Consider the following 72,089-nt stretch of genomic DNA (forward strand, 5'->3'; position numbering starts at 1 on the left):
CCTCGCTACTCAATAATTCCACAGTCAACTGTTAGTGATATTATAAAAAAGTGGAAGCAATTGGGAACAACAGCAACCAAGCCAAGTTGCGGTAGACCTCAATTCTATATTTGCTTATTTTTGGAGTTGAAAATAAAGACACGCAACATGTAACTTTACTTAGTGTGCAGCTTTTATAGCAGTTTTAATTTCACTGAGTAATAATTTTTGTCATTGTTTTCAACAACGACCATTTTTTTCTGATGAAAATCGCTAAATAGAAACTAACACACGAGGACAAAAACTATGATGAAATGTACTGACACTTTCGCCAACGAATTGAAATGAGATAAAAATCCATCAGAACTAATTAAGTTGTGGAAAGGCATCAGAGGTTATTTCCTTGTGCTGTAATGTTAGAGCGCACAATCGGATCTACCACCGACAAACACGGTGGGAGCTCCCGGTTTCTCATGAAAACTCAACAAAACGTCAGCACCTGGGGGGCAGAGGAGAGCAGACATATGGACACATTTAGCGTTTGATGTGTAGAAAAATAAGCTGCTTTGTAAACCGCGTGGATCAACTCTAACCGATAAAAACACAACAAACTTTTATACTTTATATTTTACCCAACTGGTATTTAGTCGACTAAATCAGAATTTTAATGCCTAAATTACGACTAAAACTAAATGACGTTTTAGTCAAAACTAAAAATCAAAATTAGCTGTCAGAATGAACTCTCTCATATATATTTGTCTGAACCATGATTTTGCAATATTTTGGGAATGGAACAGCACAAACAAGGTTTTATTTCACTTCTATTGGCCACTTATCTGAACAACAAAGATAAGAGCATGTCAGTAATGGCACTGATTCCTCTGCCTTAATTACAGAGCTCCTCGACAAAAGTCTTCAAAGAGAGGAATTCAAATTAATGTAGAGGCTAAGAGAGAGGAAACAGTGTTATTATGGTGGAGAGCAACGGATGCTGAGATTAGAGAGCTTTTCTCATCCAGGCCTCAAACTGTGTTTGTGAGTAAGACTTCTCTGACGGCAAGACTTCTCGGTGTAGCTCCATGTCCTTGCATTCATTTCCATAGCTATCTATAATGCGTCACAGAGAGGGGGCAAGCTCTCCTGGTAGCCAAACATAATGGCTTCATGCTCCTGCATAATTCACTGTCATGTGCAGTAATCCATAGAGTAGTTGGAGTTAAAACCACAGAGCATTTAATAGATAAAGATTAGACACTAAAGGGTCAATGTGTCAGTGAGAGGGGAAAAAATTAACGTGCCTCTTATGCTGTTGTTTAAAATGAACTCAAATGGCAGAAAAATGGATTTATATCCCGAGTAAATGAATTAACGTTTTAACCCAACCTAATTTTATAAAAGATCTACCAATTTAGCAACAAAAGAGACCTGCTATAATGTGCATAATAAGTTGCAAATGCAGGCAGATAAATGTAAGAACACTAAAGCTGGATTATTACAAGCTAATGTCTAGCTTATTTAGATTACACAGACTTTATTTTTTCTGAAAATCATACAATTTGGTAGCAAGATGGCAGCGCATGAACAACACAAGGCTCAGTGTCTCTCCAGAATCTGCTATTTACCGTTTTTTTATATCTATTCGACAATCATACTGTACAAGACAATAATTATAGTTCTACAACTGTTTATTAATACTCGTAATTGTATATCTATAATCTGCTATAACTTTTCATATTGATAACCATATGTATAACTGTTCTTGGCCTGTACATAGCTTGTATACTCACTACAGTTATAGCCTGTACATACTTATAGTATATTCATACCTTCATACCGTGTACATTGTAACACATCTATAATAGATCTACATTCTGTAATATATCTGTATTATTGCTAAAACACTTCTGGATGGATGCAAACTGCACTTCGTTGCCTTGTACTTGTGACATGTGCAATGACAATAAAGTTGAATTCTATTCTATTCTATTCTATTCTATTCTATTCTATTCTATTTTTTCCGTTTAAACATTTATTTAAGTTTTCTATGTTACATTACAAATAAAATACAGGTTTGTGATATTTGCATAACATTGCATTTTGCTTATATTTACATTTTTTTACATTTTGAATTGTGGGAATTGAGGGAAACTGCAACTGGAAAAATGAGGGCTTTATCTGAGGAAGGCTGGACCATAATCCATCCAGTTGGGAACATCAACCCAGCTGGGTTTGAGTTACATAGGACTAAAATAGATTTGTTGCTCATGTCATTCAATTATGACATGAGCGTTTTGGATGTCACACACATCAGTGGATAGTCTGACAACACGACTTCTCTAAAATTCCCGATAATCCCCACTGATGCTATGATGGAGGAAAAAAATCCAAACAGTTGTTTGTGAAATGTTTATTCTGAGGGTGAATCAAACTGTGTAATCTCCTTGTGCTTATATCTTTCATAGTGGTTTTACTGGCGCACAGATCAGAAAAAAAGGTAAACAGTATGAGGGCGGCATAATTAAAAGATAAATCAGGTGAATTTATGGAGCTTTTTCCCTCCGTCACAAACAGACTGTCTCTCTGTTTACTTTTTATGGCTGTGTGTACGTGTGTGCTTCCTGTTGGAAAAAGGCTTGCAGCGTGAGTCTGGTCATTGGGTGTGCACCTGAATTTCATCATTTTCATCTGCCTCAATAAACCAAATGTAATGATCAAAATGCTCCAGAGTTCAGACGATCCAAGCCAAAGTAAACACCCCCTAAAAGCTCCTGATATTTCCATTTGTTTAATGATGTGAATGACCCCTCATTGTGCCTGTTTAATGTGAGGTATTTACTGCCCAGTGGGATTCTGGTATAAAACATATCTAAATATATCAAGATTTTTAATGACACTTTTTAGAGTTATATTGAAAAGGAGGATACAACTTTAGTTTTTTGGATGTTTAGGATCCAATCAGTGTTATAAATCCTGCTACTGGAAGCCCATAAAGATGGACTGTTATTATTGAGTGAAGCCTAAATGTTGTGGGTTCTTTATTTTCAGCATAAATGAAGTATCCACATGATGAGCACTAAAAGCTTTGAAGTAATATTAGTAGAAGTGGGTCTGCTGTGTAGGCAGTTCTGGGCGATAAGATAAACAAACTTTTTAAAAGCTCAGGTCTCTCAACTCTCTATTATCCAGACTTTTCACAGTATTTAGTTGTACAGATTACCATAAAATCGTGGTAATTTAGTAAGAGTGGAAGTTATTTTTCATCTAAAAAGTGCAAAGTACAGAGGAAGAAGAAAAACAAGAGATTTTGGTGTTTTCTGTTTTGTTTTGTTTTGTTTTTATTAGGATTTTTTAAACTCTCCCCCCATTAGGGGACAGCACCTGATCATTTCTGATCATTCACAGACTTTTAAATATTTGGTAGTTGTAGTTCTAGGGAATGTTTACCTGCAGATATAGTACAGGCTCTTCTGGCAATACCAATTTCTCACATCTTTGCTGGGTAATAGTTAGAATTAATTATGAAATTAAGAAACATGAATTATGTTTCTTTTCATTTAGATGGCCGTAGCAGATATTGTGCAACCTGGCTCATTGGAAGGCCTGTGACACACTAAATAGAACGAAGCATAATTCATTTTGTCTACTATATCTGTGTTTGCTCTTATGACCTGTTAAAATAGCAACAATAACACAAACCAATCAAAGGAAGAATAATAGAAGAAAAAAGAAGAAAAAATGACATCGATTGCCAACAATTTTTCAGATATCTGATATATTCTGTTTGTAATCTGTAATCTTTTTTTTTTTTTGCAACACTATGAGTGATCAAATGGACCACAGAAAGCAAACTTACTGGTGAAACCAGATTACAAGCTGGGCCCTCGTTCATTTAAATGGAAGCTGCTCATTGGTGCATACCTGAAAATTTATTTACCAACTTCCTCCATGCTTCTGCAACTTTGCACCCACAGAGCATGTGAATTAGCATCCTAATATCCAAAGAAAGCATGCATGACTGAGACCCTGCTGGTCAAGTGTGCTATTTGGCTCCCCACACACAAATGGAAACTGAATAATTATGAGACCTTCATACACACAAAGTTTGATAAAAGTGGCTTTTGATGCACAGAAAAACATATTTCCTAAATAACAACAAAGTGATAAAATATTGAGATGCTGGTGTTTTAATAGAGGACAAAATGAGAAAGTTATATTTTGTAACCATGCTTCTTTAAATGACAAATAAAATAAATGGATTGCAGCACAACAAGATTCATAAAATGCATAAAATGTTTATACTCATCAAGTCAAGAGTTTAATCTCTGCCTTTACAGCTCCTCTCTTTTAAGCCGAGGTGTCAAGTTAGCAGTGACACTCAGGGGTAACTAGAGTGTGAGAGGAATTCTAATTTTGACAAAATTTTCATCATACAAACTGTTTTCCCACCTTCAAACAGCATTAAACGCAGGCGTGATATCTCAAGTTAAATGCACAAAAAACCTAACACATATGGTCCTTCCTTATATGTACTGCAGAAACTCTAAATATCCAAAGACTTGCGTGTGTGTTCTTTAATCTTTATCAAAAGCAGATTTCTAAAAGAGAAATAACCACAGTGCAGTTTAATCAAACTAAGTGCTAATTACATTAGTGCTTGCAGCTAGCTGTGTTCCTCATTGATGCACGAGTGTTACCCTGGTGACAGATTGGTGATCTGTCCAGGGTGGACCCCGTCTCTCGCCCTGTGACATCTCCAGCCTCCCTGCAACCCTGATTTGGATAAGCAGAAGAAAATGGATGGTAAAAAGCTACTTTCAGCTAACTTCTCACAAGTTATTGCTTAACGTCAGATGCCCTTCCTGATGCAACCGCAAACCTTTAAACCTTTAACGTGCCAAGGAAATGGGTAAACAATGACACTACGGGATGGAGAGATGAAATGAAGTGCTCACTTTGGACAGAGCCAGATTATTTTCCCTATTCCCTATTTTACCAAAAGTGAAATAGGCACAGATGTTTCAAAAAAATTTAAAAAAAAAAATCCAAATTTAAAGCATAAAAAGCATACTGAAAGCTGAAGGATGTAAATTATCAGGACTCCACTGTCTAAGTGGGAATTATTACTTACTTTGGTTTGAACTCTGTGTAAACTCTGGCTCAGACTTCTTTGCTTTCAATATGGTTTTTCCACACGGTCTCTCCCTCTCTATCACTCTCACACACACACGCAGACACACACACGCAGACGGATCTTCACTTACAACACTTACAAGCACACGCCACTCACACATGCAAATGCACCACATCTGTAGTATTCTCCACATGTGTGTGAACAGAGGAAGACATTAGCAGTGTTCACATAAAACTACAAATAGTCAGTTCCTTGTGTCTGGCTGTGTGCGGGGAAAGAGTTGAGCTCAAATCAACTTCTTTCTTCTTTTCCTTACAGTGTGTGTGTGTCCTTCTTTCTTCTTCTGTGTGTTAGTCTGTCATTACCTCTGCTTGGTTTCTGCAGGAGTCTGGCTGTCTGCTCCTTAAATAGGCTTGACCTCAGTACAGACTCTGAGGCTGCCTCAGTCTTTAACTCCACATGCTTCTCCATTTGCATTAGAGTGTGGTTTTGTGAGTGTGGGTTATTTTCATTACAGGCGCTCTGCTTGCAGCCACACATAGTCTAACTATGAGCAGCATAAATTTTGTATCCTCTGAATGCTACATTTTTTTAACTTCCAATTATTTTTTCTCTATATGTCCACTTACCAATTATGAAATCAGTCACACACTGAGACAGTAAAGGTCAACATCAAATGCAACTGCTGATTTTTTCATTACAAGCACTAATCCATGATGGTATGCTACATACAAAGGGATCAGCATGTATTAATTTGTACAAATGACTATAGGAATCATATTAGACTGCACGGGATAGCTTTGTTAGGCAAATCTGCTATTCAGCATGTGTCACTTGCAATGTCTTGTACTTTTTTCATGTGGAGCACTTTGAGGTTGAATTAATGTTCTCTTTGGGGAAGCCAATCCATGACTGGTGGTGTTTTATTCTGTTTTTCTACTCAGGTAAGGTTTTTCTGAATTTGCAGTGTGTTTGAGATCATTGTCATGCTGAACAACGACGCTGTTGCCACTCAAATGCTTTCCAGATGGTATTACATTTTGGATCAAAATCTGGTGATACTTTTCTCTGTTCTTAATTCCATCAGTTTTCACAACATCTCAAGCACCACAGGCTGAAATTAGGCCCAAACCATGACAGAGCCTCCACTGTGTTTTATTCTCATGACCTCATTCATATATATATTTTAAAGATATAAAAATATGATCTGTTACCACTAATTTTCAGTGCTGTTCTTGTGTATTTGGATATACCTCAGCCTTTTCATTTCCTTAAGAATGGCTTCTTGACAGCCACCCTTCCACAAACCATTTCTGATGAGTGTGTTGAGTTTCTCAAGTGTGATATGCCAAGCTTTCGAAGAGCAGACTCAGAAAGCAAGGCAACAGATTAAGATGTTTATTTATAAAGTGCAGAAGTACCCAGGGAGAACAGAGCAGGGCAACGATGGTAAGAATGCTGAGGATCTGGAAGGGTCTGTGGACGGGGAGAAACTGAGTTAGCACTGGCTGATGGAGAGTAATGGGGGAACGTTGTTTGTTGTAACTGAGTTGGCTTATCTTAATTGAGATCCAGAGAATGGAGGTAGTGAGGGGATATGTCAGAGGGCAGGATGGGTTCCAGAGATGAGGACGCTGGTACGGTGGAGAGCAGGCAGGCATGTGTGAGACCTGAGACTTTCACTAAGGTGAGCCGAGCTGAGGTGGACGCAGGGAGTGGAACTGGCTGAAGATCCAAGATGGTCCAAGATTCTGCAGAGGAGAGGTAAAAAGAATTATCACACTGTGATAAGGACTACAAAGACACAGGACAGAGCCATTTTACCACCATAGTGGATGTACAACCTGGCAGAGAAGCACAGCCACAGCTGGTCCTTAAGTACACAGCATCCTGATGAATAATGTTTTGCAGGTGTGGGAGAGTGAGCCTGGGAAAGCAGCTCCGCCTGGAGGTGGAGGCAGGGAAGAAACCACCTTAAAACCACCTGGAAAAGAAGAATGTGCAAAACCACCCAGCCTGCCTTGGATCCTTACAATAATAGCTCTTTGGGGATCATCTCATTGGTGAAAAATACTATTTTATTCTTGTGAAACTATGTTATCTTTATCATTTTTCACAGTTTCAGCCAAAGAAATGGGAGCAAATTGCATTTTGTGACAGACTGTTAGTAACAAAAGTGCCTAAAGATACAATCTAAAATTGGTTCTTTGCCAAATTGTGTGTTATGTACAGACACAACAGTGGTTCATACATCTTTTATGCTTTAATGATAAATAAGTGAGTGTTACGTGACCTAATAATAAGAAATCAAAACAACAACAAAAAAACCCCCCAGTCTTCTGAAAATGGTCATCTACGTGAACTGGACCAAAAAATCAGTGAAAAAGAACGTTTGAAGAAAAACTCCAGAAAGGCTGGAAACTGTTGCTCTAGACTAGTCAAAGAGTTACTTGAAAGTCTGGCTCCTTGGAAGCAAAATATAAAGAAATGCGGGTGGCTTTTGCACAGTACTGTATTTCCATAATTGTTAGGGCTTTTGTCTTGTTGACAGTTGGCAGAAAAACAAAGGCAATTTCTGAAAAGGATAATAAATCAAACACAATAACTAGGACTGACAGACTCACTGTGAGAAACTTCACCGCCGTATGAAAAGTTAACAGCTCTAGTGTTTAGGATTCCCTCTGAGGGGGGCATGGCTCTGAGAACCTCATTTAATGGCAATCCATTTCACTAAAACAAACCAAGCTAGTGGCAGCGCTCCTGTGGAAAACTTAAGGGACCTTTAAAGTCAGCACACTTCAACCTCTGAATAATAACAACAGAATCTCATTAAAAATCCCATTATAGTCAATCCAATAGCTGAGATGTTTTAGGCAGGATCAGAGTAATCAGTTTCTGTTAAATGCAGGAATAGCAAGATTGCATTTAATAATCAGATTTGTAGTGCTGTGGACAACAGAATTCACAAAGCTTGTACTGGAAAAAAAGGATAAACTACGCGCGATACAAACAGTCCAATCTTTATTACAACTAAATATAAAAGTATTATTCGTGCCAAGCAGAAACTACAGTGTGTGCGTTAATTAATTCATTAATCAGGACCATTGACTTTGAAAAAGGAGCAATTTTCATTATCTTTCATTTATGGATGGTGTTGGATATCTGAGGAAGTAAGGCCAGTGCAGTTCAGATAAACTCAGTGCAGAGTCATGCGTAGCATCCTGCAGTTGCTCAAATGTTTCTCATTATTTGCCTTAACCCTTCTCTCCTCCTTTTGCAAAAAAAAAAAAAACAGCCTTTGCCACTTTTGCTGTTTGTCAGCATTACAGCTTTCAGTCACTGATCTCGCCTGCCAAAAAGTTCACTCTTGAGCTTCAGCATGATTTTATAGAAGAAATAATCAAGTTCACAGCCCACATTTTAATATTCTTGCTTGCAAGATTGAGTGTTGTTTGAAAATCTTGGCTTTTGCTGTATTTTTTTTTATAACATTATTCTGAACTCATACTAAAGCTTGCAGGAACAGACGGAGGTATCTGCTGGCAGTGTACCAGCCTGTGATTAGTGTTTCTATTTTTCTGAAAATGTGAGACGCTCTGACACTGGACATAATCATGAGCACAGCAATGTTCTGTATCAAATTAGATTTTTTGTATTGTCCACTAAATTACTCGGGTGCATCTGACCATGGTTACATGAGTCTGCAGAGAAAATGGACACCAAATGGCCTCCTCTTAGAGTAATGAATAAAAAATTGCAAAAGCCAAATAAACAAAAATAAATTACCGCCTAATGCCTCATTCGATGTATCACTGTGGCACAAATGCCCCAGAATGCCATTACGGTCTCGTCTCTTGAGGTGAGTGCTCTCTAACGGCGTGTTCTCTCAAGTGTGTATTGAAAGGGGGGAAAAAAGAGAGAGAGAAAAAAAAACAGGGTTCATTCTGATTAACTTATTTTCTGATTTCATACATCACTTTAACCCAGACAAAGCCAGGAAGAAGCTTGCATCTAAAATTCTCATAATGTCCTCACATCTGCTGTGATAGTCTCACTAGAATAGGGGCTATTAAATCATAATGAAAATCTTTTATTTAGCCTTACTCTCAGCTGTGTGTTTCTTTCACACTACATTAAGGTTAACTGTTGTAGCCAACATGATGGAGCTCGAACAGGTTCCACCTGTTCAAAATGTGTCTGCGCGATAGTTACATTCTGATCATTTGCAATGCAAACTGCGGCGCTTGGCTCCAGCACATTCGCACAGTGGAGCATAAGTAAGTGCAAAAAGTGTTTCATGAAATTCAAATGCTTTGGACTGGACATAAGCGTTCCTAAGACACATCCTGCTAGGCATTCTCCAGTGAGGTGAATCAAAAAGTTAGCTCACGAGCTACATCTGCTCTCTGAGCTTTATCACTGCTGGTGGGGATTGCTGTAGAATTATATGAAGACGCAATGTTTACTTCAGCTGCGTTCCATTGATAAGGCAGAGGGTGGGAGGCGGCGGGGAGAGGAGTAAAAGCTCTTGAGAGAGCAATAGTTTGTGCAGGAGCAGAAAAAAATACTGCAGCACAGAGCCACAGTTACAAATGATGCAGGACAGGAAGCTCTGGACCCTAAACCCAAAGGCGGAGCTGAATGGTCACAATGCATTATAATGAGTCATAATGAAGTATGTATGTGTCAAACAGAAAGGCAATAACATAAAGCAAACCTACATTTCCTGGAATAATCGTGGTGGCTCAGACACACAGTATCTGGAACATGGCGCTTTCAGTGACTCGCTGCTTTTTTTTTTTTTAAGTGAAAGTTTAAGTAGAACTGCTAAAACGACTCAAATCAATTGCAATTTTCTCTCAAAATGTCACCTAAAGTGCAACCGGTTTATATAAACCAATATGTTTGCAGCACTTCAGCTTTACAACAGCATGCAGTGTGTGCCGAAAGTTGTGTAAAGCCTTTTTTTGTGGTCTCGGCTACAGCAGCATAAAGTCTTATGACATTAATTACAATTTGTGTCAGTGATGTTGCAGGTGATGACAACATTTCGAAATAAATTTGAAAATAAAAATTCCAAATATGCGGTTGTGAAGATTACTATTGCTTCCTCCTCAATCTCTGCTTCATTCTAGGGGCCCGAGGCTGCAATGGCAGCTAAAAGCAAAAGCTGCCTGTAAGGTTTAACTTGAGGTAATATACTGTAAGAGCCAGCTTTTTCTAAAAGAATGGTTGTGCTGTCTCAATTTTTCTTCTTTAAAACAATCCTTCCACTTTGAGTCTAATGGTGTCAGAGTGCAAGGCCCTGTCCAAGTACTCGCTTCTGTTAAATAAAAGTAAACAAATACATTTAAATTAAGAAAGATGGATGAAAACCATCTTTAAAGTCCTTTAAATTTGAAACAACATGCACTTCATATACTTAAAGTAATCTCCATATTGTGTAACACTGATAAATGTAAACTGGAATAATAAAGTGTAAAAGAAACCAGAAACAGTGTATGTGTTCATTAGATGGACAATAGACAATAGATGACAGGAAATGACTGGAATGGCGTTCTGGCTGGGTGCAAACTGGGGACAGTGCATTTCATTTATAGTCCATTAAGGCATCTTTTTATTTATGTACTCATTTATAAATTGCACATCAACACATCAACAAGTTTAAAATGTTTTATTGTGTAATTTTGAAACAGTCATGAATGATGTCTTAGTCAAACATTAGGTTTTACAGGCAGTACTTTAGTGTTAGAATAACACTGTAATAACAAGAGTGTAAGATTTCCTACAAAAATGTTTAGCAGTCTATAAACTAGTCTTTTAGGAAATGTGCTTTGACTGAGTCATGCATGTTAATTAAAAAAAAAAAAATCTACCTTTGCCACTGTACTATGAAATACTACTAGGATTTGTGCTTATGACAGCAGAAATCTCATGAGTAATTTTACATTCACTCTCGATGGTTAATTACATTTCCAAGGTGTTGCTTACTTCCTGGGGAGAGGTTGGTTCAGCAGAACCTGGAGGAGGAGGTGATTTTACATCCCCTGAGCTCAGCTCACGCCCTAAAACGGAACACCGGTCCTGAAAGGTGGTATTAGCGGCCTGCTGAAATGAAATGGTGTCAGCCTTTGTCTTGCCACATGAATGAATTTAATTTGTGTGATCCTCATGTCCTCAAACCAGTGGAGCAATCAAACGATACTGCTGATTAGACTCAAGGGCACACAGCAATTCGTTTATGAACTGTACTCTGTTATATTGGAATGAGAGAGCGTTTTTGTTGTCTAAATACATAACAGTTTTAATGGTAAAAGCGCACTTCAAACATACTTTAGGAAATTGAAAAAACACTGAATTAAAACAGTAAAAATAAAACAATGGTATTTGAAAACTGCAGTCTTAAATTACAGTCGTCTTCCTTTTTGCACTGTACCAAAACATCCCATTTTCTGTAATTGGCACAGAAACGGAAATCTATTACCACACCCAGATAAGCAGTTGTTTTGCCTTAAATTCATTTTTGTGCAAATACACCATAAAAGTGCAGACTACTCAAGCAGCTACTGAAAACATATTAAAAACAAGCACAATGTGCTTTTGTGATTTTCAAATCTCTATCTTTTCTATTATAGGGCATCTGGCATGGTATTAAAAATGTGCTGAAGATCAAACTGAATTGTAACAATGACCAGTGGTAAATGCAAGTACTGCTAAATGAAAGACAGCTGTAAATATAACAAGATTTACCAATAATATTAACCTTTTTATGTTTAAATTGGTATTAAAATTAGAGGCACACATCACTGCTTTCTTTGGAGGAGCCTGTTCGGGCAGAAACTCTGCTTCGACTGTCACCAGGCAACAGCAAAACCGTCTGCCGTCAGTCATTTAGCTAGCATAACTAATTACGTCACCTAATATCATTAATAGCTTACAAGCTGTACATGAACAAACTCCCAGTTTCACTTACACCCTCAGAGCCTGATGCTGTCTACTGATTTGACAGATGATGCTCATCATGTAGTGAATCTTGGTCACGACCACTTCATGTCACGTTCTAGTCCACTGGGTACCCTGTTATTTTTTAAACATGCTGATTACTCCAATGGACTGGAGTAAAAACCCTCAGCATGGGTGAAGTCATATGATGGATGTCATGAGCAGGGGCTTATCCAGCATAGGCATCATGGACAGACTCGGTCGAGGCCTGTCCAAACAGGTCACCTTGCTCCCTTATCTAATCTATCTGACATACCTTTACAGCTGTGAGTGAAATTAAGTCTTACAGACGATTAATTAAAGTGTTAGATAGCTTCATCAACAATGTTCCACTGCAGTAAAACCTATGCTCAAGCTAACAGCTGTAGAGGTTGCTGGTAGCTTCATGCATCTGCTGTGATGTATAGAGAGTAACATGACTGTTGACACCGACCTCACTGAGGCTAAGCGGCTGAGGGAGCCAGGTCGACATCGCTAAGCAAGACAAGATGACGCCTTGTATCTCTAACTTTGGAGACAAAGTTGGAGATATAAGGCTGAGATGATTTGGCCACGTGCAGAAGAGGGATACTGGATGTACTGTATCAGGGATGCTTAAGGATGTCGAGCTGCCAGGCAGGAGGGAAAAAGGAAGCCTCAGAACATTCATGGAGGTATGGAAGTAGGAGCTGATTTGACAAAGGAAGATGCTTAGGATAGGCTGAGATGGAGGAATATGATCCACTGTGGTTACGCTCAAAGGGAGCAGCTGAACCAGGAAAAGAAGAAGAAGAAAAAGACCAAAAACAAGAAGACAGTGAATGGCCTTTATTTAGAAGCATATGTTTACATTTTAATCAAACGTTAAATCTTTTGGTTTTTAGGAGTATAGAAAAATGTTTAGAGAATTGCTGGATTTAGCTGAATAAGGAAGACCAGTTTTATTTTCCTGCAGCGATTTGTACATTAGCAGTAATGTCAAACAATATGAGTGCAAGAAATTTCTTTCTTCACCACAATAATTGAATACTTGTGACAAATAATGATGGTGATCGCCTTGGCCGTAATCATGCAGCCCTAGTTTAATTCTATTTAATCCACTGATTGCCGTTCAGATGTTTATTAATAATAACTAAGACAACGCCGCCAATAATGGTGCATAAAGATGTGTGATATAAATAACCTCAGCCGTGTGTCATGTACGGTACTCATAATGACATCTGCTCTGGCATTTTTGAGGACGCTTGCTGATGTGACTCAGTCAATTATACTAATGCAATTCTGTGTTTGCATCTATTTATATTGAACTGTAGGAGTGGAAACAGAACTCGTACTGAGCACAGCTGCACAATAATATTTATGTATCGTAGGGCTGGGCGATATGACCCAAAATTCATATCTCGATATTTTTTAGCTGCATGGCGATATAAGATATATATCTCAATATTTTTTTTTAAAAAGCCATAAGTTAAGAACAAAAAGAGAGTTCTTAGTCACACTGTGTCCCAGATGTCACACGGGCATTTTCTTTACATACAGCGTAGATGTACATGAAGAAATTACTCATAAATAAATTATCAGCATTTATTAAATAATCATGGTCCATAAATAAAAGAAAACAATGTTGTTTTTGTGCATAACAAAAAGCTCACAATTGTGCAGTCAAAATGTAAACTAATAGAAGCTGAGCATAATAACAAAGAGACAGATTTCACAGCTGCACCACGTCTCTGAACAGGTGCCATTTGTGGTCCTTATACACACACAGTACGGTAATATTACGTTGAAGCACAGTACGTATCACTCCGCGAGGCGGCTCCATCAAGCGGTGCAGCTCCTTAGCTTAGCAAAGTCATATTAAAACATTTTTTGACAGATTGCTGAGCGCTGTGCACCACATAAAATCGGTTCGCGGTCAGTAAGCACAACCAGAATTCATACATAAGGCGCACTGTCGAGTTTTGAGAAAATGAAAGGATTTTAGGCCGTGCAGCCCCTTCGGGCTGCATGTCGTTAGCGCGGTTAGCTCGCTAACACGTTGACGCCGTCCAGCCCCACGCACGGGGCGATCCGCGGTAACTCGCTAACGGAGATTTTCCGCTTTCATCTTGTCATTGCCTGCAGGTGAAGCTATGGGGGAGGCGGAGTTGTGTTCAGTGAAGGAGAGGCGAGGCCGAGTAACGTTTCGTAGAGACAAAAGTGGACGAAAGAGAGGCAAACCTGCGGCTCCACAACGTAACATAGACTATATCGATATAAACGATATTGTCACATCTTATATCTCGTATGAAAATATATCGATATTTTTAAAAAACTCGATATATCGCCCAGCCCTAATGTATCGGTATGAAAGAGCGTGTGTTCATACTTCTGTTGTCATATCCACATAGAGTTTTGGTAAATCTGATCGTAAAGTGCAATGGCTGTAAATAAACTCCTTGAAACAAACTGAATGCCAAATCAGATTCTTTAAACTTAATCGTGTGTGTTGTGACCACAACCTGCCAAATAAGATTGTAGGGTTCCTTGAAATAAATAATGAGTTCACGTGTCTATTTGTTGGATGTTTGTGTGGGCACAATTTCATGTGTGAGAAAAGACTAGTGGAGTTTTTGGTGTAAAATTATTAAACTATATCCCAGTTTAACAGAAATATTAGGGAAATTAGAATTTGAGCAACATAGTAAATAAATATATGATATGGCAGCTTCATTAAAGTAGCATTTGGTAGTATAGCAATATTTATATTAACTCAATTTATTAAGTAGATCTGTTGGACTGCTTGTTGGCTTATATAAGGATGTACTCATGATCCGAACTGAACTGAACTGAACTGAAGATGTGAAAGGTGATTTAAGTGACTTTAAATGGCTTGGTTGTTGGTGCCAAGTTGGATTGGTTGGAATATTTCAGAAACTGCTGATCTGCAGGGATTTTCTCACACAACCATCTCTAGGATTTACAGAAAAAGGCCTGGAAAAGAGAAAGTATTCATGACCAGCAGTTCTCAGGTGAAATATGCCTTGTTGATGCCAGAGGTCAGAGGAGAACAGCCAGAGTGCTTTGAGCTGATAGGAACACTACAATAACTCAAAGAACCTCTTGTTACAACCAACGTACGCAGAAGAGCATCTCTGAATGCACAGCGCAATGAAGCAGATGGGGCACAACAGAAGAAGAACACAGTCCTGGTAGCTAAGAATAGGAAACTGAATCTATGACTGGTATGGGCTCACTAAAATGTAAAACCTCATGAAAGCATGGATCCATCCTGCCTTCTACCAGTGGTTCAGGCTGCTGGTGATGTAATGGTATGGTGGGTATTTTCTTGACCTCTTAGGATCAACTGACACAGAGCAGCAAATTTAGTTTTAGTCAGTCTTTTGACAAAAACGTCATTTATTTCTACTCATACATTTATCATGCATTTCAACTATTTTAGTTTTAGTCAACTAAGTATCATAAGATCATTTCAGACTAACTTTAAAGTTGATTAAAGTTGACTAAAATATAAATTGTAAAATTTTGCCGTATTTTTACCAGTGACAGTTGATCCACACAGTTTAGACATCAAATGTGAAATGTGTCCATTTGTTTGCTCTTCTCTTCCTCCCAAACATTTTCATGGGAAACAGGCAGCTTCCCCACCCTGTTTGTCGGCGGAATATCAATTGTGCATGTTTAACCTCGCCGCACAAGACGATTATCTCTGATTGGATCACTTCCAAACTTGTCCCACCTCTCTATACGACTTAATTAGTTCTGATTGGATCTCATCTCTCAAGAACATTTTAATGTTGTTTTTATTCGTCAGCGAAAGCATAAGTATATTTAATCATAGTTTTTGTCCTCGGGCATTAGTTTTTATTTAGTTCTTGTCTGGTTTTCATCAGAACAAGTGAACATAGATTTGCTTGCCCATCTCCATCACTTCATGACCAGAGTGTACCCATCTTTTCACGGCTGCTTCCAGCAGAATAGAAGACAATGTCACAAAGCTCAGATCATCTCAACTGACCATGACAGTGATATCACTCTACTCAAATGGCCTCCACAGTCACAGCCGTGTGGTGGAACAAGAGATTTATATCACAGATGTGCATACGACAAAGCTCCAGTATGTCAGTATGGACTTATATCTCTGAAGATAGCTTGTCGATTCGATGCCACAAAGAATTAAGGCAGTTCTGAAGGCAAAAGCAGGTTAAACCTGTCACTAGCAAGGCGCGAGTGTACATATCAAGGTTTATCTTTGTTTTAAAACTATTCTCTGTTTCTGTTACAGAAAGGTTAATCCCAAAATACCAGTAATAGTAGTGTTAAACGCACAGCAAAAGGACACAATTGGGATGGATTTATAGAAATACATATAATTAAAAAGCAAATGAAAAGCAGACACTGTGCAAACGAGCTGGCCCCAGTGTTTTCTGGCATTTTCAACTCCTCACTGCAGGCATGTCATGTGCCTGCCTGCTTCAAGTCCTCCACCATAATCCCTGTCCCCAAGAAACCTAGGATCACTGGACTAAATGACTACAGACCTGTGGCTCTGACATCTGTGGTCATGAAGTCATTTGAGCGCCTGGTTCTCTCCTATCTCAAGACCCTCACGGCCCCCCTCCTGGACCCCCTGCAGTTTGCATACAGAGCCAACAGGTCTGTAGACGACGCCATCAACATGGCCCTACACTTCATCCTGCAGCATCTGGACTCCCCAGGAACCTACGCCAGGATCCTGTTTGTGGACTTCAGCTCTGCCTTCAACACCATCCTTCAAGACCATCTCCGAGGCAAGCTTTCCCAGATGAATGTGCCTGATCCCATCTGCCGGTGGATCACTGACTTCCTGACGGACAGGAAGCAGCACGTGAGGCTGGGAAAGAATGTCTCGGACTCCCGGACCATCAGCACCGGCTCCCCTCAGGGCTGTGTTCTTTCTCCTCTGCTCTTCTCCCTGTATACCAACTGCTGCACCTCCACCCACCAGTCTGTCAAGCTAATCAAGTTTGCAGATGACACCACCGTTATTGGACTCATCTCGGACGGGGACGAGTCTGCCTACAGGAGGGAGGTTGAACGTCTGGTGTCCTGGTGCAGCCACAACAACCTGGTGCTGAATGCCCAGAAGACAGTGGAGATTATTGTGGACTTCAGGAAGCAAACAGCCCCACTCCCTCCCATCATCCTGACTGACACCCTCATCACCTCTGTGGACTCATTCCGCTTCCTGGGTACCACCATCACCCAGGCCCCGAAGTGGGAGCCCACCATCACCTCCGTCATTAAGAAAGCCCAGCAGAGGATGTACTTCCTGAGGCAGCTGAAGAAATTCAACCTGCCAACACGGACGATGATGCAATTCTACACTGCAATCATCGAGTCCATCCTCACCTCCTCCATCACCGTGTGGTACGCTGGAGCCACTATCAGGGACAAACAGAGACTGCAGCGTGTTGTGCGCTCTGCTGAGAAGGTGATTGGCTGCAGACTCCCATCTATGCAGGACCTGTACACCTCCAGGACACTGGGGCGTGCACATAGCTGGACTGGCCATCGGGCATACCGGGCATTTGCCTGGTGGGCCGCTGGCGATTTTTTTCCTTTATGGGCCGATGGATTTTTTTTAAAATTTTTTTTATTTTTTTTTTAGGGAGGGTATATGCAATGCAAGGTGTTGGATTGGCCAATTGGTCATGATCGACTCTGGGCTGGACCAATTACAGCCGAGGAGGCCGGATGCACCCTCCCCCTTGTTTAGCAATCACGTGATTTTCGCGCATTGCATGCCGGGAACTAGTGGCAAAACAATCAAGTACCGCATCAAATGCAAGCATTTGCAGCACCGCAAAACGTTCATTCTCCGGTTCCAATACCTTCTTGTTTTTTCTTTGCCGCACAAAAAAGGAATGTACAAAACAAAAGGAGAACAATGCCGGTCCGTACAAAGACAGACTCGACAAAAAGACAAAGAAAAGATACGAGGAAAAATCAAAGGAGTGAAAGGGTCAGACCCTTACGAGCACACAGAGTGGACAAAAGACGTTAGCGTGTTGCCCAACTTTCACCACGCTCATATTTATAATTATACGGTTCTTGGAGTGAGTGCATACACTCATGAAGTTTAGTAACTTCAGGTCACTGCAACAAGCCCAGGTAGAGTTTAGCGACGGATGGGTACAGGACCTTGAAATGCACCGTGTAGAACGAAAGACCATCGTACGAACAAAGGTAAGTTTACCAGTTTCACAAATCGTCGTCATAAATACACACTCGTTAACCGTTTATTAATATAACCTTTGAGCTCAACGGTAATTAATTAGTAGTGGAAATAATTTCTGGTAGCATTACAGAAATGTAGCAGTGACAATAATATTGTATGCTGTAATCGCACTGGACAATTAGTGATACAAAACAACTGTTTTATCCTGTGAATAAAAGTGTATGTTTTCGTCAATGTACCATAATAACAGAAGCGAAACGCAATATTGTGTCAGGACAGTTCACTATTTATGCACAATAAATAAAGGAGCATAGCGCGACAATTTCTGTTCAGCGCCAGACTTGCTTGTAACCTATATCACCAATTATGTTAAGAAAAATGACGTATTAACGACTACAAAACTCTGACCTTTGTGGGAATGCTTGGAGCAGACTAACATGTGAGCTGGAGTGTTCTGAGACGTTATATTTGGTATATCCGTCGGCTCTTACTTCGGAAACATGGCTTAAAAAATTTCTCTTCAACGACATAATCCGATAAAAAAAAAAAATCTCTTTACCCGTCGGCTTCCCGTGGCTGTCATGCGACCAGCTATTGCAGTTAATAACACAACAGCTTCTTGCCATTTTTTGGGTTTCTTTTTATCGCTGTGTGACTGAGTTTAATTGAAAGCCTGCGTGCACTAGTACCTCTTGCCACAAGTTCCCAGAATCCTTTGCGGTTTTACCCCTGAATGACGTCACATTTTCAATCTTTATCCTGGTGGGCCGGTCTCTAGTCAAAATGCCCGGGCCGATTTTTTGTCCCAGTCCAGCCTTGGGCGTGCAGCTCGGATCTCAGCTGACCCTTCTCACCCTGGACACAGTCTGTTTGACCTGCTCCCCTCAGGCAGGAGGCTCCGGTCCATTCGCACCAGAACCTCTCGCCACAAGAACAGTTTCTTCCCCTCTGCTGTTGGACACATGAACAATAACCGTATGACTGTTCCCACTACTAACACCTGACCCTACGCTGTGTTCACTGCATCATTCCATGTTTGGCACTGATCACCACCTGCACTCATGTATATATCCATCTACTTAGCACTTTTAATTCTTATTCTTATTTTTATTTTCATGTCTATTTTAGCGTAATTTATGACAGTATGTTTGCACTGAAGCACCTAATGTTGTAAACCTGCTCAACATTTGGCAATAAAATCCTTTCTGATTCTGATTCTGAATATATTACAAGAGCTCCACGAAACAACGTTAATACTACAGTTGTACTCTAAGTACTCTAAACTTAAGAAATGTTCCGACCGATTATGTACTAGTTTCAGACTCTCTATGAACAATTTTAACATCCTGACCCGTCGTAGTTGCTGCAGAGGACCCACAGCAGGTGCCTGAGTGGTGCCCCAGAGGGACATCCAGCTTTCATGTCCTCAGGAGCCAATTATTAATGCAGCTCTGCTGGGTACTCTTATCCTCACCCACACAATCAGATTGAACAGTTTACATAATGCCAGGGATTATGTTGTTATGGATTTTGAAAGCACCCACAGGAGGAATGAAGACAATTATAATTCATTTAAATGTTCCGATTATTCTACTCACAAACTAACATTAGCCACTCAAAAGGGTCTGAGAAGTGTACAGCAGATTTATTCATTACCAAGTCTTTTCAAGTTATCTATACAGCACAGGAGGCCTTTAAAAAATTATATTGAAATAACTTTCAGCTAAAATGACTATGCACATAACTGACCAGTAATGTTATTAGTATATAGATGGATGTGAGGAGCCTGGGTTGCTCTGCTGTCTCCCAGGAGCCTGTTATCTTTCTCCCAAGCTACAATTCATTTATGCAGTTCAGCGAGGGCAGGATAGATATTTGCTTGTGAATATTCATGTTCTGTGATTGTGATGAAAGAAAATACATCAAGGATATATACAGTATGTGTACTAATGAGCTTTGGAAGTGCCATTATATTACCATTGCACAAAGCCAGACGTTCCCGGCGTCTTAGCTTCACTGAGTTTTGCCAAGCTAAACAAATGCAGGTAGTTGCATCAATTATTCAGCATAAAATGGCATCGCACTCCTTCTCCAAGCCTTGGCAAGAACAGATACAGTTCTTAGTTCCTTTATTTACTTTCATTCCCTCCCCGTTATTGTGCACTGACATTTTGGGAATCCTGTGTAGAGGTTTTCTTATAGGAAAAGTCATTTTCCCCCCAAATGAGACTCAAAATACGAATGGAACATCTCAAATCTGCTGCCGCGGGCAGATTATGTCTCTTTTAAGTTTAATTCACTTTTAAATCAGTCTGCTGTTAAATGCGCACCATTGCGATGCCTGCTGTGAACGCTGAATTAAAAGAAGGTGTGTTTTTTCCCCCTAGTTATCATTTCATAACTCAGAATGGATTAAGCTGTTTTATATGGGATAATGACTGCTGACTCAAAATGTGAAACTATTCTTTCAGTGTTCGTGTAGCTTCATATTTCAGGTTTATTTATTGTGGAAGTCAGCTGCCAGCAGACATCTAATGCCTGTGATTAAGGAGAGACGTCTTTTGCCAAACACAGCTGTCAAGACTATTATTCAGCTTGAAATGTGTTTGTTTTCCGAGTGTTTGAGTCAAACCCCAAACGCTTCACAATATTAGCTTATAAAGTGCGCCATATTTTTTCCCATGTAGCTCGTCCACCTGGGAGGTACACTTTAAAAAAAACTTCTAAAGAATCCGAGGAATTATAACTGTTTTGAGAAGTCTCTGTAACCTCCCACTGATGCGCATATTTTTTACTGTAGTGACAAAAATACAAAGCTGGATTGGAGCTATTGATGTCTTTGTACCAGTTTATGGTGACAGAATCCCCAGGCTACAGCAACGTGGTGCCGAGGAAGAAGGTCATGCTTGTCTGTTCTCCTCTGCCTCCTGAACCGAACCTCTCCTGGGAAGAAGAAGTCTCTCTAGTTTCCCTCGAGATGTGTCAGTATGGGGTCTGTGTGCGAGAAAATGGATTTCCATGTGCTCAGAGAATATCTGCATCAGAGGAAGCTTCTAGCGCCATTAGGGGGGAGGTGCAGTCATGTCTGTTAATGCCGTCACTAAAGCAATCGCCCATGACAAATTCTCCACACACACAGCAAGTCACAGATGCTCTAAAACTTTTAGGCTGATTCTGGGAACTTGTCAGCCCTAACTGTCATCAGTGCTGACAAGGTCCGTACCAAACAGTCACTGTGTCTACACCAGCTGCTACCAAATTGTCAGTGCCAAGCCAAAAGTCTGCCTGTAATTTCTGCAAATATTTCAGTACAATTGCTTCCTGCAGGCCTATCATCACGCAGTAATTTGATGAAGGAGAGAGAAATACACAATGGACATCTTGTTTGGCAACCGAGTTTGTCTGTGCTTCAACTCAAACAGCATGAAAAATAAAACAATAACTAGAGAGCATCTTGTAATGGGATCACAGCACAACAGTTCTGATCCATGAATACTCAGTAGTCATTACTATATTATTACCACAGGAGACAGCTTGGCTATGTGTACGTTTCCATGTGAGAGTGTCATCATAGCAAAATGTGCTCCTGATGACACGCACCACAAACAGAGTTTCAAATGCTTTGGCAAGTGTTTGTGTGTCCTTTTGTTGATACATTTTGTCAACGCAATATCATTGCATCTGTGAATGAATGACAGTGAGATGAATATAAAGTTACTAGATGGATATGATCTGAGCAGTGAGTACTGAGTAAGCTCCTGAAGTGGGGGTTTAGGAAGCATTGCCCTGTGTCAGTTTATCCCACAGTCATTTTAACTTACAGTGTATTTGTAACTTCACATATAGCTTCTTATACATTATACTTTTGAAGATTAATTTGGTCTGAGAGCCACTGATGGTAAGACTGCTGAGCAATTATCTAGCTAATTGTTAATCAATAAGGACCCAAGACGAGAACCGTGAAGCTAGAAAAGCAGCAAGCATAAGAGATTTGTTTGGGCCAAGAAACACAAAGAATGGACATCAGATGAGTGGAAATCTGTGCTTTGGTCTGATGAGTCCAAATTTGAGATCTTTGGTTCTACCCGCCTTGTCTTTGTGCGACACAGAAAAGGTCAACGGTTGGTCTCTACATGCATGGCTCACACTGTGAAGCATGGACGAGGAGGTGTGATAGTACTGGTGCTTTGCTGGTGACACTGTTGGGGATTTATTCAACATTGAAAACACACTGAACCAGCATGGCAACATGCCATCCCATCCAGTTTGTGTTTAGTTGGCTCACCATTTATTTCTCAACAGGACAACAACCCCAAATACACCTCCAGGCTGTGTAAGGGCTGTTTGACCAAGAAGGAGAGTGATGGAGTGCTGTGGCAGATGGCCTGGCCTCCACATTCACCTGACTTAAACCCTATTGAGATGTTTGGGATGAGCTGGACCTTGGGGTGAAGGCAAAAGGGCCAACAAGTGCTAAGCATCCTCCTTCAAGACTGTTGGAAAACCATTTCAGGTGACTACCTCATGAAGCTCATTGAGAGAATGCCAAAAGTGTGCAAAGTAGTAATCAAAGCAAACGGCGGCTATTTTGAAGAATCTAAAATATAAAACATGTTTTGACTTCTTTTACACTTTTTTGTTCACTACATAATTCCATATATGTTCATTCATAGTTTTGATGCCTTCATTGAGAATCTACAATGTAAATAGTCGTGAAGATAAAGAAAAAACATTAAATGAGAAGGTGTGTCCAAACTTTTGACTCGCAGTGTTGTTTTTTTGTTTTAATTCTCCAATGACACCACTTCCTTTTGTTTGGCAGTGCTCTGCCCTTGTAATATTAGCAAAGTTGACTACCACCCTACTTACTCATTCTCACTTTCTTTCTATAGGTGACTTCTTGATTATTAAAAAGCTAAAGTAAATGGCTTCTAAAAGAACATTGGTCCACTAAATTCAAAGATTCAAAGTTTTCTTTAGCAACATCTCTTGAGGGGATGACAGGGTGCACACAGATGCATAGGACAGTAAGAATGTTTTATTGTACAAATACCTGTAATATACTTTATTCTTGCAGTTGTTTGTGTGTTTTTGTGATGGCTCCCAAATGTATTCTGCATTTCTTCAAAGCACTTTTTATTTGCTTCCTCTAAAATTAGTGGTGTGTACAAGAGTCAATCAAGGCCATAAACCGTAGGGGGTACTATAGTATATCAGGATGTTAAGTAAGGTCGGTTTTAAAGAGAAACTAATAGAGCATTCAATACTCCCGTTTTCTTTTTTCTTCTCCTACTTTAATCTTGACAGTAATCTACTATAGAGTGGAGCAGATATACTTTCTTGTGCTTAAAATGTGCAGCATCTGAAATTGGCATAGAAAGCTATTATCCTGGACCATTCAGGCTTTGATGTACTCATGCCTACACCTTTGCCTGCGGTAGGATCAGCAACAAGGATCGTGGTGGTGAGAGGAAGATATAACGGCTCGGTGCAAATTTTAAGCTGCATGTGAATTCTAAGCAGGTTTTGAGTTGTTTTATGTAGTGCAGGAAAATCACCAACGTATGCATGCTCAGAAAAGTTTGACTTCAGTTTGTTAAATATACTGTTTATCCATTGTGAAGGTAAATGCCCCAAATCACTTTTGAGTGATAGCATCCTACCTTCATTGTGGAGCCACACTACAGGAGTGTGGAGCCAAAACAGTGAGAAATGTGTAACTGTCCTAATACTTTCTGACCACGGTCTACAGCATAAAGACAAGAAAAAAGAAAAAAAAGAAGAAAGCACTATGAGCCTGACAGCCTAACAGAAAAACCAAGCACCAAATAAATGTGATCAGTGGCTCTGTGCATATCTTTCCTTTGGGAAATTTGCATTTAGAGTGTAGGGCGTGTAGTTCAACCCACGTTCGCTTCTCAGCAATGGAGCAATGCACCATGCTGACTGTAAATGACGCCAGTAGCAGATTAATGGCAACCATCAGGATTAGCTAATTACCAGCATCATAGTGAGGCAACCTACAGATGCCATTGACTCCATCTCCCCCTCTAACGTCCTCTGAGGGTGAAGAGAGAGAGGAGGAGGTTGTTTCAGCTTTATTAACAAACAGAAGAAATACTGAAGCCTTATCTCTCCTTTTTTTGAGGGAAGTCATCATGATAACAGCATCCATGTGAAGAATCCCGAATGACACTGGTTTAATCTGAAAATAAAGAAAAATATTTCTTAGCAATTACTAATAAAGTTGTACAAAGACTGTAATGATGACAAATGTACTGTCGACGAAAGCAGTTTTTATTGATAGGCATATTAACTAGAGGGAGTAACAGACCTTGAAAAGCATTGTTCATTTAAGAACACATAGTTGGTTAAAAACATCGATGCTGCATATTCTAGGCAATGATGAAAAGCGTCATCTTTTTATGCAATGTGTGTCAAACACTGATAAACATTGTGTTATAAATGTCAGAAGTAAGATGTGTAATTTTAATTTGTCTGAAGACTAGGAAGAGACAAACGTTTCTGCTCAATTTGTAAGTTTGATCACAAAGACATGAACAGTCTCTATTTTTTATTAGGGACTGTCTCTGTTCTTGTTATAGTTTGATTTGAATGGTGAGAGAAAATCAACCAAAAATCCAGGAAAAATACAATATATAAAAGTCGACTTACAAGTCATTTAGTGAAATAGGTATTTAATTCTCTACAGTTGATTCAGAACTCTGGCTCTTACAGACAGGCAAAGAGCAAAGGATGTAGGGACAAGATTGTCTCGTAACCCACTCCAGCATCGTACAGGTCTACAATCAGCAAGAAGCTTGGTGAGAAGGTGACAACTGTTGGTGCAATTATTTGTAAAGGGAAGAAATATAAAATGATCATCAATCAGTCTGAAGATCTTAGCAAGATCTCCCGTCATGGGGTGAGAGTGATTATCAGAGAGGTTGTGGATCAGCCCAAAACTCGACTGGAGGAGCTTGTTCAGGATCAAAAGGCAGTTGGCATCTGCAAGGCCCCCCTGCTCAAGAAGGCACATTTACAGGCCCGCCTTAAGTTTGCCAGTGAACATCTAAATGATTCAGAGAAGGCTTGGGAGAAATTGAAAATCGAGTTCTCTGGCATTAACTTGACCCATTGTGTTTGGAGAAAGAAACGTTGAGTACGACCCAAAGAACCATCCCCAGTATGGTGGTGGAAAAATTATACTTTTGGGCTGCTTTTCTGCAAAGGTCCAGAATGACACACTGAGGAGACACTAGACAGAGCCATCTGAAAGAACACTGAAGATAAGCTGGATGGGTATTCCAGCATGACAATGATCCAAAACATATCGCCAAGAAAACAAAGGAGTGGTTAAAGAAAAAGCACATTAAGGTCATGGAGTGGCCTTGACAGTCTCCAGACCTCAGTCCAACAGAAGATCCGTGGAGGGAGCTGAAGTTTTGATCAAGCAATTATTCCCACCTCCCCACTGTATAAGAAAACAAAAACTTGTTTTTCTGGCAGATATCTTTCGAGAATCCAAAGTAATAGCTGAGAGTTTAGACTGCTCAAAACACTCAGGCGGTTCTTTTTCCCCCTTCTCTCTCTAGGCTCTGTAAAATGGTAAACAGAGGGAATATCTTTAATATGGTCATCTCAGGTTTAGAAGAAAGCTGGCTTAAAAAGAAGCTGGCCTTCAAAATGGCTTAAGACAGTCAGATAAACAGAGGGGCTGCCAATGACACAGTATGAGGAGGGATTGTTTTGAACTGTCTTTCATGCAAAGTCAAGGAGAGTGCAAGAATGAAATTTTAGGGCATGTATAAACAAAGCATAAAGTATTTTGTTGTTGATCTAATAAATCGGTAGTTCAGAGGATAAGCCTGTTGTTACACACTTGAAACTTGCTTGACTGTGGATATCGTGCTTTTGTTTCTTGCAGCAGGAAGGTGGTGCATGTAAGGGGCTGGTTTGAGTAAATAACAGTTTCTAGGTTTATTTTATGGAGGTACACATACTGGAGTTTTCCTTTTGATTCAGCACTTGGGCATTCACTGTAATGCAATGTTTTAGTAGTTTCAGTAATAACAAGTCTGCGACCAATCAAAGGTCCGATTAAAAGGTTCTGCAACTTTTGCCCAGAAGAAACTCTAAAAACAAATTGTCACAATCCCCAGGCCACCCGTTTACTGCTTTCAGTCCCATTCTGACCACCTGCACAATTTGAATAACCCGAATGGGTTCCCTCCGGGTACTCCGGCTTCCTCCCACCGTCCAAAGACATGCAACTTGTGGGGATAGGTTAATTGGATAATCCAAATTGCCACTAGGTGTGAATGTGAGTGCAAATAGTTGTCTGCCCTCGTGTGTTGGCCCTGCGACAGACTGGCGACCTGTCCAGGGTGTACCCCGCCTCTCACCCTATGACAGCTGGGATAGGCTCCAGTGCCCCCCGCAACCCTGAAAAGGATAAGCGGAAGTGAATGAATGAATGAATGAATGAATGAATAAAATTTTCTTGTTTTAACTAAATAATCTTTTTGTCACGGTGTGGAATATTTAGGACCAGGACGTGGCAGCTCTGGTGCAGGTGAGTATTTATTAACGAAGGGAAAAAACAAACAACAAAGGCACTGGGAACATGAAACTGGAACCTAAACTGGGTAAAACTAACAAAACAAACCAGAAACGAAGATGCAGGGAGGTCCGGGGAAATACACCTGGAGAGATGCAGGGAGACCGAGGGGAAACAACACAGACGAACCAGCAACTACTATGACAGAAGACACAACTTAAATACACTTAGAGAACACAGGGAGATTACACACAGGTGGGGAACACAGCTGGGAGTGATTAACGTGACGAGACTAGGGAGGCAAACTGAAAACACTCACATAAGACGCAGACCTTCACAATAAAACTGGAAACACATACACGCAATGACATAACACACCAACTTAACACAGACTGCGGGACACAGAACATAGGAACATGAACCATGAAACAGAAGAGTACAAACACCCAAGGTAACCAAAACCACAGAATACTAATAAACTAAACATAAACACGGAGTCGCAGACTCCGGACCATGGGCCTGTTCTTCAAAAATAAAAAAATAGCTTTTTTTTCTCCTCTGTTCTTAATCACATTTCACATGCAAAGCAACTTGAACCCTTCTTTTACTTTTGTGACTGTAAAGACAAAGGAAAAAGCTAATTAGAAACTGCAATTTAAAACATGCACTAAGTATACACTTAAAAAGTTGCATGTAATAAAATAGAAATGGACCGTCAAAATTTAGTCTATTTACATAGAGCGGCATTTGGATTTGGACCATGTCCTGTATATTGGTGGTAGTCTAAGGAGCTTGGAAAGAAAAGCGTCTGGACTTCTTTGAGTTGCTTGAAGACGTTTCACCTCTCATCCAAGAAGCCTCTTCAGTTCTAACGGTCAATGGTGGTTTAAGAGGAGTGAAAGAAGCCATTTACGTCCACTGTGAGCAACTATCTTTGAACAGAGGCGGTGGTTTACAACACCAACTGTCTGTCATCTATAATCCAGTTTTGAGTTCCTTTCCTAGACGCCTTAACGCCCACTCGCATCCTGGGCCATCTGACCTCAGGAAATCACATGATAGGGTGGGGCCAGGTTTCACAATGAGCTAACCCGACACAAGTGATTAGAATGGGACTTCTAGCAGTGTGTTTGTTTTTGTAAAAAGTAAAAAAAAAAAAAGGTAGTAAGTAAAAGCAATAGATATGATTAAATAAAATGCTAATAACAATCTGCTGGCACCATAATCTTCTCTAAAATGTTGCTCCTTTGAAATATTCTTTGCTCAAGGATCTAAAAAAACCTTTTTCTGTTTAAATGATTAGTGATTCCTAAAAGGGCAAGCACAAAGATCAAATCTTTTCTGAATACATAAAACACAGTCTGATCCATCTGAAAAGACAGGCTAGTGTTTCTCCAAATTTTATGAAAAAAGTATTTTTTTATGAGTTTTTTTTGATTACATGAGGAAAACTGATGAGAATCTTCATTTTGCCACTTATCTGTGTGTGTGTGTGTGTGTGTGTGTGTGTGTGTGTGTGTGTGTGTGTGTGCGCACGCGTGTGCATGTGTTTGTGTGTGTGTCAGAGGTACACGTCACCCACATCCATCAGTGCAATGCTAGCAAAACAAGAATACACAGGTGTTTTCACTCAACTTTCTACTGTAATTAATCTATATATCATGACATATTAATCTTTGCTCTGTGGACACAAACACAGGTTTCTCTCCTGTAATGAGCCCATATGTTTTGACAGGTAACAGATGGAAATTCTCACACAGAGAGAGCTCACATTTTGTTGGGCGACTCAATAATGTGTCTATTTTTAGCCGGTCTCAGTCTCGAGGTGGATTTACAGTTAACAAGAAAAACCAGCTACCAGAAAACCGATGTTTCACTGAGATGCTCCACTTGTTATCATGAATCACAGATCCTGCAGCCTGCTTTGGCACCATAATGAGTTTCACATTCTTCTCTTAAACTATTAGGATGCAACTAATTTGTGTGCATTATTTTCATATTTACAAAAAGATGAATTATAATTCATCCAGTGTACAGATTTATGAATAATATTAACTCTATAAACAGCTATCTCCCTTAGGTGTACTGTCTTATAGTAAGTAATGTTTGTGCACTCATATGATGAGCTAAGGTGGTGAACATAGGAACACACCTGGTTAGTGTTAGCATTATCACTGTGATAATGCTGCAATATGTCAAGCAAAGCACTTGTGATGGACTGGCAACCCATCCAGGGTGCACAACACTTCTGCAGCCCCCCAGGACACTCTGAATTGGTGGTTAAGTGGTTAAGAAGATGGATTGATCTCAAGCACAACTTTAAGAATATTAATAGCTGCTTTTTAACCGAGAACTATGGCCTCATGACCCACTATGAATAAGTTCACACTGTGAATACTCTTTCTCACTTTGGATTTATTACTGACATCTTTTTAACTGTAACCATAATTAGATTCCAGTGGGAAGTGGTTACGGGGCTGAACTGAACGTCATGTGCAAAAAAACAATGACAAAGACTTTCTGACATCTCCACTTCAGATCAACCTCGAGTTGATCTGAAGTGGATGACCAATGAGATTTCACTGAGACAATGAGGCGTAAGAGAGCCATCATAGAAAAGATTAAGATGTTGCATATTGACTGTATGGTTCAAAAGTTCCAAAATGAAAGTTGAGACCTCTTAACTCATATTACTGGGTTAAGTGGCCTGCACACCACAAGGTCACATTACTGACGTCAGAAAGGGAAGAGGGTCAGCTGCAGTTGTTTATGCGCTGTGACAATCTAGAGTGCGATACAAGCAAAGTCACCACGGAACAGATGATGAGACAGGAACATAATTTAATGTCAATACATAAATTGTGTGTGGCTGTCTGACCGCAAGAATTTCATAACCAAATAAGTAGTGAGTCAAATGTGATTATGTTAAATAAACAAAGACACGTGCATTTGCTGTGTTTGCTGTGGCTCAAGAGTTGGGAGTTCTCCTTGTAATCGGAAGGTTGCCGTTTCGAGCTCTGGCTCGGACAGTCTCGGTCGTTGTGTCCTTGGGCAAGACACTTCACCTGTTGCCTACTGGTGGTGGTCAGAGGGCCCGGTGGCGCCAGTGTCCGGCAGCCTCGCCTCTGTCAGTGCGCCCCAGGGTGGCTGTGGCTACAATGTAGCTTGCCATCACCAGTGTGTGAATGTGTGCGTGAATGGGTGGATGACTGGTTGTGTAAAGCGCTTTGAGGTCCTTAGGAACTAGAAAAGTGCTATACAAATACAGGCCATTTACCATGAGAATGATTGTTAAGAGACAGGATTTGCACAATTATGATAAACATGATGTTTATTTATTTATTTGAAATGGGAATCCAGTTATATGAGTTTTTCTATGTCACATGGGCGTTCTTTTCACAACCATTAAATCACCAAATTATCAGTCATCAAATGTCATTTGACATAAAGACCCATTCGGTTTCTTAACTGAAATATATCATGAGTTCTTATTTCTTTGTTTGAATGGCTCATTACTCTGCATGGAAACAACATCAGCACCTGTGAGTTTGCTGTCATACTGGGACCATTATTGACCAGGAAATAACACCGCAGTGCCACTCAGGTTTCCTGGAGATGATCATTTTAAGAGGGTCTGACTTGGCACTGCTGTGCATGGAAAAGACAATAAGATGGGTTATTTGTTTTGCAACCTAAGTGGAAAAAATGAGATCTGTATTTGATTTAGAACCACAAAGAGAAGTGGGCCAAATCAGAACTGAAAGATCAGATTCCATGTAATCTGCGCTGTTTGCAAAATATTGAAATCAGTGGGGAAGAAATTAAGTATAGAAGCTGAGATCCTCGTTTTAATCGTGTCTGGCAGGCAGAAAAAAAAAAAAGTTAAATCCTAAGTCATGGAAGTATTGTAGCTGCTGAAAGGAAGGAGAGATGACAACCCCTGTTCCCAATAGCTGAGGAAGCCTATCCATAAACTCTCCAATGTCACACAAACAACTACCAGCAACAAATTGGTGCTCACACTCACTCTCTGGGGCTTGTTGAAAGTCACTCCGGCTCTGAGCAGGAAATCACCGGCTGAAGTAATAGTAGATGAGACAGGCTGAGTGAAAGTTGGTAAAACAAAAGGTAAATTACGGCACTTTATCACAAAACAGTCCTAGAATACAGCGAACGTCATAAATCAGTGTAGGAGTATCCAAGGGATATTGTGGCTCTTCTGATGTTAAAAACCATTCATCAACGTCTTGTGGGGATAAATTTAAGCTGCCAGCATGGTCAGGACTCAGAAAACAGCGAACACATTCTCAACTCAGGTAGAGAAAATTACACACAGAGAACAAGGTGATTATGGAAAGCTATTATCTTAAATCATTACTGCTGCTTCAAATCAGCCTACACATGAGATAATGTGTTCTTGACACCCTGGCAATAACTAGTTACATGACTTACAAGTGTAATTTCATGACCTTTTCTATCGACACTGCTCTCGGTCACGTAACAATATGGCTGTCAGCGTGACGGCGCAGAGGATACCAGAGAGGCTCTGACACTATTGATTATCGTGTTGATGGAAACAGGTTGACTGACTTGACCGTACGCCAGCATCTTTGGGCCGTAGCAGAGGCTCACCGAGTTTTACACGTCACTCTCTTTGCACAACAGGGGGACAGATAACCTTTCACTAACAGATGAGGTTGATGTGAGCTGAAAACACGTGTTGTAGCTACTTGCCCGCTACCCTCAGTGGCTGGTACTTTAGATAACTCAGCATCACCTGATCTGTACTTTGTTTGTGCATTGTTAGATTTTTTTTTTCTGTTGGTTTTCATGCAGTAAATTAACCTTTATTGTGAAAACCTAAAGGCTATTTGATGCTTCCCCTTTCATCAGTGTTTTGCTGCCAACTTGGCTTATGCAACAACATATTTATCGATATCTGTTTGTCGTTGGTGGTCTCATCTCAGAAATACTCTCTGCAGGCGATTTTTGTCCCATTCCCCTTATGCCTGAGGACTTGCAGGTATTGTATCTTATTGCTCAGTATTTACTATGCAAAACAACCTAATAGCTTCTAAAAGACATTTACAGTGTTGGATTAATGCTTTGAAAGCACACATGCTGAGTTCCTATTACTCTGGGAGAAATATAGAAATGTTACAGTATTTTGGCTCAATGGTATGATTGCTGATAAACTTATTATATACATATATCATGTGTCACAGAAGGAAAACTGCTCTTTTTCTTAGTCTTTGGTAACATTTTGTAATCACAAATGACTAAAATAATAATGTTTTTCTGTTGCTGTTTGCTAAATTATGCAACAAAACTAATTGCTTTGATTTAGGAAAAAATCTGGGTTAAATAAACCATAACAATGACAGCAAAGCATTTATTTCAGACACTGAGGAGCTACTGTGGTCTATAAACAACACCACATGCCAACAAAATGAGGTTAGGGGCAGCCAGTGCCTTAAAATGTGAAGCCAAGGGGTCTGGATCAAAAAAAGCCAGTATGAGCTAAGAACAAGAACAAGCTGTAATTTTAGGGGTGTCAGTTATGCTAATGATTGAACTTCTCTGCCTAACTAACAGATGGGACACAATGAAAATATTAAACTTTGAACAGAGTCTCAGAAATTAGCCTAATGTTTTCCTATTGAACAGAACAAGGTTTATGTTTATGTATCCTTTAAAGCCTTTGTAGTGAGACAGTCGAAAAGAGTAGTAATCACAGAGTTAACAGTATTTAACTGCAATTTAACAAAACAGCCAACTGCATGAATGACATAATTCATAATGCAATGTAAAAAAATATTTCAGGCTTTTTATTTCTGAATACTTGCACAGATTGTCATTTTAATGCACTGTTCTCTGTGCTCTGGTGTGTCAGGGAATACATTGGGGAAAGGAGCCAAGAGCAGGATGCAAAGGCACGCTAAATTCTATCTGTCCAATTACTTAAAAAAAAAAAAAGAAAACACTTATCCATTTCAGGCTGGTGGGGGGTGCTGGAGCCTGTCCCATGTTGTCACAGGGCAAGAGGCGGGCTACACCCTGGACAGTTTGCCAGTCTGTGTCAATTTGATAAAAATGAGCCTTTTTTAATATGAAAAAAGTGACATCAAGTGATTTGGAAAATGCAAAGTGCACAAACAGATAATGGGACAACTGAGAGGAGGAGAGAAAGACTACACAAAGGACTAAACTCACATACACAGGTGAAAACAGGCAGAGTGGGCAGACACAAAGCAGGGAAATCAGACAAATTGAAGCACGCAGGTCAAGGCTCTGGGGAGAAACAAGAAAAAGAAATTGCAAAAGTAAAAGAGGAAGTGGAAACACGGCTCTAAACGTTCACAGTGAGGACTCAGTGAAGTGCTGTAGCACACAGCCAAACCTTTGGCACTACGCTCACAGCTTTCAGCTGTGATTTGAGCCAATTACCACTAAACTGACTGAAGACAAAGGAACTAATGTATATAGAAACCAGAGGGAGATAAACAAGGAGACACTGGGGAAATGAGCAAAATAAAAAGCATTAGAAAAACAAAAGAGAACATCAATAAGGTTAAAATAGGAACCAAAACTCTACAAGCACATTTAAGAACCTGACACTGTGACATTTACATGCTACTTTAAATTACTTTCACATCAGTGGCTACAGGCGCTGCCTCACTCCTTCCCACCACCTCACTGTCTCCCTTTTCTCTCACTTACACATACACCTTCATCCCAGCTCCTGAACCCCTGCAGCGCTTCGAGCGGCCCGCTGTCACAGCCCCCCCAAAACCCCCACCACCATAGAGCAGCACTCGCTTTCCTTCCCTGGCCCTGCAGTGTGCCAGGACATTAATTCCTGGCTGTCAGAAGGAGTGAGAATGTAGGCGCCCGGGTGGTAATGGAACCAGCTCTCACTCCAAGGCTGACAAGAGCATACATGACCAGTGTGTAGGACTCTCCCCGGAGCCAGCTCCGAAGCCTCATTTTTATGCTGTGCATGCACTTGTTTGTTTTATATATTGATATTTATTTATCAAAGGCGATGGGGAGTCTTTTCTCTAAAACAAAACAGCAATTCAAAGTTTGAGGCTGGAGCTGGTGAGCGTGCACACATCATATTTAATGATTTGCAAAAGTATTGGATTACTTTCCATTTTCAGTGAGCCAAAGTAGTTTGATTTAACCCTTTTCTTTGTTATGAAAAGTATGATGAGAGACTATTATCAGTAAGCACCATCAAATAGCATTGTCCTGCTGTGTTGGTGGATGATGCAGTGACTGTAGGCACAGAGTATGATTACCCTTGAAGTGGGAGAGCTTTTCTCATCTGCCACAACGGCACTAGCTCTCCCAAGAGAGGCCAGCTTGGTCTTTCCAGTGGTTGCTGGAGGACTTTTGAAGTAGCCGCCACTCAGTGTAGCTGCTGCTCTATCATCCACCATAATGAATGCGGGAGTTTCATAACATAGCCTATGGATTGCATATGACCTGAATCATCTGCTTAAGATGCATGAGGGGCAATCTCGTCAAATTGAGCCAGGTTCTCTTTATCTGCACAGAAAATTGAATCTGTTTTCTGAAACTGTGCTGAGTCACACTGGCAAAATAGCAGACTGTTTTTAATTTCTGGTCATTTCATACAGATACATAGATTGCATCCTATTACATCATACACGAACCACTAATATTCTCAAAAGGCTGAACGGCTTTAACTATGCAGAGATACTGTATGGCATTACTGTGAAAATATATTTAATATAACATGCAGAGCTAAGGCCAAATCGGCTTGCCAGATTAGCCTGCTCTTTCTTTTGTGGGTCCCTTTTTGTTCATTTACATTAATGTAAATATGATAATATGCTGATGGATAAATATTATTTACACTGTCATCAAAATATAGATGTACAATAAACAGATTGCAAAAGACTGAGAATAAAGAATACGTATTTTACTCACCCAATCCAGGTTCTTTAACTCACCATGCTAATATTTAACAAAAAAGTTATTAAATTATTCAATCAGTAAACCCGCAATATCCATTGTATGTGTTTGTATATCTATCTATCTATCTATGTATATGTAAAAAACAATATTTACTTAAACAGCAGAGTTTCCTTTCCTCCTATAGGCTGTATATATAGAATAAATAACACAAAAATATAGAAAACTTCATACAAAACATCTTGTAGAATAACAAGACAATATCCTTACACTAATGACACATTTCATGTTGAATTCAGATAAAATACTTAGAAAATTATATAATAATTACATATGATAATAGATAATTCTAATAATATATTATAATAGACCAGTATTAAGTTTTTTTTCACTTAGGAGTAATGTGATGTTATGTAGTGATTTTTATTGGGCAAAGCTTGGACAGGTGAGGGCATAATCTGGTCTGTCCAGGAAGGAAGGCTCTTCTTGGGCCTTTCATGGCATGGCGTCTGCGTGCAGCCCTGGAGATTGTCTGAGGTCTTTGACAGTGTATGCGGGCGCTTTGGGAGAACAGTTAAGCAAAGCAGATTGGGTGTTTTAAACCCTTGCAAGCCACAACAGCCTAAAGGTGCCCCTTCTCTTGTGGAAGAGCAAATTCTCTCTGCACATCCATAGAACCAGAAAACTAGAATCTCTGGTGTCGGACTTAGAGAACGCACAGTAGAGGTTTCACTACACTTAAAGCCCTGCACTTAGTCAAAACAGTTCTTAATGAAAGATTTAACAAAGATGAAATGAAAGAAGCTGCCAAGAGAAAAAAAAAATCCTTCCAGCGGACACTGATGACTACAACATTTGGTGTGTCTACAATAAATCTCACATCCCTCGTTGCCTCTAGCCGAACAAGGTCTAATGCGTAGCAGCTGCACTGGACGGGGATACTGGACCCAGCCAGGTTGGATATTTAAAAAGAATATATTTGCAGACATTACCCTGATAATTTTAGATGGTGAGATACGTGCCTTGATTCTTGATATGTTTCTGCTGGTGGGTTGCACGCATTGTAGAATCCAAGAAACAAGCTCTGAGCTGTCAAGTTTGATTTGACCACAACATGAAAATTGACTCAGCACTAATGTCTGCGTAGCACCATCTGCTCTGAGTCCAAAAAAGAAACGGTGGTGAGTTTATTTGACTAACAGCCAATATACGAGTAATTATAAATCACAGGCCCAACTCCCCCTCCGACCACCCCTCCTATTAGATATGCTAATCACACTATTTTAACTCGTGTTCAGTGTCAGCCTAATTTAGCACCTCTGTCTCCTTATCTGGCTCAACAACATTCCCTTACAAACAAACTTTGTTTTGCTCCCTATAATGTTTACTTTTTTGTTTACCTTCTGACTTCTCAGGGAGGCAGAGAGAGTGATGAAGTTAAAAAACTCAAACACACTTTCAATACGGCATAATTTTCCTTGGTTATCATTTGAGCATGTTCGGATCTTTTTAAAAGATTCCTTGGACACACTTATCCACCCACATCATGAAATAGATAATAGATTGATATACAAATTAATCCAATGAACCGCTGGATATCATCATATGAAAATACCGAAACATTGGGATTTAGGTTAATTCCCAGTAGAATCATATTCTGATTATCTGATATTGTGACATTGCCGATCAAAACACAGGATCAGCCAACAAAATTAGAAGTCTGTTGGTTTGCATAAAGTCAAATTTCTGCCATGAATTATTGTTTCCGCTCACCACTGGGGTTTACACTCATGGGTCTAATTAATACTCTCGCCAATAATGAAGTCAATAATAATAAAAACCTTCATTGTTTCATGTGAGCCGAAAGTGGAGAATGACTTGCAAGATGATTTAGCATTAGCTGAAATGGGTTTTTAATGCTGCACAAAGTATTAATGATGCTACTGCTGCAATGAGCTTATTAGTAAAATAGATCCACTGACTCCTCTTCAGTGATATAAACTACAAATCAAATCTATCCATGGAAGCTGTTGAATCATCAATGTAGAAAACTGACCACGGTCAATCTTTTTTATGTCTGATAGTTGATTCTGTGTAGAAACTGAGAATTTTCCAATACTGCTAGAATAAGCAGTTCCACGGGATTTTCCTTTTCCTTAACAAATGCTTCTCTTGCACTGTACCACACAACCTCAAAAATTCAACTGACTTTGAACATCATCATTATGATGATTATGCTGCTGCTGCTGATTGTTATTATTGTTATATAAGAACATTTCAAGCATATAGTTTGTGAGCACCAAGTGTTTATGTGCTTTTTTTTTGTTAATCCTTTCTAAATTTATATTTAACACACATAGTTCCTGTGAGCATATTGGGTCTGAGTGTATAAGTCAGAATGCATTGGCAGCTTGCGCTTCACACTTTTCCCCCACCAATGCACCAATCCATTCACACTAAAAATAACACTCTTTTTAAAAATAATGCAAACATGACCTTTATTCCAACCATCTCTGCCCAGTCTTTTAAAATTTTCATGCCATATTGTCTTGCGTGAAATTTATGGTTGAAAAGGTTCTCATCCCTGAGAACAGCAGAGCCTGTTTCAGATGGCTGTTGATTCCCGGTGCTCCTGCTGCTGCTCCCCTCCTGGTATGACTGGTCGTGCTGTTGTGCTAATTCTGGCTTCTGGATTAAAAGGTGTTTATGATGATGTTTGTTTTCTTGTTTATGGCAAGAAAACAATCATTTAATTAAGTCTCCCAAAACAAATTTAGTTAAGATGATGTTTCAGATTTTTGTAGATTTTCCTTCCATGTGTCACAGTGCTATAAGTCAGATTTTAAGGAATACTTAACAGCTTTTGATGTTTTCATTTACAATATTGCAAAAAGTCATTAGACTGGATGTTGGTTCATTTCAGAAAATGATTCCACTGGTTGTAATTAAGCTCCCGTAGTCACTTCCCATTGTTAAATATCATATTTTTGCCCCATGGCCAACAAACCTTGTTAAATGATAGGCATAATCCATTAGCTTTACGTGAATGGTGTAGTTTTCATCGAGCCGTGGAGCCTGCAGTGCTGATGTGCTGCTGTAAGTCACTCCAGAGATGCACAAGATAACCATCAGAGTTGAAAGGATGACATTCATTAGATGACTTTTAAAGTGATTCGGATTTTATAAAAACAACAGCAAACCTGTAGGAGGGCTAACTCCACCTTAACTGCTCTATATCATTTTTGAGGGGTGACTTCTTCTGCTGGAGCGGCTTTTTTTTTTGCACATTTGCGTATTTTCAAAAATATTTCGGGATCGTCTTAGAACCGCTTTCTGGCTCATGTGTTGACTCTGTAAATGGAAATTAAGCTTTAGAGTGAAAACTAAAATAAGTAATGCTTTCATGATATTTAGGCATAAGGAAGCTGATACTAATTCTACAGTAAGCATGTAAATATGGATAATGTTTTATTGATGAAATGTAAGAAATGAAATGTAACATTTCTACGTCAGTTTTTTTTTTTTTTTTACAAATTGTTAAAAAATAACGAACAATGAAAGCGCGAGGCTGAAATGACATTTTTCTGCTGTTTACACATATAAAGTTGTTCAGTCCCAACGCAACTCAAAATAAAATGCTGTGATTTGTTTAATTAGCAAGTGAGTAATGCCAGTTTCAAACCAGCTGTCTTATTCCCCTTCACTTGCCTCTCTTGGCTGTCACGATGTTGTATCTATAATCTCACGCAGGGTGCGTGACATCACCTGCTGCAGAGCTGTTTGGTGATGATGGAGTGTAATACTGACAATGACACCAATACTGTAGCAACACACAAACTGGTCACAAGCACCAGCTGAGCACATTCAAACCTTGTCCCAGTGGGATTTGTTGTTGTTTTTAGAACAGTGTGCTGAGATAGGTGCCAACAAAGGACATCTGCTCCTCCGAAATTTACATGGGTTAGACGATCATCGTAAACATTCAAAGACAGGTGCGTTTCTACTCCATTTACAGGTTGCCCAGACACCAAAAAATCTAAAATTTGTGAAGTTGCTGCAAGAAGAACAGAGCAGTTTCTGACCAAGTCAAAAGAATTTAGCACGTTAAGATATTCAAGGCAGTAAAGCTCTGCTATTATTCTGGGAAACCAATATTAAAGCTGGTTGTAATATAATGACTAATAAAGAAAGGTTCATGCATCTCAATGATGATTGGAAACCTTATAGAAGCATAACTGAAAATAACTTTGCTCACTGATAAAGAGAGAGTTAAGTCACAATTTAACAAAAAACGTGTATTAACTCCTGTGAATTATACCTCTTTGTTATATAATGAAATACATACTGTATATGGGACACAAACTGCTGTCTTCTGCCTTCTCCCAGTATATGCCAACATGCCAGAGAGCACCTTGTGCTTATTCTATACCTCCTGACAAAAAGGTAGTGTTTGAGGGGTAGAGATCATCTTTTAGACAGCAGGATGGAATTTGCAAATATAGAAAATTATCTATAAGCAAATATGAAATAACAGCTAATTAGTGTACATTCTCTTAATCAGTGGACTGTACATGCATATTAACTTGAGTGTGAACATAGTACTTTTACATTCCTTAACATTTAGGCTACGTCCACACGTACACGGGTATTTTTGAAAACGCAGATTTTTCTATGCGTTTGCACCTTTCGTCCACACGTAAACGGCGTTTTCGGTCACTGAAAACGGAGATCTCTAAAAACTCCGGCCAGGGTGGATATTTTCTAAAACTCCGTTTTTGCATTTACGTGTGGACTAGAAAAACGGAGAAAACGCAGCGTCAAAGGTGTGCGCATTTTTTGACGTCACACTGTGCGCCACGTTATTGTTTCGGTGAAATGAATTTCTACAATACTGTTACTGTTACTGTTACTCTCTGCAGTGTTTAAATGCTTACATATACACACACAGTTACTGTCCCTCCACACATACGACTCGGTTCTGCTTCTATGCCCCATCTTTGTTTACTATTTCCCACAGAGGCTTCTAGACTTCTGATTGGCCAACATTTCTACATGGTTAGGAATATAGCGCCACCTGCTGCTTTGGCATGTTCCTAGCAGCGTTTTCCTTCATTTCTGCCTTTATGTGTGGACGGGATTATTTTTTAAAACGAAAACGGAAAATCTCCGTTTTCAAAAATACCCGTGTACGTGTGGACGTAGCCTTAATATGACATTAAATAGTTTAACTGTTTCTGATTCAAACTGATTTTCTGCAAATCTTAATTTTAGCCTAACTTTGAATGAAGTTGCACTGATTATGAACATTTACAGTTACATACATGGTGTGAGAGATACAACAGTTATTAGTTGTCTGTTGGAATCATTTTAGTGTCTTCCAGTTCACTTCATTTCAATTCTATTTATATAGCCCCAGTTCGTAACAACAGACTCCTCTGGGTGCTGACTTTCAGCTCACGTTTGCGGCTCTGCTCGTATGTTTCATTCTCATCATTATACCTTATTAGTTTATACTCTTTGAAACATTGACAAATGTTATTTCTTTCTACCTTAATTTTTTCTACCTGACTGTGTGCATTTTCTCTGAATATTTCTAAAAAGTTAAAGAAAGTACTTTACTGAAAATCACAAAGAAAAGGCAGGGTGGTATCAGAGCTTCCTCAGGCCACATGTCTGTCTTTCCTCTCTCTACACATGGTCTTGATTGACTAAGAGCGACGTGCTTAATGGAGTTTGTATGTGGCTCGGTGATGAATATCAGCCAATGACATCCCATTCTCAACCTTTCCAACGCTAATTATCTTCCCAGAGAAGGGGAGACAGATTTGATGTGTTTCTGCATGGACTGGCATGAACTCAGGGTCTTCCTGGTGAAAAATGGCTTTTTAATGGCAATGTTAACCTTCTGAACAGACGGAAGTGCTTAATGCTTCCTATGATTAAGCCATGAGAGCTGTGATGTCACAGGTCAGACGCTCTGGGCGATGAGTGGAATTATCAAGACAATGTGTGAGCGATAATTTAAACACAGGGAAACGCAATGCCAGTTGAATAGTGTGCTAATATGAAGTGAGTATATTTTCCTCAGTGTAGATTATTGTATGAGCTATCAGTCCACACAATGCGGCCTGTAAAAAAATTGATGTGCTGTGATATACTGAAGTGGCCACATTAATGTTAACAATGCCAATGGAAAGTTGTATTTTCAAACACATACAGTGATTATTTGTTTAAAGTCATTCATTAATAGTTATTAGGCACATTATTTTTTCCCATATTCTAGCAGTGTCTGTTTTTAGTGCTGTGGGTACCTAATTTAACTTTTTACGCAGAAGGTTCAAGGGACTGCTATAGATTTACAGAAGATAGGAAAGGATGATGATATATTAGAAAAAGAGATTATTTCAGAATATGGTAGAAATATGTATGGTAGAAAGAATTAAAAAAAGGAAGCTGGAGACAGAATGAAGGAAAAATTTAGATCTCACAGTGGAAAGTTACAAAGAAAAGCATACTGTTGGAGAAAGGTAAATAGAAATCCACAAAGTCACACAATCAGCCCACACATTCAGTCGCAGACACGGTGTGAATGTCAGCATGCCTCAACCAAGAAACTGAGCTATATAAATATGAAGCTTCCTTCATGTATCCATCATTCATTTGTGCCATTTTGGATAACTTAAAACCTGTTTGATTGTTGCATAGTATTTATCAATGTATGTGTGCCTTGTGTATATGTGTGTATGTTTAGTGTATGGGGTTGTTTGTTGTTGACTGGTTATTTCCATATTTGTTCTTTACCCTTGACACTGCTTCTCTACTACAATGGCTCAGTCACGCTAGTGTAACTATAGGATTGCAACCTCCTTGCAACTAGGTGGTTTCCTGGTGATTGCACTGAATAGTTTTGGCGACCAATAGCATGCAACACTGTCTACTTCTGGGTAACTTTTAATCACATGGCAACTGCACAGATCTCCTGTCTGACTGCCACCACTCTTTGACAGATTGGCGAAGGTTTGTAACATAACTGACACGTCATTTCTAAACCTAGAAAGGCTGCCAACACTTCTGCAATCAGTCTGAGTTAGTCTGTGCTAAGGAGTGCAACTTATCTATTTGCACTGGGGATTTGATTTAGCTGGTTGCGAAGTGGTTGTATTCTGGTTGCTGAGCATTTTGTCATTTCGCAATCAAATTGTTGTCCTGAAACAACTGCATCACTGCTTGTGGAGGAATTTCAAATCTATGAGCTTCTTGCTGGACTCCAAATGTAAGTGGTTAATGTGAATTTCTGTGTATTAGGACAACAGCAAATTTGTAACAGACAGCAACAGATTGATTGATTGATTTATGATAGTTAACCACAAATTGCATGTGGCTACTAGTTTGACCTCATTCAAGTTAAAACCAATGACTGTAGCAGAATGACTGTAATTTTTCAGCTTTAATGGCTGCAGATGTTGTCATTGTCTCCAAAGCAATCACTTCAAAAAGCAACAAGATTGCAAGTTCATTGCACACTGTTGCAATACATTTCATTGTGCCGCAGTCAATTTTCCCTTGTGTGACTGTAGCACACTCTACATTATGACCAAACACGTCATACATGTGGTACAGACTTTGTTAGCAGAGCTAATTGAGTATTTAAACCTTTGGTTTCTATAAGTTACATGAATATTCTTGTTTACAGCAGTACATGTACAGCAGTACATGTACTACTCAGTAGTACATGTAGTAGTAGACATGCTGACTTCCCAAACTGCACCGAGCAACTATACAGTTTTGCCTTTATTTGGGACCTCATCTGTGCTGATCATTAAAATAACCTAAGAGCTTAACGCACCATTTCACCCAGACATAGCATTATCCAAGTCAGACCTGTCCTAGCATATCATGCAACTGTCATGCAAGCCTCTATTTTCTGTTCTGATTGCATGAGATACACTGACAGAGAACTTCAGAGATTCATTTGCAAACAAATGTGAAGAGTACAGTTTTGAAACCACAAACATGGCAGGCATTTGATGGAGCTGTGGTTCTTAAATAAGCTAATTTTAACTCCCACTGCTTACTCCACGTGATCATTTAAGCTTTATTGTTGTGAAGCAGAATTCATCAAGCGTTGGATTGTTCACTTAATAAGGAGGTACGTGAGCTGGGATCAGACTGTCGTGGGACAGGTTTGTTTTACCCTGCTGACGATGTTATTCATAGTTGGGCAAGCATGGAGGTCAAAATTAGCATACATGCATTCATTTTTTGTTGAAAATCATTAATGGTGTGACATTTTCAGTTTGCAGTCATCTTTCTGGGGAATCAGAGAGGCGTGCCTCCTTTTGTGTATTTATAAAAAAGTCTGACTGAAGCATGCCGTACTATTCTCCCATCAGACTGACAATTTAATACCCACACTTACACGAAGATATCTACAGGCAGTTAGATGGATACAATTAATCTGCAAAGGTAATTTCTCTTCTGCTGAGACTTTTAAAATTCACTGTCAGGTCAAGTATGTGCTGCATTTGAAGAATTTAATAGTGAGGTGATAAAAGACAGGCCACTTTAGATTCATGAAACAAAACTACAATCAGTTGCTCTCTGTTGTGAGACTGTGAGCAGATGTGTGGAGAGGAAGATGTCATTTTACATAAACAAATAAATGGAATTTCTTGGCTGGTGCATCTTTCCGTTTTTCTAAGAGATAGAGACATTTTCTATTATGCGCAAATGTCAATGAAAAAATAATATTCAATCTGAAATCCTTAAAGTCGTCGCATTTATTGTGTTGCGGCTCAGACACACCCAACAAAACAGTCGGATATGAGAATCTGAGCTTTAACGGAAGCAAGGTGGCTTCATTGTATTGCTTTGTTTTGCAGGTGGCAGTGAATTCGTTCAACACTGCTTAAATTAGATGAACCATGCAACTTGTCAATATGTGTCCATAGCCATCCTCATTACATTTAGAATAGCTTTGTAATTGCTATTTATGTGAAAAATAAGACAGGATGAGCTCTTGGAACTGAAGTGATAAAGTGAATTCCAAGAAAGCTGTTATCTTTCTCAGGTTTATTACTACTTTTGTATGCATGTGGGATTTATATCTCAAAAGATCAAAATAGCATGATTTAGTTACAATTCTAATTTTATGGTTTTTGTCTCAGTTGCCCCCCTCTCCTGGCAGAGATGAAACAGGATGCAGCAGGTGACCTGTCTGTCAGCAGAGACCTTCAGCCAGTCTGGAGTATATGATATTATATTATAAGAATGTTATTGGCTTGCCATAACAGACATCCAAAATACTACCATCTCTGACCAAAGCTGCTCCTCCCATGGAATAACACCTTTTCTTATTTATTCCAACACAATTTATACAGGATTAAAAATAAACTGAAGTTTAGCAGAGATTCATATGATTTTTAGCTGATGATGCTGGAATTCATTGACTAAATTCCACCTCAGTCAGTCTGTCAGTGTAGAGGATGGAAATCAGGCTGGACAAATGAAACATTTGCTGACATCTTGTTGAATTAAGTTGTGTACATACAAAGGGCAGTTAAAACCTCAGTGCAGCAGTAGCCCAGATCACCTGATCACAACCTATTCATTAAGAAAACCTACTGGAGCGCTCAATAAAAATTATTGTGAGTTGTGATTCTTTTCCCCACAGTGAGCCATTACAGTCAGTTCTCCCACCTGCTGAATCCCACTTTAATCCCTGACTGTACACATTGTCATGTTCAGAGGAGAAGTCGCCCTCTACTATGTAGGTAACAGAAAATAGATATATATTGTTTATTTTCCTTCTTTTTCTTCAGATTAAAACTGAGTACAATTACAATTAAAAATAGACTAAAGTTTGTATTCCCATCTACTGAAATTATTTTATCATCATGTTAATACAGCACAAGGTTCAATTAGTTTTGCACAAAAACAGAAACATCCTTCAAAGAGCTAACTTTTGCTTTGAGTACATTTCAGAGCCTGTACTTTTTTTTTTTTTTTTTTTTACCTTTGAGTAAAGAGTAAAGAAATTGAATCAGTACTTCAACTTTTACTTGAGTATTTTTTAAGAGTAGTATCTGTACTTGTACTTAAGTACTGAATTTCTGAACTTTTGCCAACTCTGCATTGAAGATACATGTTGCAAACTCCTTTATCCTCCTAAGACCTGAACTCTTCCACGGCATGCATTTTTAAGTTCTCTTTGATATTTGGGCTGATTGGGACCTGATGAATGTAAAAACAAAGAATTCCAGATTTCCAGATCCAGATTTTTATTTATTTATTTATTTATTTTTACCTATTTTTTGTTTCTAAGAAAAATGAGAGCCACATATGAGGACATTCGTTTAAAATTTCAATAGAACAGTAGCAGTATAAGGCAGCACGGTGGCACGGTGGTTAGCACTGTTGCCGCACAGCAAGAAGGTCCTGAGTTCAATTCCACCATTAGGCCGGGGTCTTTCTGTGTGGAGTTTGCATGTTCTCCCTGTGTTTGCGTGGGTTCCCCCCGGGTACTCCGGCTTGTGCAGCTCCATGCAGCTTGTGGGGATAGGTTAATTGGATAATCCAAATTGTCACTAGGTGTGAATGTACGAGTGAATGTGAGTGCGAATGGTTGTCTGTCCCTGTGTGTTGGCCTGGCGACCTGTCCAGGGTGTACCCTGCCTCTCGCCCTATGACAGCTGGGATAGGCTCCAGCGCCCCCCGCGACCCTGAGAAGCGGATGGATGGATGGACAGTGGCAGTATAATGTCCTTGTAAGTGGATCTCAGGCCCCTGTAGAACAAAATTGAGTATTTTGGTCTAAATAACCCAAAATGTGATGTCCACATATGTGGACATTTTTTTGCCAATAGAAGGTTTATCTTGTTGTTTTGTAGCCTCTGAATGCTGCTCTTTTCCCCTTGCCTCCCTGTTGGCAAATAGTTAATCCATCCCTGACACTGATTCTGTCTGAGGTCTCTTCCTGTTATAAGGGAGTTCTTCCTCCCACCATCACCAACTTCTTACTCCTTAAACCACCGGGTTGTTTGGGTTCTCTCTAATTCCATAGGAGACACCTGTTGCTGGGAACTGGCACTGGTACTAATAAAATTTAATTGAATTAAATATCTTATATTTGCACAAAAAGGTCACAGTCAAACACCCCTTTAAGCTCAGTTCATTTGAAATCAGTTCAGCTCAGTTCATTGACAGCTTTAAGCATTTAATTCTGTGGTAAAATCTCCCAAATGTCTTGTTACTAACTTTCTCTGTCTGTCTGAGTACCAGATTCACATACACAAACCTAATGATAACAGAAATAACCACCTAAAATGGTTGTGTCTTCCACTCTTTGGTAACATGTCTTTCAAAGACCTTGTTTACTAATCATCTTAGATTATTTCTCTCACTTTTGATTTTCTTATTTGTACTAAAATGTTGCTGTGATATGTTAACTTATACTTGGTATACAAAGATCTGATATTTAACTTTAGAGTATTTGAGACTTTGATGGAGCAGTACGACCAACTCTCCCAGCCGTTTTCATCCACTCATCCAATTCAGGGTCACGGTGGACTGCAGCTTATTCCAGCTGTCATAGGGTGAGAGGTGTGGTACACGGTGGACAGGTAACCAAACTATCACAGGGTCAACACCTAGATTCACATTAGCACCTATAGCCAATTTCAAACAAGAAATTAACCTAACCCCATGGATGTTTTTGAACTTTGGTAGGAAGCCAGAGCACCCAGAGAGAACCCACTCAGATATGAGAGCATAGAAATTTCACACGAAAAGGCTCTGGATTGGAATCAAACTCAGAACCTTCTTGCTGTGACGTGATTGTGCTAACCACCATAGGACAATGCAGCCCTATGGCCAACTAGTTTGTAAGTTGCTTGTGTGTTGTTGAATCCTGTCTAAAAGAACAAGTATTTTTTGTTCAAAATGGCAACAATCAAAGCGAGGACCAAAGTGGAGTGTTGGAGCTTGGAGAAAAAAAGTGGAAAATGAAGGAAACAGCTCATGATTCAAAGCATACCACATTATCTATTTAACATGGTGGAGGCAATGTTATAGCATAGATGTGTATGACTGCCAGTGGAACCGGGCTACTAGTGTGTATTGATGATGTGTTTGCTGATAGGAACAGCAGGATGAATTGCAAAGTGTATGCTCCACTCAGATTGTGCAGCAAAACTGATCAGACATCACGTCACAGTGAAAATGGATAATGACCCAAAGCATCCTGCAAAAGCAATCCAAGAGTTTCTCAAGGCAAAGAAATGGGATAATCTTCAATGCACGAGTCAGGCAGTCAATCTCAGCCGAGCAGAGCATGCTTTTCAGTTACTCAATACAAAACTGAATGCACAAAGAAACAAAAACAAGCAGCAGCCGAAGGTGGCTGCAGTAATCTCAAGGGAGGAAACACAGAATTTGGTGATTTCAATGGGCTCTAGAATTTAGGCAGGCACTGGCTGCAAAGGATTTTCATTCATTTAAAACAATCTTAATTATGTTATTAATTTTGAGCCTTTTAAAATGAGGGGATGTGTATAAAAATGCCATTAATTATGGAACAAGTAATGCAAAAATCTGCATATTTGTTACAATAAGGGTTGATTAGTAATTGCACCAATGTTTAAATCATTTAAGTGTTATAAAGTCACATACGAGAAATATATTCCTGCGAAATTATTGAGCATTTTATGTTTCCAATTCTCTTCACCAGATAACAGCTGCACTTTGCACATTAGTGTTTTGAAATATAATATTGACATCAAGTTAGCTCAGCCACAGAGCAAGAAAATGGAAAATAAGGGGGTGAAGGGTCAATGAATTATTAATGACTTGCTCTGCCCAATATATAGCCTGTGTGTCATATTGATGCCCCCCTTTAACAAGCATAAGCTTCAGCATACTCACTAAAACAATAGTATTTATATGCTATTCTCTTGCTATTTCTTTGCTTCTTGCTTTCTTCATTCACTATTTACATTTATCTATATTCTCATAGTTTTTTTTCAGATGTTTCCCAACAAATGCCATACAGACAAAAAACCCACTAAAGCCACTACTTTTACTGTGCTAAACGACTTAAACTCGGCTCAGTCCAGTCAGTCATTATAAGAAAAATGCGACTGCGTTCATCCACAAGTGGCACATCACTCCCACTCCCCTTGTTTCAGATATCACTCGAGAAAACTTTGCTACAGAAGACTGATTTTGATGCACTAATTAAATTGTACCAGATTACATTTTCATGCCTACACTTCAGAGTAATGGAGGTTGTTGAAAATGAATACTTCAGTCCCACATTATTTTACCAAGTGTTACGGTGCAACAGTGTCCCACGTTATTATCCTTACTAATTCCACAGGTATGCCAAAAGGACTTTTTGAGTGAGTGGCTGCGTGAGAAGCAGGTGGCAGAAAAACAAAACAAAGCAAAAAACATCAAGATCACAATTCTAAAATTACACAGACAGCAGGAAATTTGATATCTGGTGCAGGTAATAGGTAATAAGCCAGCGAGGAGCCCACCAATACCTGTGGTCATCCTTTCAACTGTAGACTGCTATATATGGATGTAATAAGGTGTTTAGTGGTGTGTAATCAGAGGGCAGAAGAGAGGACTGGATGAATAATTCACAGGCTCTCTCTTCCTCATCTTTTTACTCTTGGCTGCCATTTCTCTCTAACATACACATACACAGAGATATATTATATAAGCTAGAGTGGTACTACCTGAGTTCAGTCAGAAAAGTCTGAAAAACTTGCCAGGTGTCCAAATATGCGGTTTTGGTTTGTATTTTTTGCTTATTTATTTATTTTTAAGGGAGGATGCAGCAATAATTTGCCCCCATGTGTGTAATGTGTTGCTGGTAGAAAACACATTGGCCAGCGGAAAAAAGAGAACAAGACAGAGGGCATAGCTTGTAGCATGTGTTGCGTTGGCTAGTAAACAAACAAATTAGAAAACTAAACAGATGCTTAAAAAGTCCCAAATGATTTAATGAAGGTTTTGCAATTTTGAGAACATCTGGCCAATACTGAAAAAATGGAGTGATGAGCTTGCTGTGAACTAACAGGTGAAGCAGATGGTTTGTAATTATTATTATTATTATTATGAGAAGCTATTGTGACACATGCTGGTTGTTGGCTGTAATTTCTGGAATTTTCACTAAATACGTGACCAAAGAGGGTTATTGCTAATCAAAGATATTTGTGCTTTGTGCCATTCCTGCTGTATACTGCTCTCTGAAGACACGATTTATGATATGAAACAATTTCCACATTTGATTGATTGCATCAAAGCATTTTTAATATTTACTGCAATCATAATCATCTCATCCAACACTGGAAGAAATAACTAAAAAACTGGGTTGAATTTGGGTTTCAGGTCCATGCCCCTGCAGCAACTTAACTGCATACCAATGCAACACATTCTCTGCAGTTGTTATTACTTCAGTTTTTCAGTCAGGATGTCCAATGATTATTTTCTGTCGTTAGCCATCTCTTGTTTCTCTGTGTTTTAATTAAAAAAATAGGAAATATTTTACAACAAATTATTGGAACATTTACAAATGTCCTTGGAAAAACAATATAGGATACAATGAAAAAGAAAAAAGCCACTTTTCAGGTGGGATTGCATGGTGAAAAAGAAAAAGAGAAAACCCAGAAAAAACATTGTTTCAAATGCAGGTGCAAATCAAGACAGCCTTCACCATGTGTAGCTGTTGACACTAATTATTGTACTTTTCCCCTCATATTGATGATTTGAGCCAAACTTTTCACATTTGGATGAAATACTCCATAAATCCAGCTGTCACTGATTTTCATTTATGTTTTTGTAGAATTTTCCTTCTTTAAGGATGTTTTCTCAACAGCCAACCTTCTACTGAGACCATTTCTGATGAGGCTTCGCTGAACAGTAGACGGATCAACTGAAGGGCCAGATGAATCTCTCAGGTTAGGTCCATGCTGGATTTTTTTTCTATTTCTTAACGCTATAACCCAGCAACTGTTTTTAAGGACAACCCCGAATAGGCTGCTAGTAACAAAGTTCCTAAACATGAATTTAAAACTAGTTCTTTGCTAAGTTGCTTGTTGTGAATAGAAACAACAGTGGCTCATTCCTTAAATTATAGGTGCTTTTTTATGCTTCAGTGAATCATAGGTCAGTTTGGCTCCTTGGAATCTAACTATAAAGACATGATGGTCGGTTCAAACATTTTTCTAAACACTATGCATTTGTAGTCTTTGTACTAATGGTGATGTGTCTCAGTTTTGGATGTGTCTACACACATATGTGGATGACTAAAAGCAAGGTGAGGTGCAGTTAAGACCCTGTCTGTCTCTGTGTGTTAGCCCTGCATCAGGGCCACCTCTCCAGTGTGTACCCTGCCTTTGAGCCTGCGGTTGCTGGGACAGGCTTCATCCCACCCTCGGATAAATGGAAGAGGATGGATGGATAAATGGCAGGCACAGGAATTCTTAATAGCAACCTCTTTTTGTTTTTCATGTTTTAAATGGTTTGATAGTTTGAAGGTGCTGTCTGGTTTTGGTCTGATCAATGCATTTACATTAATAAACTTTAAAAATGCATTTTACCTTCATAAAGTTTTGCATTACACTCAAATGGATATAATTTCAGGACCATAGACAGCACATGTGATTTTCACCGTGACACATTTTTTCCAGTGGGCCTATATTTAATGTACACATGTTCTGACTGCAATTAACAAGCAGTGCTTGTCCAATTAGACCTTGCACTAAATTGTGTAATTCTTGGCAGATTGAATGTCATATTGGCATGAACTAACTGTACCTGTGTTTACCATGAAACAGAGAATGAAACAGAGGAGCTGGGGTTGCACAATGGCTTGCAGTATCAGCAAGAAAGTTAGGCTAGCAACTCAACAAATAGTTTGCCATAACAGAAATTTCTCTCTTGGATGCATATGAGGTCAGCAGAGGAGCCATCATCTAAAGTGAACAAACACTAAATTTCATTATAACTTCAGCTTTTTTAGACTTCATACTATCTTTATCTGTAAATACACTGTGGCATGAATATCTTTCCTATTACTGTAAATGGCAAACCACTCACATCAGTGGAGTGTTTAGATTGGACAGTTTTTGTTTTGTTGTTGGTAACACTACACACAATCTATCATGAAACCCAATTTTTCAGCTCATTGCTTAAATAGTATTCAGTTCTTTTTATAATTATCCTATGTAATCAATATAATTATTATATAAATTTCTTATTTGTCCATTTGTTTATGGGTGGCCACTTACTTCTGTTTGTTATTAACCACGTTTCCCTATGCCTTATTTATTAGGCATGATGCCTTCCCACATAATTGCCTTGCTCCCTATGAATTCACACTGGCAAACAGCAGAAGAAAAATAGTGTAGAGAAGGAATTAGCAGAAAATAATGCTAAATGAACCTGTAGACATTTAAGCATGCACAACTTCCACTATTTTTCTATGCTAAGAGGTGTCTTTAATACCAATTTGTTTTGTTTTTTTAAGTTCACTCATCAGTGTGACTTCTTTTCAACTAAATTACTGTAATTTCTTCTGTGCAGATCTACATGCTGATTTAAACTGTATAAACACTCTTGTGTTAACAGCCAGCATTTATTTATTCTCTCTAGGAAATGCCACATCAGTCTATATACTTGAACACTGTAATTTTATGGTGCACATAAAGATGAAGGATTGTATGAGAAAAATAATTTTTTTGCTGGGGCACAACTCATTCAGAATGGAAATAATGATGTGAGTTATTCCTGAGTTGTCAAAAGGAAGGTCAAAGGGAAGGTCATTTGTTCACCATCCAGTGCCAGGAGAGAGAAGAGTTAAGACTGTATGGATAGATAACCACACAGGAAAGGAGCTAAGTGGCCTCTGAAGGCAGAATAGAAAGCTCTGCAAGATTGTGGGGGTTTTGATATGAGCAGCTCCTGCAGAGAGTGTAGGCAGGGTGTGACAAAGGACAATTAATGAAGGCTGGGTTGAGCTATATTCTGGATAAGCTGTAGGTGCCGAAGGATATCTTTTGAGATGATATCAAAGTGAAAATTGTTGGCCTGAAGGCCAGACATGCTGGCCAAACAACAAGCTGATCACAGTGAGGAGGGTTGTCGTAAACAGATCACGTTTTATTTTATCACCATTTTGGCTCTCTTTAAGATTATTGCTCTTTTTTTTAAAAACAAAGTTATTTCTTTTGTTAGAAAGCACAAGACCATTTTAAAACTATTTACATTAGTTTCAACTAACATGGGAACATAAGTAAGTTACACATAACAGTTAAGATATAGCTCAAATATAGCTCAGAATAGATTTGATTACTCTAGATTAGATTCACTTTACTGTCACTACAATATGTATAAGGCAACAAAATGCAGTTAGCCTCTAACCAGAAGTGCAGGCGTATAGACAAAACACGCAGGAAATTTGATTATACTATTAGTAGCATGTAAAGGCCTGCAATCATGTGTGAAGACGAAATAAAAAAGGTGGGAAGCACACAGGCTTTGGACACACCTGTGTATAGAACGATGGTTGAGGAGTGGTTGTTGTCCAGTCTGTCCTGCTGGGGCTTGTCAGAAAGTCCAGTGTCCAGTTGTAGAGTGGGATGTTGATACGAAAGATAGTGATCAGCTTATTAAATGCTGAACTGAAATCAACAAACAGTATTCTCATTGTCAAGGATGGAGGGCAACGCTATAGAGACGGCATCCTCCATACTCCCTGTATTTTTGCAGTAAGCACATTAGTTGGGGTCCAGTGTAGGTGGAAGACAGGGTTTGGAATTTACCAGGACTACCACATCAAAGCACTTAATAATTATACAGTGCTACTGTATACCCATAAGTGGAAGCCATTCAGGAGTGCTAGTTTGAAATGTTTAGGTAATGACACGATGAATGTGGTTTTAAAACTTATCGGCACAGCTGCTTGCGCAGGTTCAAAATATTGGTAAAAACTCCATTCAGCTGTCCAGCAGATACCCTAAGCACATGTCTGGGAATGCCATTGGGACCTGCAGCCTTGCCTGCTTTAATCCAGGATAGTACAGCTCAGACCTCAGAGGTGGAGAGTTTGAGGGGATGGTGGTTTAGCTTTGTTGGCTGTCTGCTGGGACCGTCTGTCAAAGCGAGCATAGAAACTATTATGTCATTGAGGAAGGAGACTGCTGTGGAAGAGGAAGTGGTATTAGGCTTGCAATCACTGCCACATATGTCGGACTTGGTAAAATGTTCCTTCACGTGGTTGGCCTTTTTGACGCCCTTTTCAAGTTAGGCCTGGATAAGCTGTAGGCTTGTGCGTCACCCGGTCTGAAGGAAGCATTTGTCAATAAAATCTCCCTCTTCATCCATGGCTTCCAATTAGGATGTGAGGTAATCTGTTTCTGGGTGGTAAAACTGTTGATGGTATTTATGTAACCCGATACAGAAGAGATGTATTTATCAATGTCCATGTGGGAGCTGCAGGTAGTCTGAAAAGCAAACACCAGTTCCTGTTTTCAAGGTAGAGTGCTTAAAACCAGCCACATCACCTCTGGATGTACTGTCTGTTATTTTCCAATAGCTTCATAATGTAGCTTTGTTACTGCTAGCTTAGCATTAGATTATGGAGAGGTGTATGCAGCAGTAAAGTTCTGCAGTTAATCACAATGAATTCCAGGTTAGAAGAACAATATTTTTAAGTGATGAAAGAGTTTGTGCACTGAGCTTTGTTTACATTAATACATAACCCACCTCATCTAAGCTTTCTGGAGTCATCTGCTTTGCTCTTATGTGGATGCAAGACTGGTTGTTGGGGTTTTGATAAAAATGCAAAAAGAAGATAGAAAAGAAAAAGGACTAACCCAAACACAGAAAACTTCTCATGGGCGTGACAATATGTGTCCAAGGTGAAACTTAGTTTCTGTTTTGCTCTACAGAGTATTTCCTATTCAAAAGATTTTTTTGCATGATGACAAAGCAAGCAAACAAACAAACAAAAAGCAAAGTGGGAGATGGCAAATGGTTTTGAATGAAGGTGACTTGAGGCAGACCAATCATTGATACCAGGAGTGTTTGACAACAAGCAGTGTCATTGTATGTTTTTTATCCCGTCTCCGAAGAAGAAGAAAGTGTACTTTATTGGTCCCCGTGGGGAAAATCCCTCTCTGCATTTAACCCATTCACTCAGTGAAGCAGTGGGCAGCCACTGGGCGCCCGGGGAGCAGTGTGTAGGGATGGTACCTTGCTCAGGGGTACCTCAGGGTAGCTGTTCAGGGGAATCGAACCCCCGACCTTCCGATCATGGGGCCACCACTCTACCTACTGAGCTATCCCTGCCCCTGAACCCTCATCGTCAGCTGTTTGCAGCAGATGGTTTCCCCTGTCTGAGCCTGGGTCTGCCAGAGGTTTCTTCCTCTTAAAAAGTAGTTTTGATTGTTGGGGATTACAATATAAAGCACCTTGATGTGACATAACTTCGAGTGGCTTATATGACACTTTTAGTTGTGACAGTTCTGACTTACGTCATGATGCTTGGTGAGGTTGGTTGTTCAGCAGAGTTTAAATTAACTGAAGTCTGCTTTATTACAGCTAACTATGTCAGGACAAAAATCCCCATCTTGGAGAGGTTTCCACCCTATTAAGGGATATTTTAATTGGCCTGAGCAACTTTATTTACTAGCTTATTTTTTCTTAATAAACATGTAAAAAATTTTCCCCTTCACTTATTACTTTCTGTATTTGCTGTTTATTTAGCTAAAGTCGGCAACATATAGTTTGGATCTATTGTGGCCAAAAAAAAAAAAAAAAGTGGAAAGGAAACAGAAGACTAAATGACTGTTGCTGGAAGAAAATGCAATGACCAGTGATGTCACCATTACAGAAGGACACCAGATATTGTATTGACAAACTGCTAGAGGTGTGACTAACCTAGGTTGACCCGACGCAATGGGGAGGGGCAAAACAATCATATCTACTTTGCATTTGGCATAGTAGTAAAAGTAAGTCCAGTCCTGCCAAATAAGTGACAGTGCCTGTGTAGGTGAACCATGTGTGCGGAGCTTCAATACATATGTGCATAATCTAACTTTATATATCTGTCAGGTGTCAATGAGCAAATTATCAGCCCACACATACTCTTGAGCATTTATGTCACATAAAAGAAAAATATAATTAAGTGTCAGAAAAGGAATCATAAAGGTGCAGTTTATTCAAACTACAAGCAGTGAGACAGCAGCGATGATGTGTGGGCAGCTACACTATATGCTTGTCAGCACAGTAGAACTGAAATGATTAGAAGTCCATCAACCAATCTTGTATCGGTAGAAAATACGATCTCATTGTGCTAATTGGCCACGAAGTTCCACCCATCCAGACCTTGATTAGGATCATAACCCCACTTTTAAACACCATCTTTGATGATAAGCTTTACTGCTCAATTTCTTGGTTATCTTAAATATGTTACCCACTTGAATTACATCTCTCTTTAACATGTAGCTGCCAATATAAAATATAGTATGCTGCAATAATGAGGTATAGTTAGTGACACCAGGCACAATACAGTGGATGCCGTCTTGCACTGAAGCAGACAAGTAGGTGTATCTGACTTGGAATTCTATAAGGAAGCTAGTGTTCCAGTGACTGCTCGGTAGGTACAAAGGACACAAAGGCATGAAATCATCTTATAGAGATGATGTCCAAGATGAAAATAGTTGTGAATGGCTCCAAAGTGCTGCTTTGTTGTAAAGTTGTATCTGCTGGTGATGACAAAAGATACTATTTCCAGGTCTGAGTCGGCTTTGGCTCTCGCCTATTCAACATGATGCAATGTTGTCTTCCTGATTTATTTAAGAAAACAACACAAAACAACCACAAAAAACCTCACCTGTCATTTTACCTCGTGATGAGAAAGAGAGCAGGAAATGGCTGCAGTTGATCAGGTAAGCTACAATTATAAAGCAAATGAAGAAAAACTATGTTGGTCTTCCACCATGCAATACCATCTGGAAAGTGTCATATTGGCAGTGGTTTCATTTTTCAACATGGAAATGATCCCAAACACACTGCCAAAGCAGTAAAAGCATACAGGAGTAGGGAAAAAAACAACGCAGTGCTATAAGTCATGGATTGGCCTCCCCAGAGCAAATTACTGAAGCAGTGTGGGATCGTCTTGACAGAGAATGAAACAAAAGTCAGAAAACACCCAAAGAAGAGCTTTGACTGTCCTTCAAGAAGCCTGCAGAACTATCCCTCAAGATTATTTAAAGAAATTACAAGAAAAACTACAATAAAACTTGCCTATGCGAATTCAGGTTGTGTAGCATTAAAATTGTATAGAATCTATTTCTTGTGTAATCTATTTCCATGTATGCCTGTCTGCATGTTAGACCATTTTTTACTTATTTTTTTAAATAACTATTTTCCATTTCCTGTTTAAAAATCTAACAAGGAAAAACTGAATTTAAAATGGTTTACTAAATGAAAATAACATGGCAAGCTCAGCATAGCAGTGTAACCTGTAATGGACTGTTCAGTGCATTTAATTAAGCACCTTACTGTGTATTAAGTGCTTTAAGAATGCATGGCTGAAATAACCTGTTAATCTCATCATTAATCATCATTAATACAAGTTTTAAAAAATATCACAAGTACATTTTTTTTAATCAGATGGGGTCTAATATGTTTGAACTGGAACATATGCTGAGTGTGAAACATAAATTTGTTGTGTCCAGATATGGGGCTGTTCAAACTGTGAGTTACAATTCATAGATCACATTATGAATACTAATTTGTATACTCAAAATACTGAACAAATCTCATTCAGCCTCAAAAAAGTTTGCCATGGTGAAATCTTCCAGCAATGACCTGACCATGCAGTTGAATTCAGCTGAACATCGTTGGAGTATTTTGAAGTGTAAAGCTTAGAAACAAAACCCTTCTGGGAAAAGCAGCTTAAAAAAATGAATAGATCTATAAAGAACAGCAAGCCATCTCTCAAAAGGTTTGTGCGAGACTCCTATCATCCAAGCAGGATCTGTGATAAAAAAAAATGTAGATATACAAATGCAAAGTTTCACTAAAGAACGGTGTCCTAAATTATGCTGTGTTTAGTTCCTATATATAGACATTCTTCACATTAACTGCCGTCCTTCCTCTTAGACTCTCTTAGAAAAACAAAGGAAACAGGAGCACTCAAAGAGCACATCTCTCCCCGAAGGCCAAAAGCTGCACTAAAACTTTGCTGATTTATGATGGTTTTATTATAATATGTTGACGTCAGCCTATTGTGGTGTCATTATGACATTGTAGTGTGTTGGACTGAAAAAAATAAAAAGTGTGTTGTACAGATCTCTCTATGCCCATTTATATGATATATTAATCAATATGTTTTTTCCCCAAGGTCAACTATATTGACATTGGGTGTTACAAACGAAGGTCAAGGTTAAATACTCAGCCAATCTAGGTACTCATGTCCCCCAAGTCTGAGTATACTGTTGTGAAGTTTGAGGATAATCCATAAAAAGTTTGGGTAATAAAAGTTTTACTGATTTTTATATTTTGTGTTTACTGTTTTTTCTGTGAAGGTAGAAACCTGAGTTCAAAATATTTTTTTTTTCTTGTTAAAATGAATTGTTGATCATCAGACAAAGCCAATAAATTATCACAAATTAGTATACGAAACATCACAAACTCAGTTGAGAAATGTTTTTTTATTTAAAAATATGCAAATACTTATTAGTATTTGCACATGATTTTCAACTAATTTTAATTCTCAGTCTACTGTTGAGTTGATGAATGCTAATGAAATAGATTTAATAGATTTAATCTAGCTTTTTGTTAAAGGTCAGTGCCTAAGTTTCTATATAAATTGTACAATCAGTCCATTCCTCTCTGATTCTAATTGAGTGTTTCAGCATGTAGCGTTAGCTGACAAAAGGTTGATTACATAATTAGAGAAAACAGGATCATTGACTCTGATATGCATCTTCATTATGGACGCGTCCGTTGAGTATTATCATTTTGCTTCTTTTTATTATCTCATAGTGAGGATAATAAAGGTGTTGGAGTTACATTTAGCTGCTATTATGATTAAAAACCTAAAGACTCATACAAGAGGGAATTTTTAGGTCACTAAAACCAAAGTCAGGATACAAAATTAAATAATGTTTTTCTACTAACACAAACATTGTTGTTATAAAGATGGAACTACTTGTCTTTCTCTCCACATTTATGGAAATATGTCATAAGATAGCAGATGGCTCACTGTACCGGAAAAACGTGCCATCCTATACAGCAGCATTATGCTGGGAGTGTACAGATAGCAATCGACTAATCATAGAAAGTCTTGCAAATTGAAACATCCTAGTGCATCACAATGATATTTCATGCTTGTTATCTGATCTTAGCGTTTCAAAAGAGCCAAATACTATCACTCTCCAGTAATCAAAACATAATTTGTCATCATTGTTTACAAGGTAATCATTATTTGCACTTCTTCTTAAAAAACATGTCTATAGATGAAGACTTTATCTGCATCTAGACAACACAGCATTGATTGTGAATGCCTATCATACATACACAAAATGATTTTACTGTCCAGCAGCACAAAATGAGCATAATATATCTGTGCTTGATTGACTGAGTTGTTCATTAATCCAAATCACCTGGTGAGGACATTTTTGGCTGTGCTACAGTTACTTTGCAGTCTGTGGTGAATTTTTGAGGATGGCAATTTTATTTAAATTTAAAAAACAAAACAAAAACATCTAAAATGATTGTGCTTTTGTGACTTCTTTGCCTAATATTTCTGGCATGACTCTGTACTAGTTATGTTTTTTTTTGTTTTTATGATAAAATAGAAATGTATTACCTTTGTGTCAGGGAACTGCTGACGTTATAAACTGTCTTCGTTTTAAAGGAGAACAAATGACCAGTTTCCAATCAAAGGGCTCTGTACATAGAAAAGGTCCTTACAACTGAAACAAAACATCACATAATCCTCTTAGGAATGATTTCATGAAGTGTTGCAGAGCAGCTGATTTATTTTGGTTGTATAAAATAAAATAACAAAATCCAGCTGAGATTTTGAACACCACAACATGAACTGTCTTCCTCAAATCATGCGGACTTTAGGTTTCTGGAACCTTTTCGTGCATGCCAATAGAAAGACTTTAAGTGCACTGAAAGCTTTGAGTGAAAATTTGAATGATAACTTCAAGAGTGCATATTCAAAAGTGTGAAATAGTTGGATTGCTATCCTGTTTTTTCTAATCATGTGAGACCTTCCATTATCAAACATTAATTAATACACATTAAAATTCACATTAATGCAATGTGTGCATCCCACTCAGGGGTAGGAACAGGATCATTAAAAAGGATTAAAGAGGTGATCCCCTTTATTACCTGTATCCCACTATCCCTAGAGTTAATAAAAATGCAAAGGAAGTAGAAAAATTTGCAGGTCATTATGCAGTAAGAAGATCATTCTCTTTCTAACATCCTAAAGGGTAACGTAATACTAAACCATCTCTTTGAGGTTGTCAAATGCATGCTCACTTTTATTACACTATCTGTTGATACTGGTCCTATTGTTGTCATTGGCGCTAACAGAAACACATTATTTCCACTGAAAAGACAGTGATATTGTCCTCTGCCCTGCAAAATTTGTGATAAATGTATATCATACTCTTGAACTTTTTACCCTGCAGGCAACTTTCCACTCTGACATTGCTATACAGTTGTCAAAAGTCAGCCGTGTGGACAGCATGCAGTATGAAAGAGTTAGTAGTGAAGAAGTACAATTGTCTAATACTCTTGTTTTCAAATGGGTAAAAAGTTTACAGTACATAACATCCTCCACCATATAAACACATATTGTGTACATCATTTTTTATGTTATATATTCGATAACACTTTATGAATTTCTATTATTTTTGTATTATGAGTTTTGAACATGTAAAATACTACAATATACTGATTCTGATGTGTATTGTGTGTTCTGCAAATTATCAAGAGCAGTAATACATCTTATTACTAAGTCACTGTAAGGCCTTACCTGAGACCACAGTTCTTCAGCAGCTGTTGTACTGCTCTGCTCTGCTCTTCTGGACTGTTTGACATAATGCTGAGTTTATGATGTAAAAGGACAATCTTTCTAATGACTGTGTCTATTACTGTATTTAAGCTAAAATAGCTAAAATGTGATATTCACATCTGTTCATTTAGGTTACATAAGTGTAGATTTTTATTCTACATCAGTGGTGAACAGTAATCTATCTCAAAAACCTGTGATAGCACATACTTGAAACCACATAGCTGTGATTTAACAGGTGGGTGTATATTCACGGCACTTACAGAACTGGAACGGGTGCAAACACTGCTGGGGATGAGTTGCAAGCGTGACTGGGCTCTTATTTTCATTTTTCCTTGGTCCAGCTGGTCCCAATGTAGTTGATTGCCTCATCTTTGCGTCTATGATAGCTTCAAGGACACGGTGGAAAATGCAATAACAACAGAAAATATGAGTTAGGAAATTGCTATGACTGGCAATTCATAGAACAAAAGATTCTACTTGGTATTATTACTTTTATTATTATTTTAAGCATTAAAAATAGCCCTCATTTTCTGTTTCAAAAATATATTTAGGTTTTGCATTCATGGTAAAAAACAACAACAAAACAACAATCAACATCTGAACACCTCAAATATTTGCTATTGCTCCTCTTTACATAATGAAAACTTTACTTTCATTATGTAAAGACGTTTTTTTCCCAGTCAGATGATGAAATTACCAATTTTACTATTAATGTCAATCATGTAGGCGTCTACATTTAGGACCCCCTGGTTGTATGAAATTAGACCAGGGTTTGACAGCAAGTACAGAGTGAAGGCGAATCCTTAGAGGAAACATGAAGGCACTCATGAAAGCATGATTTCATTTCTTTTTGACATTCATCAGTGTTGACAGGTCGGGTGATTATTTTGTAGTGACTGCAAAATTAAATGAATGCTGCAATCTGTTCTTTATATTTCAAGTACAAAATTTTGTCCCAGTGATGTAGTCTGGGCAAAATAATTACCAGAGTCCAGTAACGTCAGAATGATTGTGTGCGTCTGTTGTTCAAAGAATTTGAATGCTCTTCGTTCCCATTTTCTTATCAAAAGCAAAATTCTGATGACTTCAAGTTGATTTTTTAAAAAACTGCGATTCGTGCAAGACCTTCTCCCACAAACCCTAGAAGCAGCTTTAACTTTGAAAACTTGTAAAAAGGAACGATTACTTCCAAGCAACAAAAGACAAATGAGACAGAAGTGAATGTTTGTCTATTTCCCTTGAGGAAGAAAACACTTACCTCAAGGGTGCTGGAGTGATTTGGAAGGCAGTGAGGAGGTAAAAAAACATTCTGTGCAATCATATTTCCTGCAGTCATACACAATTATGTGTGACTGAATTTAAAACATGAAAAGTCCCTAAATGATCTGTTACAACTTTTTTAAGACAATTATCATATTCAGAACTACTCTTGTCAGAAAATACATGATTGTTTTACGCACTTTGTACTTTACAAAGATGAGATAAACATTGTAGAGGATATGCAAATCACTTAAAGACTGTATTATATATCATTTGAGTATGACTTTGATGATTTCTACAATGTTCTCATTGTCCTTCAATTTCCATAAAAAGAATGAATATATCCTTCTAGTAAGAATAATCTGTAAAAATCTTGATTTACTTAGAGTGGCATGAAAAAAGTATTTTCCCTCTTCCTGGTTTCTGTCTTTTTGCATGCCTGTCACACACACACACACACACACACACACACACACACACACACACACACACACACACACACACACACACATATATATATATATATATATATATATATATATATATATATATATATATATATATATATATATATATATATAACCTGAGGGAATAAACTTCTGTGTCTGTCTATTTTGTGGCCAATATTGCATCAAGCTCTACTTTGAAAGGTCAACTTTTCCATAGTTGTCATGGCTCTGAGTCATTTGACCCGGTGTTTTGAGTTTTCTTGTGTTTTGGTATATTTTATGTATTATTATTATTTTCATTTAACTGGTTAGTTCTGAGTTAATTCTTATTACGCCTCTGAGTTTACTTATGATCAGTTTAGTTACTTTTTTATTAGGATCCCTTGTGTCTTTGTCCTCTGTGCCCCTCTCTGTGTGTCTCTGTTATGTGCCTGTGTCTGATCCTCATGTCTTGGTTTTCCCCATTTAGTTCCCATGTTCCCCTCCTTTGTTTATTCTGTGCCTGCCTGTCTGTCATATGTGTTCTCCCCAGCCCTTCCTGCCCTCTATATGTGCTCCATAGTTGTGTCTGCCAGTTTCACTACCCTGTTCCCTTGTTCAGTCATTGTTTTAGTTTTCCTTTGTCCTATTTTATTTTGACAGTCTTGTGGTCTATGTTCAGTGTGTTTAGTTTGGCTTCCCCTGTGGTGCCATGTTCTTTTGTATCAGCTGTGTTCCCTATGTATTTCCACTTCCGCCGACCAACTCCTGTCTATATATATTGTGTGAGTTTTCCCCCAACCTTTTTCATCGCGCCTGCCCTTCCCCTGTGGTTCACTTGTGTCCCTCCCGTGTTCTGGGTTTTGTCTTGTTGTCTTAGTTTCGTCCAGTTCAGGCGTTCCTCTGTTTAGTTTGTTATTTACCTTTCTCCCCGTTGGGTGTGTCTGCCTAAATAAATTTTGTGGTCAGCATTAGGGTCCTGACATGAAAAGAATCCACATAATGCATAATGATAAGATGCAGGTTTTTGTTTGTTTGTTTATTTATTTATTTTTAGTCTTATTTAGTGTTATACTGACCAAAGGTAAATCTGACCCAAAGGTAAAACTTGAACAAATAGTACATTTGTTTGTATTTGTTTGTATTAACTACATATAACATAAAAATTCTCCAAACTGGAATTTATTTTCATACATCTCCTGCAATTTTTTAATAAAGAAGAGGGTTTGGACTCCATCGGCAGCTCCCCAATGACTATGTTTTAAAAAAAAAAGGAGATTAATATGTGCTAACCTTGCATCTCACTTGCTTTTACATCAATATTACTTGTATTGATGTTATAACATATAAAGTTTGATTGTTGTCATAAAGTCTAGTCCACTTTTTGCTCCTCCATCTGAGACTATTGACAGCCACTGTATGATACACTGAGACTGTTTTCTTTTGCTTTGCAAAGGCTGTCAAGTGAGTTTCTCCTGAAATACCAATTATATGTGCAATCTGACAATACTCCAGCCTACCTGACTGCATCTGGTCTACGGTGTACATTTTGTACTGGTCACTCTCTCTCTCTGGGGCTACATCTTGAATGGTAACATTGACAGCAACTGTGCAATACCTTTGACAACTTTTTAAAAATTGTGTCGCATTCAAATTACCGGAGGACATAAATGTTGCACTGCTCAAATAATAGATAGGACATAACATTGCTGTCCACAGCCTGAAATCTTACACAGTCACTGTTCTCTCCTTTCCACAAGTTGATCCATACCACGATGATATGCAGAAAAACAAAATGTTTTTCCTTGTTAAGGTGATGAGGTGTATATATTTGACAAGCTGGTACCTTGGTGTAGTAGGGTACAAAGAACAGTCAGACAGATCATTTCAGTAAATCAAAAAACAGAAACTTGATACTACGAAATAAACCAGATTCTGTCAACCTGTTCCGAGTGCACTTGTATCTGATATTAATGTTCTATGAATTGCCATAATTTCTATTAGTCTACAAGTCTTAAAATCCTATTCTGTAACAATAGTATACAGTCGACAATTGTTGCCCAGTCTTCCTTCTGTTTTTCCCACCTCCCCTCATGAAGTCATACTTCTTGAAAAGCCCTGAAAACAGAGAGTTAAAAATCAAATCAAATTCCATAAACCAGCTAAAACGTGAGCCTGCCTGGACTATAACTAAATTAAAAAACAAACAAACAAACAAAAAAAACCACCTCTTTTGGTCTCTTTTTAGTGTGTTTACCCCGCCATAACAACGGTTGAGAACTCTTGTATTTTCCTTTTTTTTAAATTATGGGAATTCTGGTTTAGTTTTATGGTAATATCCCCATAGAGGTGCCAATGTTCTGGTTGGATGCACTCATACAGTCTATGGATGCCTCTTGCTAACCAAAACAACTTACTGTAAATCATTTTAGCTTCTAACATTTTGTTCACATGTAATCAGTTATGGCTCCAGAAACAAATCTGTGATTGCAAAATCGAGGCTTCAAAAAGCAGCCCACATCATAGGGATGAAATCATGGCGGCTATGTCCACCTGGAAGAACAAAATGAAACTGTATATGATGATTATTTACCCCCAATAGCAGTTCTCTGGATTGCAGGTAAAATAATCACTTGGTCAGAATAATTTTAGAAAAATCAGTCATTTTGTTAAACTCTACCCAGTGAGCAGAGGGTAGTGGATCTGAAATAACCCATTAAATAAGAAATTAATTAAAATAAAGTTACGCTATGAGGTCTCAGAATATACCCTTAAAAATGTCATGTCTACATCAGAATAAAGACAAATCACTCTGAGAATCTTCGTTTGATGCTCACTTTGGCTCTGCATTCTATATCTATTTTTTTCCACTCTGCTTTTTATAGATCATTCAGCTCTGTCCAAACAACACATACTAATAGTAATCAAAACATTTAATGGAATTGGAGAAGGCTATACAATACACAAGCATTAGGCAGGGCTAATTTCAAAAGAAGATGTAACAGTTAACCAAGAATATACTCAAGTTGTTTTTAATGTGTTCTGCCCTCTAATCTTCCGGGACTTTTATGGGCACTGGATATATCTTTGCTCAAATCTCCAGAAACACTTACAGCATAAAAATATCCTTATTACCACAGGGACTTTAATCTATCATCGATGCAGTTGCACTATTCAGGTGGTCGAAACACACATCCAGCTTTAGAACATCTGTCAACACCTGTGGTATTTGAGAAGGTCTAAAAAGACTTTTTAGGCCTCACAGGCTGACAAAATAAAAACCTCACAACTGTCACGATCATCTAAAATGTGTTTGATTCTTCATATTTCATCCAGTATTTATCGAGTATTATGTTATGCTAAGAAGACATTCAATTGGAGGAGACTGGGTTGAGTAAATTTAACCCTGCTAAATACTACATGTTAAGAAACATAAAGGCAAAGAGCTTTCATGCAGGATGCAACAAGCAACATCAACGGCCATGAGGGAGAACAATGAATGTCCCAGACTATTTGAGCATGACATTGGCCATTTATATTTTAATGAAATATTTCAACTTGTTGTTCATGCCTGAAAGAGTAAAGCTTCAGAAAAGAACATTGTTACCTTTTGTGTGACTTATAATTAACAGCTATACATATGGCTCAATATCTGAAATTGTTCTTGGAACTTCATACTGTATACTCATAATGCTGTGCAGTGGAACTTCTCTTAGTATGGTAAGAGAATATAATACATAAAGATTTGCAAGTCTTTAAAGTATTTAGTAACTGTTTGTTCTTAACTTTTGGAAATTTTTGTTACACAATTAATATTTGTCACGTCCATTAATAGTTGAAGTTGAACCAAAGAAGAATTTATTCAATTTCAACTGAGCACTTTTGGGTTCACAGGTGGGGATAGTATTTATTGTGAGAAATCTTTTTTTCACAGTGTCTGCTATTATTATCTCTTCAGCCCTTGAACCTCTCTAGAGAACATGAGCAACAAATTTTGGAGGGTCAACAGGATCAGGTACATCTATTATCACAAGAGGCCATCTCCAGTCTCTCTCCACCTTCCAAACAAAGCCTGACATTATTTCTCCTTGCAATACACATTTTTGTGAGTCAAAAATTAAACAATCATTATGGTGTGATAGGCACTGAAATACAATTTGGAAAAATGGCCAATGGGAAAAGAAAATTGTTTTCATTTATAGAATAAATTGGCACATATGATATTTGTTGCAGTAAATACCACTATGACAGAACATTTCTAGTTTGAATCTGAAAAAAGAATTATTTTCATGTACTGTTATCTGACCAGCAGCAGAGTGGCTCTGGCAATTAGTGCTGGGTTCCTGGCAAACATACTGTGATGACAAGACTTCAGGAAGTCACTGTGCCTAGCTTTGCCAGAAAAACGTGACAGCATGTCACTCCCCTAAAACCATTTTAAAGTTAGATTTCGAAACAAAAATAGATAAATACATAGACAAACTAACAGTTGAATGAGAATGTTCATTAGTGAGTTTTTGATGTTTAAAATAGTTAAAATGATATTAACCGTATCACTGTGTAAGTTTGGTATGGGTGAATTCTACCTCTTTTTTTTAACCTAAACTTCATGTCATTTCCCTTGTGCCAAGATAGGTGCCTACTCATTTTATGCTATGTTTGTCACATAGCATTGTCTGATTAATCCCAAAAGTTACTACATAAATTCTAAATTTCTGACTGAGAGACACATTAAATTAGTTCATCTCATAATCAGCAGATGTTCTTAACTGTTGGATATGGATAGCTTGGCACCAGTTTTTCTACATTAATTTTCCAAGACATTGCAGAACTCCTAGCGTGTCACGTAGTTTGACAAATTGAAATCAGAAGAAAAATAGCAAATTAACCTTGTCCTCAACAAATATTCAGTCTTAGGACACCTATAGGATGCATCACCAAGTTTATAAAGTTGAGTATGTTGATAGAGAATCGGTAGCTTATTGTGGTGTCTGGTCAATTAAAGCTGGTGATTAGGACATGGAACGTCACCCCTTTTTGAGCCTGAGCTACTGCGTGAGGTTGAGAGATACTGGCTACATATAGTCAGGCTCACCTCAGTTTATGCTCTAGCTCTAGAACCAGTCTCCTGGAGAGGGGCTGAACTCCCTTCCAGTCTGGAGGTGCCCTCGGTGAGAGGCGGGGGTTTGGGTGGGTATCCTGATATCACTTTGGCTTGCTGTCTGTATGTTGGTGGACGAGAGGGTTAGAACGGGGAACGGATGCTGACTGTTGCTCGTATTTATGCGCCAAATGACAGTTTAGAATACCCCGCCTTCCTAGAGTCGCTGGGTGGGGTGCTCGAAGGTGTTCCAGCTGGAGACTGTGTCGTCCTGGGAGACTTCAACACTCATGTGGGAAATGACCTGGAAGGGCATGATTGGAAGGAACGGCCTGTCTGAGCTGAACCCGAGTAAATAATTAGCATACATCCATTAAGCTGCAAGAACTTAACTGAAGAAGGACTGCTTTTGCTACTGCAGTCAACTGTCAGTACTTTAAAAGCACTTTACTTCTTTTTTTAGTTCATACATTGACATAGATAGCAAAGGTGGCAACGCTGTCATGCATGCTGCTCACCTGTCATCTAATCCAACTTCAGGGTCAGAGACATTTTAGACTGCCTTTATTTAGTGAGGGGGGAAACCAACCAAAAGCAAGGCTTATGTACAACACTGCCATAAACACAATCCTAAAACACACCAAAACACAACGCATGCAAATAAAGAAAATGAAATATGATTTTAAAAATCTAGTTAAAATAACATTCTTTATCACAAAGAGGGAATTACACCATCACCAATTACTGGATAATTTTCCTGACTACCAACAATAGGATACTGAATATCTTCTACACTTTATGGCACTCTTTGTTCATAATGGGTGTCAGAATGCTACATACATGTTTATTTAAGGAAGGGAAATGTCACATGGAAAAGATCATCATATTTCAAACATCTTCAAGGTTTGATGATGTGGTTCACAGATACTATTAACCAACGCCCAAACACAGGCTGATGTAAAGTCATGTAATAATGATACGAACTGTAATTTCCTTTGATTTTAACAGGAACTAATTGCCAAGATTTGAAGTGAGGATAGGGCTAGATAGTCAGGACTAGATGTATTAAATTGCCATTGGTTGTGCTGCAGAGCATTGCCTTCATTAATCACAGCCTCCTGTCATATCAGCTGTTTCTCATTATGGGGGTTATTTAAAATTATACGTACAGAGGTCATGCGTGGTGATTATAGTGAAGCGGAGGAGTTGCTCTGCCAGAAACTGTTAAAGATTTTTTAAACAAAATAATGGAAAATAATGTATCAGACACTTATATGTGAACACATATACCTTCTTTCTCTTCTCCTTAGACTAGACAAGTGTAGCTGTAGCAAATGTTTATTTCAAAGAAGCCTAAACATTAGCACATAGGTTAATGGGACAGGACCCACGGGAACAGCTCACATGGTTAATGCCTGTATCTTTGGCAGCACACACATAAGTTATAGGTAAAAATATTCCTTTTTTTTTTTTTAAATCTGACAGTTTTCTTGGTAACACTTTAGTTGTCAGTGGTGTTATTAGCATTGAATTACAGAAGGATAACAACAGCGTGACTCTTGCTATTCTCTTGAGGACTTTGCACTTTTTGAAGCATTGGAGTCTAGCCAGGAGTGAGATCACCCTGTTACTGCTACAATTAAAGACAAAATAGGTTTTCCTCTATATTAAAACTGAGACAGTTTCAATAGCCAAATTACTTTGTCAAGTGCTTAAAAAGTAAAGAAAAAGTGTACAAGAAACACAAGAACTGAGCAGAATACAGCAGAATTTGCCCGCTAAATAGCAACCACAAAATATATAACTTTTTCATTTATTTTGAAACTGATTCATTACCTATGTCAAGCCTCTGATGTCCAGAGAACAGGAAGTCTTCATGGATGAAGAGGAAAGGCAATAGGAACACACTGTAAATGTCAAAAGGCATGTGAGTGCGAATGTTTATTCAACCATTTCTTCCCATTTTTCCATCAAAAGCAATTTTATTCCCTACTTTGTCCATATTAAGGAACTGTGCATAAAATCCACCATCATATTAAATATACTCAGAGACTGCACATTCACTGAGGGCATTTCTTACCTTCCCTTTCAGGAAAAAAAGATAGGCACTTATCCTAGAAACAAAAAAAAGGATTCACTGCCATCTCTGGCTCAACTAGTCATTGAAAAGACATTAACGTTTCTCAAAAGAGCAGAAAGCACAGTGCCATCCAATAGCAGACCTTAGATAAGTCCCTCCAGTCATTACAACTCCACATTCTTCACAAGAAGGGAAAGATGAAAAGTAAGACTTGGCAAGACACATGTGATTGAAGGACAATCAAATTCAATTAAATTCAAACAACTCAAATAATTCAACTTTAAAAATGTTACGTTTAAATATTTTTTTCTCTAAAGGTTTCAACATTTAAAGTCCTGAAAAGCACATAACCTCAGTTTTATCACAGTTATTTGCTGCCTTATCTAGAAAGTGCTGTTGTGTAAAATAATCTGGATTTTTTTCTTTTAAATTAGGGGCAAAACTTTTAGCCGATGAAGATATTACAATATTCTGATGCTGGTGCTCATAAAAAAACCATAACAGTTTTTTTTAGTTCATCCTTGGAGCCTTTGACATGTAGGAAATTATCTGAAAGCTAATGGATAACACCGCCCCACCGCCAATTGAGCTAACAAACCAGCTAACTCACTATCAGCACTATTTCATTCTTAACGAATGTAAAAAATTATTTCTAACTAATTACAGTAATAATAAACTAATAAAACTTCTAATCATACCAGGAAGTTACCATTTTTCATTCTTCAGGGTGACAGAGCTCCAGTGTCTGCCAGACAGGAAGAAACTGTGGACTTCATTCAACATGCCTTGCACCACTTGCTGTGTTTCTTGATTCAGGATAAATCTATACATACACACACAGACACACACTGCTCGCATCTCTTTATAGATCTGGCTGTGCAACTTGTTTGTTAATGCACACACAGCGGAGGAGGAGTTGCATCCAGTGTGACAGCCGCCTGTTGTGAAAATAATACCTAATTAGAAAACATAACAGTTTCATCTGAAACAGCATGTGTTTACAGGGGTATATGGAAACATTTACTCAATACTTTATTGAAAGTATGTTTCACTGTTCAACACTGAGCTCTTACAATAGAAAGCGTTTGGAACACTTTATAATAATGGCACACTATTAAGCATTAGTAAGGAATTAGTAAGTGATCTATTCAGCAGTTATAAAGCATTACTAGATATAAGTCTTTTGTGATCTAAAGTCAGGAATTACTTATACTGCACTAATGTCTAATAGTATGTCTATATTATAAAGTGTTATATTGTAAATATGTAAAACCACGTAATTATGCCAGAGGGATTTAAAGGGGTTCAAGCAAACTCAGGAGCTATGATTTGCAGAGTAATTTCCCCTTTGCAGGGTCAAATAAGGCAAATTGCTAAGGGCCCAAGAATGATTCAAGAGACCTCTGTGATGAACGTTTCAACAGGAATACAGGAACAGGAAGAAATGTTGCCCAGAATAAGGATACCAAGCCCAGACCCTTGGGCCAGGTATAGGGACCAACCACCCTATTCCTCTCTACGTTGGAGTTTTCCCTTGTTGATGACAGGGTTGTTTTACTGTGCCATCAGGTTGGGGAATGGGTTCTGGCTATTGTTAGCGCTTAACACTTACATGGGTGATGACAGTGAAACCTGGAGGGATGTGATTGAGAAGGATGGCATGTTCAATTTGAACCCAGGAGATCTTCAACTCCCACCTCGAGAACTTTGACAGTATTCCAAGGGATGCTGGGGACATTGAGTCCAAATGGACCATATTCCACCTTCGTTGGTGAGGCGGCTACACCTAATTTGGCACCAATGCTGCAACCTCTGGATTAAATGGTGCATACCATAGCTGAATGGAACTATCAACCTAATAAAGGAGCAAAATCTTGGGTTTGCAGGGATTTTGGTGAGGCTATGGACTTCCGTTCAGCCATGGAGTGATTCTGGCAAATCATTGAGCAGCTCACGAAGGGGAAACTTGCCCACACTATATACGTATACCTTTTTTTCTTTATTATTGTGATTTGGTGTTGTATATATTACATAAAACTGAAATGAAATGAATTGAATATGTTGTGGATGCAGTGCATGGGAAGAAGAGTATGTCTATTGTTGTACCTGAGATTCAGGAAGAACAATGCGATTTTCAGCCTGGTAGTGCAACACTTTATACTCTTGAGGATATAACAATTGTGTTAAGTGCTGTGCATATAAACACATTTAAAGATATGTATATATTGCAATAGGAAATATTCTTAGAATTATTGTTCCCAAATTAATTCATGACACATAAATTAGATTCCAAATTTCTGTAAGTGAGACTGATCTGTTATTACTGATGATGGTAAGACATTAGAGTGGAACGCAACTTACTGGAACCTGTGTCACTTCTGTGTGCCCTCCAATACACCCTGTACACTACTGAATGTCACTGCTCACATCTTCAACACCATAAACATTGATGAGATTACGTTAAAATCATTTCACAGTTTGCAGTTCCCATCAAGCCCTCTCTGCAGTTTGCCCCCAGTCATGTACATCTCTATCCAGATAATGTGTTAATCTCCTCTACAGTGAGGACAGAGTCTCTGGAGATCGCTTGTCTATTTCATGGGTAGTTTCCCACAGAAACTAAATGGGAAGTATGGTGGCTTAATTATTCTGAACATTTTTTTATAAGATATCTTGATTCTATAAAAAGCCAGATGAAGGTGGAGTTTGCATTTTGTGCTAAAACAAACCATTAAAATATGTTTATAGGACACAATTCTTTTAAAAGTGAGTGTGATTTTTACCACTTAGTCTGACTTTGGATAAAAAAATAAGCAACACATTAGAGAAACTGCACCTGTTTTCCCATGAAGAGATTAAAACCTGAGAAAATTCTGTTTCACTGTTTGTAGAAATTGAGTCCTGAGGACTTTTTCAGTTTGCTGCAACAGAATTCATCATGTTTGAATGAAGGAATTTGCTGTAGAAGTGGGCAGACATGATCTCGTTTTGCTTCCATCTTCAACCAGTGATAAAGTTACCTGGTCTATAAAGCACCAAACACCTGGTCCATCATAGGGTCAGGATCAGCGGTTACTGGGTTACAGTGGCTACAGATTATTGGATACCGCTGATCCTGACCCTATGACGGACCAGGTGGTTGGTGCTTTACAGACAAGGTATTAAGGATCCATTTTACTTCAATGAGTACCATGAGGAGGACTTCTTCAGTGGTCTCCAGCTTACCAGAAGGCAGGGTTGTGGTCTCGCTGTGGTCAAAAAAGCCATTTTAGTGAGAGCAGGTCTCTCACT

Source organism: Rhamphochromis sp. 'chilingali' (genome assembly GCF_963969265.1).
Source record: "Rhamphochromis sp. 'chilingali' genome assembly, chromosome: 4".
Classification (NCBI taxonomy): Eukaryota; Metazoa; Chordata; class Actinopteri; order Cichliformes; family Cichlidae; genus Rhamphochromis; species Rhamphochromis sp. 'chilingali'.